Source organism: Piliocolobus tephrosceles, chromosome 20, assembly GCF_002776525.5.
Source record: "Piliocolobus tephrosceles isolate RC106 chromosome 20, ASM277652v3, whole genome shotgun sequence".
Lineage (NCBI taxonomy): Eukaryota > Metazoa > Chordata > Mammalia > Primates > Cercopithecidae > Piliocolobus > Piliocolobus tephrosceles.
The window spans coordinates 18,397,082-18,461,521 of NC_045453.1; the positions used below are offsets into that span (position 1 = coordinate 18,397,082).

Consider the following 64,440-nt stretch of genomic DNA (forward strand, 5'->3'; position numbering starts at 1 on the left):
AGCCCAGAATAGTCTTTTTTCCCACTTTGTTGAGAGCCAAAGCCAAGACAGCTAAGTTCCTTTACCACAGTCGTGCATGTGTATATTTCTGTTTCATCCATTTATTAATGTGTCTGCATTTGGGGGTCCTTGTGAGTGAGATTTCTGATCTGACTTTTCACATTGCTTAGGGCTTAGCTCTTTTTTCTTGCCCTTGCCAGGGGCCCACTAAAATTCAAACTACAGATTACCAGGCATTGGCAGATATCCCCAGGGAAGCCTCTAACTAAAGCATTTCCTTATCTTTCTGGAGTGAGACCATCATGTCATTTTTGGCTTTTAAGAATTCCTCTTTCTTGCCAATGACTCATTGATTTAAAGAGTCATGCATTTTCAGTATTTTGGACAATATTTTGGGGGGGTGTTTTATTGGGAATAGTTTCTAAGAGTCCTAGTTATGAATTAATTTTTAATTATAAAATTATACACATTGAATACCCAATAAGTGAAACAGTACAAAGAACATATAAAGAAAAGCTAATAATTTCTAAGCCACATCTTTCCATATCTAACCCCCTTAATGATAATAGCCATGGTTGATAGTTAATAACCAATTTTAATAGTCTGTTTTGTACCCTTACCATCTTTCTCTGTGTCCAAACATATACAATCATATATGTACATGGGTTTTGATACTTGGAAAACATAAAGTGAAATTATGATGTATACATTCACTACTACTGTACTTTCTTCTTTTCACTTGACTCTTCCTCATGCATATCCATCCATATAAAAATGTAGATCTACAATTATCTTAAATAGATACCCACACTGTTCAACATCTCTACTCTTTTAAATTTCTGCTAGTCTTATGGAAATTGCAGAGTTGCTTAATTTGCATATCCCTAACTACTACTGATATTAATCTTCTTTGCTTTTTAAAGTTTTTTAGTTAAAAACATTTATGTGCTCGCTTCGGCAGCACATATACTAAAACTGGAACAATACAGAGAAGATTAGCATGGTCCCTGTGCAAGGATGGCACGCAAATTCATGAAGCATTCCATATGTTTTTACAAGAAAAAATCAAACAACCCCACCAAAAAGTGGGCAAAGGATGTGAACAGACGCTACTCAAAAGAAGACATTTATGCAGTCAACAGACACATGAAAAAATGCTCATCATCACTCACCATCAGAGAAATGCAAATCAAAACCACAATGAGATACCATCTCACACCAAATAGAATGGCGATCATTAAAAAGTTAGGAAACAACAGGTGCTGGAGAGGATGTGGAGAAATAGGAACACTTTTACACTGTTGTGGGGACTGTAAACTAGTTCAACCATTGTGGAAGACAGTGTGGCAATTCCTCAAGGATCTAGAACTAGAAATACCATTTGACCCAGCCATCCCATTACTGGGCATATACCCAAAGGATTATAAATCATGCTGCTAAAAAGACACATGGACACGTATATTTATAGCAGCACTATTCACAATAGCAAAGACTTGGAACCAACCCAAATGTCCATCAATGATAGACTGAATTAAGAAAATGTGGCACATATACACCATGGAATACTATGCAGCCATAAAAAACGATGAGTTCATGTCCTTTGTAGTGTAGGAACACGGATGAAGCTAGAAACCATCATTCTGAGCAAACTATTGCAAGGATAGAAAACCAAACACCACATGTTCTCACTCATAGGTGGGAATTGAACAATGAGAACACTTGGACACAGGGTGGGGAACATCACACACTGGGGCCCATCGTGGGGTGGGGGGAGAGTGGAGGGATACCATTAGGAGATATACCTAATGTAAATGACAAGTTAACAGGTACAGCACACCAACATGGCACATGTATACATATGTAACAAATCTGCACATGGTGCACATATACCCTAGAACTTAAAGTATAAAAAAAAATTTATGAGGCCGGGCATGGTGGCTCATGCCTGTAATCCCAGCACTTTGGGAGGCTGAGGCGGGTGGATCATGAGGTCAGGAGATCAAGACCATCCTGGCTAACATGGTGAAACCCCATCTCTACTAAAAAAATACAAAAAAATTAGCCGGGTGTGGTAGTGGGTGCCTGTAGTCCCAACTACTTGGGAGGCTGAGGCAGGAGAATGGTGTGAACCCAGGAGACGGAGCTTGCAGTGAGCTGAGATGGTGCCACTGCACTCCAGCCTGGGTAACAGAGCGAGACTCTGCCTCAAAAAAAAAAAAATTATAATTAACAAATAAAAATTTTATGTATATTAGTGTGATATTTTCATTTATATATACTCATATTGTGAAATGATTAAATCAAGCTAATTAACATCTCCATCACCTCACATACTTATCTTTTGTTTGTGATAAAAACACTTAAAACCTACTTTTAGCAATCTTCAAGTGCTTTTAATTATTGGCCATTTGAATTTCCTCTTTTGTGAATTGCTTGTGCAAATCTTTTTCTATTGGGATGTTTCTCATTTTCTCATCAATTTGTTTATTAGAAAAAATAACTTTTGGCTTGTCATATGTATTGCAAATATTTCCCTCAGCCTGTAGTTTGATTTTTATTTATTATGTGTTTTGTTCTATAAAAATTTAGAGTTATGTAATCAATAATGCCTACTAAGTTTTCTTTATATCTTTTACATTTCTTGCTTAAGAAGTTCTCTCCAATGCTAAGATTATGAGATTATTCTCCTAATTTTTCTCCTAAGTTACTTATTTTAAAAAATCTAACATATAGGACAGAGATTTCTACTCTTCTGGGAAAATGAACTAGATGGACTTTTCCCTATTCCTCTGATGAAGTTCAGCTAAAAATCCTGGACATTAAATACAAAACAAACACAAGAAGACTCTGAAAGGTGGTAAGGGCAAGGCAGACGAGCCAGAAATCTTAGGACCTGAAGAACAGTACAGCAGCGGGATTACTGAGTTTTCTTTTTGCCTCACATATTCAAGACTGGGTGCTAGAGAAGCTGGAAACCCAGAAACACAGAAATAGAGACAATAAAAGCCTCAAAAACAAAACACAACACAACGCAACAAAAAACCAGCCTGCTCACTCTTGCCAAAGGACTGGGAAAGAGGCAGCCTAACAAGACAGAAAATATTCAACAATAACCACTAGTACAGCCAAACACATAGTTCCACCCCCATCAGAGCTGAGAGAGGAGCCTCAACTTCTGCCTTTACCAAGCTGAAATGAGGAGCCCCAGTCTTCCTGCAAAGAGCCCAGACTTTGGTCACCACCAGACAGTAATGATGCTGCTTCCCCCAATGCATGTACTGTCAGTGGAGCCCATGTGGGGAGCAGAAAGATACTTCTATCCCTCTCTGCTGAAGAGGTATCAGTGGAACTTATTGGGGAGCTAGACCTCCCACCTCAGCCCAGAGTAATAAGAAGAAACCACTCCCCCAATTCAGTTGTCAACAAAGACTGAATGGGGAACCTGATTTCTACCCCCACCCGGCAGTAATGAAGTGTCACCCTGCTGGAAGGGTGACAGAAGAAATCAAGGTTTAAATGAGATCTAGAATATCATAACATAAAACCCAAAGTTTCCAACTTTCAATAAAAAATTATTTGTTATATCAAAAACCAGAAAGATCTCAAACAAAACGACAGAAGACAATTAATAGGTGCTGACACTGAGATGACAATGATGCTATAATTATATGACACAAATTGTAGAGGTCATCATGAAGAAGCTTGAAGGAGTAATTATAAACAAACATAAAGATGTTAAAACAGAACGTCTCAGCAAAGAAATAGAAGATATAAAGAAGAAACAAACGGACATTTTAGAAAATGTTAAGAGTGTAACAGAAATACAAACTCAATGGATGAGCTTAACAGCCAAATAGAGAGTACAGAGGAATAATCTGAATTTGAAGATAGAACAATGGAAAGTGTTCCATCTGAACAACAGAGAGAAAACAGACTACAAAAAAACCTTAACAGAACTATAGTGACCTGTGGGATTTATAACATCTGGAATGAATAAGTCTAGAGATATAATGTACAGCAGAATAACTATAGTTTGTACTGTATTGTATCCTAGAAATTTGCTAAAAGAGTAGATCAGGCCGGGCGCGGTGGCTCATGCCTGTAATCCCAACACTTTGGGAGGCTGAGGCAGGTAGATCACCTGAGGTCAGGAGTTCAAGACCAGCCTGGCCAACGTGGTGAAACCCTGTCTCTACTAAAAATACAAAAATTAGCCGGGCGTGATGGTGGGTGCCTATAATCTCAGCTACTCAGGAAGCTGAGGCAGGAGAATCGCTTGAACCTGGGAGGCAGAGGTTGCAGTGAGCCAAGATTGCACCACTGCACTCCAGCCTCAGTGACAGAGCAAGACTCTGTCTCAAAAAAAAAAAAAAAAAGAGAGAGTACATCAGACTAGGCTTGTCCCAGGGGCAAGACTGCCCTGCTCTGTCCAGATCTAACAGTCAACAAAACTAAAGCCACCTCAAGGAGCGTGACAAGCCTTGTGGAATGGGCATCCCTGGCCATGCTCCACTGCAGCCATCCTCATTCCAAACTCTCTGTGCTCCACACAGGTTGAGTCCTGTCCCTGCCACCTCTCCAAACAGCTGTCTGTGTCAGCTCAAATGTCCATGGGGTTTATGGGGTCTCCTGCAGCTAGAATTCCAGGGGTCTGTAGCAAGAGTGGGCCACTCCTTGCCTGTTCAGCACACCCCTTCTCCAGGAGCTGCTGGAGTCTAGGAACAAGTCCTGGTGCTTGGCAGCCCCATGCATGGTTTCCAGCTTCCTCTCCCTTCGGTCCAGGATCTGCATCCTCCCTCGGTCCACTTTCAATGACTTCCCTCGGAAGATCTGCTCAGAGTGTGCCCATCTTCCCAATGGCCTGAACATCGGCATGAGATGTTCTTCCTGGATGTGTTTAGTTGGCCATCTTGCCTTGCTAATCTGGAAACTTTTTCTAGCTATCTTATTTTATGATTTCTAGCTTAATTCTTAATTACCCTGTGGTCAGTCTGATTTTTAATCTACTGACATTTGTTGAGACTTTTTTTTTTAAATGTTCCATGTACTCTTGAAAAGAATGTGTATTCTACAGTAATTCTGAGTTATTTTCTGTAAATGTTGATAGTTACTTTTTTATTTGTGTTGTTCAAATCTTTTATATTCTTACTGATTTTTTTTCTTCTTATTTTATCAGTTACCAGAAGAAATAAGTTAAAATTGCCTGCTAGTCAATCCTGCTTCAGGTAATGGCAAACCAGTTCACTTTGGGCCAATTATTCCACTAAAGCCAAAATAGATTCACTGGGGAACTCTCAGCCTACACATTTTTAATTAATTTTATTTTAAATTTTTATGGATACATACTAGCTGTACAAAATCTAGTGTTCAGTAGCACAACTATAGTTACAATAATTTGTTGAATATTTCAAAATAACTAGAGAAGTGGATTTAGAATGCTCCTAGCACAAAGAAATGATAAATGCTTGACATAATGGATATTCCTATTACCCTAAATCGATCATTACATATTGTATGCTTGTATCAAAGTATCACATGTACCCATCTCACACCTTTCAATACCAATCTCCTCCCACTTCTGAAGCTTTTCAGAGCCAATTAACTCCAAGCTCTGAAGCAAGACAACCCAGTACAAGGGCTCATTGTGTCCCTTAGTACACTTGAGGGTGAACGAGAATGTCCCATCTGCCAGATAGACCCAGAGGTTTTCCCCAACTGTTTCTTTCTTCTAACTGCTTAGCAGGAAATGATTCACTGGGTTTGACCTAAGGTAGCCACTCCCTGTCCTGACACTAAGAACCTGTCCTCCATGGCCCATCTCACTTAGGGCTATTTCTGCCCAGTGCTCCTTTTCCACTCTATTCCCCACTGCACTGTCTACTGTAAGCACATCTCTAGCCCTTGAAATAGACATATTTCAAGAAATTCAAGTACAGAGAGGTTCAAAAAAGGAGGTCTCTATACCCATTCATCACCAGTTTGCTAGGTAAACTTGGGTAGATTCAACTACTTGCCTGTGCCTATTTGTTCTCCTTGTGCAATACTTGTGCTCTTCAGGTTTCATAGGTGTAACAATAGAGGCCAAAAAAGAAAAGCTGGCAAGTCAGAATGAGCTAGAATCAGACAGCTTACCACCAAGTTCGTGATCCAAACTTGTCTGTAGTTTCATCTGTTTTTGTCAAGTTGAGGGATACTAGCCTTTCATTTCAACCAAATTCCCTTGCTTCTTTCCCTATTCTATATTTAATCCTGTCAGGGAGGAAAACATACCTTTCACTCTGAGGCATATCAATTTCTCTGTATCCCTCAAGGTAAAAGGAAGCACTCCTTCATCCAGGAAGCCAGCCCTGATACCACAACCCATAGCAACCCCACTCTCCATACTTCAAGGAACTGATTATATGTCCCATTGCTCCTTTCTTGTCATGCCCCTCTCTGGCTTCCTGGAAGAAGGAATGCTGGCTTTGTTTGGATCATATGATGTACCCTTTCCTTGGGCTCTAAGCCAAGAGATATAGTTAGTGATACCTCCACTCATGCAAAGTGGCCCTTGCTGCAATCTGAACACATGACAGGCTCTCTTTAACCCTCCGAAGGTTGCTTATTCTTTCTAGCAGTATTTGCCTTTGAAAAGATCCCTGTAGATCCCAAATGGTTAAATAAACAATAGTAACAAATGATGCATTGTCTAGGAAGAGCATTTGGGTGGAGAGGCCAACAGCATCTCAACTCCAGACCATGAGTGCTGTCATTTTAATGTAAGATTGTATCTCCGTGGATTTGTTAGAAGGGGAGATAGCTTGTGGGGACCTACCAGAATCATAGACCTGAAATAATGTGAGAAAGACTGCACCCAGGTTTGAGGAACTCAGAGGGATAGTGTTTTGTGTAACCATAAGAACATCCCACCTATAAGCTGTTTTCCCCAGGGATGTTAGTCAATGAAATGAAAAATGGTAAGTAGAGTCCAGAAGTCTTAGCTAAGGAGGCCAAGCTTCTAAAGAGTAAGAAGGCAGGGAGATCCAAACTAGGAGGTGGGATGTGGGGTCTTAGGGAAAAAGTGCAGTGAGAGCAAATAGTTGGGGTAGCAAATTTGTTGTGGGACTACAGAAGGAGAAACAGAGATCATGGATTAATGTCACAGCTTATTTGGCAAGAACTTGAGGCTGTTCATGTAATAGCTCAGGGAAGTAAGTTGGCAGGCAGAAGAGACATTGCTCTGAGCCCACTCCCCCACCCACAACTGGGCAAGACAATGGTGGTACAGGAGATCATGCAGGGTTCTTCCAAGATCTCCAAGGTATCCTCCAACTCTAACTGGTGGTTTTGGGGCTCAACACAGGAAATCATATTGCTGATTTTCTAGTCCAACTTTCTGCTCTCTAGAAGAGAGAAGGGGTAGGAATTCAGTAGCTACACAATCTGGTGAAAACATATCCATTTAAGCATAACTAATCCTCCCAAACCCTGTGGGCAGGGATGTTTTTCTGGGGCTTAAGAGATGCCCACACAAGGATTCTCCCAGGGTGTTTCAAGTTAAATGAGCAGAGACATAAATGCCAGACCTCCTAGGGTTTGGCTAAATAAAGCAGACCTACAAGAGGAATGTGGGGAGTCTGGGGATAGGATGAAGAAGCAGAGGCCCCAGATTGGAATGGGTGCTGGGACTGAGGAGGCATAGCATTCTGCTGTCTGTCTCCCCACAACCTAAGAGTCCATAATTTTTGAGAACCGGATGAAGAGGGAAAGGTGCTTCTTAGATCTTACCAGTCTTCAAGAAGCATGCAGACATTTCTGCAGAAGACTTTGCTGCATTAATGACAAATTTGAGATTTTGAGTGTAACTTGCAGAAGGTTCTGCCTGTCAGTGAGAATCTTTGTGCAGCATTTCAGTTTTGGCTTTGATAAAACTGAGAAGGAGTACATGAGCAGTAACACCCAGGAGGCTGTTTCTCACTATTATCAGCCCCTCCAATGCTACAGGACCCACTCCATTGATTTCCCTTCTTCCTCTCCCCAGCTCAAGGATCTGGGTGGTTTTCTTTGCTTTGTTTTTTTTGTTTGTTTGTTTGTTTGTTTGTTTGTTTGTTTGTTTTGATGTGTGTGTGTGTTGTTGTTGTTGTTGGCTTCTGGAGTAAAGCCCAGAAGGTGCCCAGTCATCCTCCCTTCAACAACCCAGCCACTATGAGGTCACTCCCATGGAATTTAAACTCACAGAACCTGAGTTTAATTCTTAGAGCAACTAGTTCTGAGGCACTTTCTAGTCCCCCATTTTACAGGGTGGGAGGAATTGAATCTCAAAGTAGGAAAAAACTTGCCTTCCACCTTCACCTCTCCACTTCTGACTGAAATGGCCCCGAAAGACTCAGCTCTGCCCTACCCATATTTATCACTCGATATCTACTCACCACCTTACCCTCAATTCTTCTGAAGATTTCACTTTTGTTATCCCAGTGGCTCCAACCTTCTCTCCATTGAGGATGCATTTTATTTCTCCTTTTTAAGCCCAAAGTTTTGAAATATTCAATCCTAATAAAAGGGCATGTTTCAAGAAATAATTAGTAGTCCTTTCCCAATTTGGTGTTCATCTTTGGAACTCTTAACTGAGGACATAAACTCCTCCGTTTATATCCTCCTCAGTTTATGAGCTAGGAACCCTCCATGCAGGCTCTGAACCTGGTGGTGCTCTTCCTTGGTAAGTGTCCTCCTATACAAAAACTCAGTAAGGGCACCAAAGTCCCCCAAAAACACATAAAAACATCGCATTACTTGCAGCATCAGGAGATCTTCAAGCTTGAAAACTAAACATTTAGTTCTCTTCAGGGATTCTGACTTTCTAAAAAGCCATGTTTTTGTATGTTGCCAGCCCCTGGCACCTCTCTGCAATAGGACTGGGAAAAGTCTTTTTGTTTTCCACCCACTCTTCATTTTGAAGCCCAGCCAGAATACATACAGTAATCTGAAAATTCCATTACGGGAAAAAACTCTTTCTTTCCATTCTCCTGACACTGGTAGAACCATGATGCAGAGGAGTATCAGCAACTGGACATCTGAGTAAAGCTGGCAGGAGACTCAGGATTTTACCAGGCTCTGCTGAGAGTAGAAAAGGGTTCCAGATGAGGAGTTTCGAGGACGTGTGACTTGACTCTCATTACCTTATCTGGTTCTGCCTCCTCCCCTCCTCTGGCCATCACTCCCTGGGTGGGCACTGGCTTCTTACAAAGTACTTCCCTTCTCTTATAGCTCATACTCCTCTCATTGCAGAAATAAATTCTCCACAACTTTTTTTTAATTTTAGAAATTTGAAAAAAATACATTTGAAAAACAGAAGAGAACAAAGAGAAGTAATGAGATAGTAGTTCTTCCTTACCTAGAGATAATAACTGTTGATAATTTAGTACATGTCCAGTTTTTTTACTGTATTAATACACATATCATCTGAATTTATATCTAATCTTTACCTCTACTCATATATAATCTATATCTATATATGTGTTTTTCATCAAATTTGCCTCAGATTATGCATGCATTTTTTAACTTTTTTCATTTAATCAAATATTGCAGAAATAATTTATTTTCTATAAAATGATTTTGGGAGCAAGTACTATTTTCTTTATGTATACTGCACATAAGTACATAAATCATTAGTGGATTTTTACTACATAAACATACCCATCTAGACACCACCCAGATCAAGAAAGAGATCATCACATAATATTCCTCTTCTCTCATCCAAGAAAAGGTCATCACTATTTTAAATTTTACTACCATCAATTAGACTTGCCTATTTTAAACTTCATGTAAATGGAATAATACAGTGTGTATTATTTTGTGTCTGGCTTCTTTTGCTCAACATCGTGTTTCGAAAGTCCATCTATATTGTGGATATTGTTCATTCAATTTCATTGTTATATAATACTCCATCAAATGAATATAATATTTAATCCATTCCACTTTTGATAGATACTTGGATTGTCTCCAAGTTAGAGTCTTATGAAAGTTTCTATGACCACTTTTATATATGGCAGTAGGCATACATAAAGATATTCCTGTTGGATATATACCTAGAAGTGGAATTGTTGGGTCGTAGGATACGCATATGTTCAACTTTAGAAGATCTGCCAAACAATTTTCCAAATGGTTATATCAGTATACATTCTCGTCAGCAGAATATGAGACTACCAGTGATGCTGATTTTTCTGCAACATTTAGGTTTCTTAAAAAATCTTTTTCATTTTAGCCCTTCTGTTATGTGTGTGTCTTGTGATTTGAATTTGCATTTTCCTGATAACTAATCAAGTTGGGTACCTTTTTATTACATTTTATTGAACATTTGGATATTGTCTTTTATAAATTGCCTGGTTTTGCTCATTTTTCAATTTTATGCCCTTTTCTTATTTATTATGCATTCTATACATACACTGGATATGAGTCCCTCGATAGATATGCATATTGCAAATATCTTCTCTCACTCTGTAGTTTGCTTTTTCACTCTCTTTTATTTATCTTCCAATAAACAGAAGTTCTTATTTTAATGTAGTTCAGTTTATCCATCTTTTCCCCTATGGTTAGTATTTTTGTTTCCCATTTAAGAAGTATTTCCTGCCCCAAAGTTACGAAGATACACTTCTGTGTTATCTTCTAGCATCTTACGTTATATTTTTGACATTTAAATCTATAGTGTAACTTACAAATTTAAATATATACTTTAAATGTGTGTTTTTACTTCATTCACTTTTTCCTTTTTATTTTCTTCCTTCTAACTTCCACTGTGATTTTTATTTTTATTTTTTGTTCTGCCAATTTTTGCTTAATATATTTGATGCCATATTGCTAGATAAATCACATTTTAAACTACTATATGTTTGTAGTGGGTTGACAATTTCATCATCATGAAATGTCCGGTTTTATCTCTAATAATGCTTCTTGCTTTAAAGGCTACTTTGTCTAATATTAACATATTCATACTCGCAGTATTTGGTTAGCATTTGCATGGTATACTTGCTTACATCCTTCAACTTTCAAACTTTAAGTTAGATCTTTCAAACCTTATATTTAAGATAGATGTCTTAAACTGCATTCGTTTTTGTTCATTCACTCTGACAGTCTTTGTCTTTTATTTGGAATATTAGGTCTGTTTGTGTTTAATGCAATAAATGATATATTTGGGTTTGTATCAACCAATTGCTATGCAATTTCTGTTGTCCGACAGCTGTTCTATTTTTCTTTTTATCCTTCTTTCACTTTGGATTAATCAAGTTTATTTCCTATAATTTCATTAACACTGCCCCCCTCATTGACTTGTTAGTTATTTATTCTTTTACATTACAAAATTCATCTTGGACTTATTAGGGTATAAAATAAAATTTGCAAACCAGACAATGCAAAAATTTTCAAACACTTTACCTCCAAGTACTCACATCTTTTGTGTTTTTCTTAATGTACTATAATTCTACATAAATCTAAATTCCGTGGAAATTACTATTATTGGGCTGTATAATCAATAGTAACTTAAGTAAAGATATCTCAATTTTGGCCCTGTTGATGTTTTGGGCCATATACTTACTTATTTGTTGTAAAAGGCGGTTCCGTGTATTACGGATGTTTAGCAGTATCCTTGGTCTCTATCCACTAGATGTCAGTAGCACCAACCCCCAAGATGTGACAATTAAAAATGTCTTCAAACATTGCCAGATGTCCCCTAGTGGGCACAATTACCCAGACTTGGGAACCACTGATTAGATTTACGTACATATTTTCCCTTTCTGTTTTTCTTCATTCCTTCTTTCATTACCTTGTTTATATCTAGGATAATCTTTCATTTGCCTACATAAATCTCTGATATTTCATCTCATTTCTTTTTTTTTTTTTTTTCTTTTTTTGAGACAGGTCTCACTCTGTCACCGAGGCTGGAGTGCAGTGGCGTGATCTTGGCTCACTGCAGCCTCCACCTCCTGGGTTCAAGCAATTCTCCTGCCTCATCTTCCCATGTAGCTGGGACTACAAGCATGTGCCACCACACCCAGCTAATTTTTGTATTTTTAGTAGAGATGAGGTTTCACCATGTTAGCCAGGCTTGTCTTGAACTCCTGACCTCAAGTGATACACCCACCTCGGCCTCCCAAAGTGCTGGGATTGCAGGTTTGAGCCACTGTGCCTGGCCTGATATTTCTTTCCATGTGAAAGTGCTTGTGATGAATTTTCTGTCTTTGTCTGAAAATACCTTAGTTCTGGTCTTATTTTTGGAAGATTTTTTTCTTAGGTATAGAATTCTAGGTTAGCATTATTTTCTGTCAGCATGTTAAAGATATCATTCCATTGTCTTCTCCCTTTCATTGTTTCCATTGGGAAGACAGCTATCAGTCTTACTGTTATTCTTTAAAGGCATGTCTTTTTTTCCGCTAGATTTTAAGATTTTTCTCTTTGCTTTGGCTTCAAGTAAAATTAAAACAGATATACCTAAATATGGCTTTACTGTGATGTGCCTAGGTGTTCACTGGTCTCAGAGGGCTACTTTAATATGTAGCTTGATGTCTTATATCAGTTTACCAAATTCTCAGCCATTTTCCATTTCTTTGCTCTATTCTGTCTTTCTTCTCCTTCTGGATCTCCAATTACACATATGTTAGTTCTCTCACTATATGCTATCTGTCACATTCACTCTTTTCTATTTTTTTTAGTATTATTTTCTTCTCCCTGTTTTAATCTGCTAAGATATGTTCTGCTAACTTATCTTTCAGTTCGATCAACCTCTCTTCAGCTGGGTCCAGTCTTCTCTAAATACCATACACTGATTATTTTATTTTTGTCATTGTACTTTTATTTTTAGAATTTTGATTATTTTCTTTTTTATTATAATGCATCTCTTGAATATAGCACACAGGTGGATTTTGACTCTTTATCCAGCTTGCCACTCTGTGTCTTTTAACTGGGGGCAGCCCATTTACATTTAAAGTTAATATTGTTATGTGTGAATTTGATCCTGACATCATGATGCCTGTTGGTTATTTTGCAAACTTGTTTATGCATTTGCTTCATAGTGTCACTCCACTGTGTATTTCAGTGTGTTTTTTGTAGTGGTTGATATTGGTTTTTCCTTCCATATTTAGTGCTTCCTTCAGAAGCTCTTGCAAGGCAGACCTGGTGGTGACAAATTCCCTCAGCAATTGCTTGTCTGAAAAAGATTTTATTTCTCCTTCACTTAGGAAGCTCAGCTTGGCCAGATATTAAATTCGAGGTTGGAAATTCTTTGCTTTAAGAGTGTTTAAAATTGGCCCCTGATCTCTTCTGGCTTGTAGGGTTTCTGCTGAGATGTCTGCTGTTAGTCTGATGGGCTTCCCTTTATAGGTAACCTGGCCCTTCTCTCTGGTTGCCTTTACCATTTTTGTTTTCATTTTGACATTGGAGAATCTGATGATTATGTGTCGGAGCTGATCTTCTCGTGGAGTATTTTACTGGGGTTCTCTGGATTTCCTGAATTTGAATGTTGGCCTTTCTTGCTAGGTTGGGGAAGTTTTCCTGGATGATATCCTGAAGTGTATTTTCCTACTTGGTTTCATTCTCCCAGTCTCTTTCAAGTACCCCTATCATTCATAGGTTCAGTTTTTTAACATAGTCCCATAGTTCTTGGAGGTTTTGTTCATTCCTTTTCATTCTTTTTTCTCTAATCTTGTCTGCCTGCCTTATTTCAGCAAGATAGTCTTCAAGCTCTGATATCCTTTCTTCCACTTGGTCTACTCAGCTATTGATACTTGTGTTTGCATTATGAAATTCTCATGTTGTGTTTTTCAGCTCCATCAGATCACTTATGTTCCTCTCTAAAGTTTTTATTCTGATTAACAGCACCCATGATGTTTTATTATGATTCTTAGTTTCTTTGCTGTTAGAACATAATCCTTTAGCTCAGTGAAGTTTGTTATTACCCATCTTCCTAAGCCTACTTCTGTCAATTCATCCATCTCAGTCTCAACCCAGTTCTGTGTCCTTGCTAGAGACGTGTTGCAACTCTCTGAAGGAGAAGAGGCACTCTGGCTTTTTGAGGTTTCAGTATTTTTGCGTTGATTCTTTGTCATCTTCATGGGTTTATCTACCTTTGATCTTTGAGGCTGCTAACATTTGAATGGAGTTTTTTGTGGTGCCTTTTTCTTGATGCTGTTGTATTCTGTTTGCTTTTCTTTTAGCAGTCAGGTTCCTCTTCTGTAGGACTGCTGTAGTTTGCTTGTGATCCACTCCAGTCCCTATTTGCCTGGGTCCCTCCCATCCCTGGAGTTATCACCAGTGGAGGCTGCAGACCAGCAAAGATGCCAAGCTGCTCCTTCCTCTGAGAGCTCTGTCTTAGAGGGGCACTGGCCTGATGCCAGCTAAAACACTCCTGCATGAGGTATGTGGAGACTCCTGTTAAGAGGTCTCACTTAGGAGGAGTAGGGTCAGAAACCCACTTAAATAAGCAGTGTTTCTCCTTTGAAGGGGTGGGTGTGCCACACTGGGGGGAATCGCCCTCATCTGGGCTGCCCTGACTCTCCAGAGCCAGTAGGCAGAAAAGACTAAGATCATTGATCCACAATACCACCGCTGTTCCTCCTCCTAGGAGCTCCTCTCAAGGTTATCAGTGTCCTATCCATAAACCCCTGGCTGGGGATACTGAGATTCCCACTGGGAGGCCCCACCCAGCACTTTGGGAGGCCGAGGCGGGCAGATCACTTGAGGTCAGGAGTTGAAGACTAACCTGGCTAACATGGCAAAACACCATCTCTACTAAATATACCAAAATTAGCCAGGCGCAGTGGCATGCACCTGTAATCCCAGCTACTTGGGAGGCTGAGGCATGAGAATTGCTTGAACTTGGGAGGTGGAGGTTGCAGTAAGCTGAGAAGATCACACCACTGCGCTCCAGACTGGACGACAGAGTGAGACTCTGTCTCACAAAAAAAAAGAAAAAGAAAAGAAAAGAAAATTAACCCTAATGAATAAACCTTTAATTGTGGGGCATTCAGATAATGGAAAATTGTCCTTAGTTAGGGGGGACTTCTGAAAGTCCTTCTCATTTTGTTCCTGTTGACACAAGCAACCTTGCCTTTGCTTGACATAAAGCCCAGCAGCAGGGCCTAGGCACAGAGATCAGCTCCCTAACTATTCTGTTGATGCAACAACATCACTGGATGTCTCATATCTGAGATACTGCTGATCTGTTCTCATCTTGGTTTGGGCACAAACCATGCAGATGGGACATTAGTGACGTTCCGATGATGCAGTGTCCCAGGTAGCAAAAGCAATAAGTTAGGCAGAGGTTGATCCGAGTGAGGGTAGGAATAGGGCATGGAGTGATGCCCTGGATTCTTGGCCTCTGCACTTAGCACAAAGGAAGAGTGTCTGGAGCAGACTGACAAGGAACAAAATAGTTCCAGGAGACAGGTCCCATGCTGCTGCTTATCTGGGTTGAAACACACCAGCCTAGATTAATGTTTCTTTGAACAACTATTAATAGTGGCTGTTACTTGGAAGAACTATTAGTTGTTAGTTGTAACTAATAAATGTATTACTTGCCCCTACTATACCCATGGGATACACCCCACCTCACCTTCATCTGTCCATTACAAAAAAACTCCTGTGTTCCCACAGAAGTCAAAACAGATTTTTGTCCTGCTGGGGAATGCTCTTTATAAAATCCACAGAATTGCAGATGGAGGGCTCCTAGATTTTAAAAGACTCTTCAGGGCACCATGTGAAAATAGAAGAGACCCTCTGACTTGAGACAGAGCAAGAACCTATGGGGAAATTATAGACTCCAGAAAAGAATCCAGACCTTTTATATCCATTGTAAGAGGGAGCAAAAGGAAAAAAGAAAGTACAGGGATTCCGAGTTGAACACCAAGTTCACAGCCCAGTGCTGATGTCAGAACTGGGGGCCAGGGAAGGTACGTGATATCAAAGTAGGAAAACAGGATTTCGTTCCTTCTCTTCTTCCCTCTCTGTCAGTGTCCAGAGAGAGCCTGGGCTGAGTCTATTTTCTCCAGAATAAAAATATATATATACACTCAAAAGTGTCCCGATTCCTTCTTCTTTTTTTTTTTTTTTTTTTTTGAGATGGAATCTCGTTCTGTTACCCAGGCCGGAATGCAGTGTTGCTATCTCGTCTCACTGCAACCTCCGCCTCCCAGGTTCAAGTGATTCCCCTGACTCAGCCTCCCAAGTAGCTGGGATTACAGGCATGCACCACCACGCCTGTCTACTTTTTATATTTTAGTAAAGATGAGGTTTCACCATGTTGGTCAGGCTGGTCTCGAACTCCTGGCCTCAGGTGGTCTGCCCGCCTCAGCCTCCCACGGTGCTGGTATTACAGATGTGAGCCACCGCATCAGGCCCCAATCCTTTCCTATTTCTCAAGGCCATGTTTACGTCTAGCATGCCCCATGCCCCAGGGACCCTACTCTGAACTTCTCACCATCAACTTCCTCTCTACCCCCTCCCCTTAACTCAGAGGTACTGACTGTGAGTCCCCTTATGCTTTGTTATCATGCTCTGCTTTGGACTCGACTTATCTATATTACAAAACTTAGCTTATAATGCTGAAAGGCATGTAGCTACCTTATCCATCTGTGCATGAATACCTAGTCCCTTTTCCTATAGAGAGGTATCAACCCTGGCACACAGTAGCAATTTTATAACCTCCTGTTGATTACTTACTGGAAGTTATTAAATTTTAAAATGAGTCTATTAGAGGTTATGTGGATCCTGAAAGATTAAATGACCACTGGTGGAAATGAAATCAACTAGGCAAAAAGGACAAATCTAATCCTTCTCAAACTGAGGAATAGGTAATAATACATTTGTGTACTGCTACTTTGAAGGCTATCCTTCCATGAAGGAAATTAAAGACAACTAGAAGAAACAGAAGAAGAGTCTTAAGAAAGGAAAAAAGAAGGAAAGGATAAATGGAGGAGCAAGTTGAGGGCACCCGTGGATAAGTTATGGGGATATGCCCATATACGGGTGGTTGCTTTCTACAGATATTGGGTACGTTTAGAAGAGAGAGGTCTGTGGGGACCTGGTTGAGAAAAAGTGGCTATGTGATGAGTGGCAGGGATGGGAAGTCAGTGAAGAAGTCAGACCTCTTGGACAGAAAGAAGAGTCAGGTACATGGCTTTAATGAGGGAAGCTAAGGGTATTGGAGATGGCGTAGTAGAAGTAGAAATCCTAGGTCTGCTTGATTGGAAGTCAAGATTGGGAAATTCTCTCCCATGGAAATGGGTCCAGGTGAAGCAAGGAGGTAACCCTCTGTCTCCCTGTCTTCCTTTCCCGTCTCCCACTGATGAATCAGAAGGTCAGGTAACCTTGGCCATTTGCTTGTCGGTCCAGGCACATCTCTCTCTGGTCAATGTAGAAATCCATATATGAATCCATTTGGAAGTGCCTGAATAAATAATCCACCTATTGGGATTGTGTCAGGGCAGGTAGGTATGTACAACTGGCTTAGGAACCCTGAGAATCTACCCTTTTCAAACTTAACAACCCTTCTAGACTCCAGACTCCATGGATTTAACTGCTTCTTAAGAAAGCATCCTCTTTGTACTCTCCAAGTCCTGTGTTTGCTTAAACTCATTCCCTTTGCCTGATCTGCTCCTGCAGTCTCCCACAGGCTCCACAGCATGCTGGCCTCTGGAGCTTCCCTATTTCCCCTTGGCCAAAATGAAATCTACTTTTATCACCCCAAACTCTAATGAAGTCATCCAGTGAAATCCATACTCATAGAACTCGAGATCCCAAAAGAACCTGAGAGTTCCTCTAGACTCTCGCCCATATCTTATCTATCCCTGACTCTTATTCTCTCCCCGCTGTCAATCACTCACTCCAGTAGTCTTTCTAAAGTCCTTCTTTAATCTTCTTTCCAACCTCTTGACCGTTCCACTATTACTAGTATCATAGCTCGTACGTATCCAGACTTCACTCCACCTTCTTCTCCCTTTTCTTCAGCACAAAGTGAATGCATTAGTAAATAAGTAAAATTTTTTTCTCCCTTGGAATTGATCAAAGTTACATAAAACTGGTTCTCAAATTCTTTTTTTTTTTTTTTTAGACAGAGTCTTGCTCTGTCACCCAGGCTGGAGTGCAATGACTCGATCTTGACTCACTGCAACCTCCACCTCCCAGGCTCAAGCAATTCTCCTGTCTCAGCCTCCCAAGTAGCTGGGATTACAGGCGTGCACCACCATGCCTGGCTAATTTTTGTAGTTTTAGTAGAGATGGCATTTCACCATGTTAGCCAGGCTGGTCTTGAACTCCTGATCTCAAGTGATCTGCCCGCTCATGGTTCTCAGACTCTTGACACATCAGTTGAGTGGCAGTGCCCACCATGCCAAAGGCTTCCCAACTCCAGATGACCAGACGTTTTCTTTTGTTTTTGGGGGGAAATGTAAGCAAAAGTTCCTGGAACTTTCTCAGTTAATTCTTATAGGTCTGGAAGGTAGTCTGTAAGGAAGTCTTTGGATGAAGCTTGAAAAGGGTGCAATACTCATCAAAGCAGTGAGTTCAGCACCAGGCAGATTGAATGTACCAGCTTCTCTCCCCTCTTCAGTTCTATCCTTACCACCCATGTGGTCTCAGGACTTGGGTCATCTAGTATGAATCACAGCAAACCAGAGGTCATAGAAGTTAGAGGTTTATGATGTTAAGTATGTATGCATCTCTTAGTGATGGGTGCCTCTTGGAATAGTGAGGAAGAAGGGAGGAAAATGGAGAAGGCTGTGCCACACATAGACCAAAACAAGAAGGTCCTCTCTTTGAGGGGACCCTCCTCTAGCTCTGTCTTTTCCCCATAGAGCAAAAAGCTTATGGAACCAAGAGGAGATGCTCACCTGGAGACTGTACTGCCACTTCTAGATTACTATGAGTAGCATGTACCCAAGAACACCCTTTCCAAATAGCTCTAAGCCCATCTCCAGACCTGTGCAGGCTTTTCCTAAGATATAGCTTCCTAAAAATGGACTTTGTCATTGGCGTGCATATCCCTGAACCCAAGCATTGGCCAAGGGGCAACAGTTTGCAGGTATATGTGGAGAAAGCTTAGAATTGTGGGTTTTTGTGTGTACTAGACTGAGCTTTCTACCCATTCCTCCATATACTCCTCATTATTTTCTTTTTATGATTACAAAAGCAATCCATATTTATTGTAGAAAATTTTTCAAAAACTGAAAAACAATAAGAAGCAAATAGAAAATTACCAGCAATTTAATGACCCTGAAACTATCATGTTATCATTTTAATGTATATGCTCCATGTAGGTACATCTGCATGGGGGTGTGTGTGTGTGTGTGTGTGCGCCTGTGTGTGTGTGTCTGTGTATCTGTGTGTGTGTCTGTGTGTGTATGTGTGTGTGACCTACATACAACTAGACATTCCCCAGTGGTGCTGAACAATCAGTATCTTTTATGGGCCCGCCGTTAAACAACACTGTACTCACAAAGAGACATAAATCCAATTCAATAAATATTGGGAATTTTACTGATGGTAAAATGAAAACAGGAGGAGGTTACATCACTATCATAAGGTAACATTCCCTTAAAAATCATCTCTTTATCTCTCCTAAATATTCCACTGTTCTTTGACTGCTATACCTCTCTCTCTCTCTCTTCTTTCACCAAGCCTCTCTCTTTGCTTTCCTTCTGGTAAAAGCAGTCTCAGTTTCTCTCTCTCTCTCTCTCTCTCTGTCTGTCTTTCTCTCTCTTTCTCTTTCTCCCCTTGAACCTGGCCTTTCTAAACACCCTCAACTTGTATACTTATATACTGTACTCAGCTACACTAAAGTTTCCATATTTAGACAAATTCAGCCCATCATACCAGCTGTTCCCCTGGTATATTCCTGGGAGTGCAGCTCGGTTCATGCTGTTTCACACTTTCCTTGGGAAACACTCTGTGTTCTTCTGCAAAGAGGAGTAGGCAATATGTTTTCAGATTTACAGACAAGCTCCTCCTTCCACCGTCTTGCTCCCATCCTATGCTAACTTATTCACAAAGGTTAAGCAAGCAGTTGGAATTATGGAATCTCCCATCTGGTTTCCTAATGATATTTTTACCATCAGTATCAGGCCCATACTCATGTTTCATCCCTACACTGCTCCTAACCAGGTTCAGAACCTCTCTCTAGGGTCTCCTCCTCTGGTAACAAGAGAAAAGAATGGGTTTACCATGTTTGTTTCTCACTAGAATAAGCGGTTATGAGATGCACCTCATTTGCTATAATTGAAGAAAAGACAAGAGTATTTCCACTCTCAGAGTCCAAGGCTGTCCCAAGTGCGACTTTTAATATGTCTTACACTTTCTGGGCTCTGAGAAGGGCAGGATGCTAGTGCTCAAATGACCAAAACAATGACAATTATAAACATCTCTGACATGAGACATTATGTATACAACTGATTGTACCTGTGTCCTGGGTTTATGTGCAATGTCCTGCAAATGAATTCACCCTGTAGGAAGATTATTAAAACTACCATGAATGTGTTTGAACTGTTATGAGAATTACCAAAATGTGACACAGAGACATGAAGTGAGTACATGCTATTGGCAAAATGGCACAGGTAGACTTGTTCAATGCATGTTGCCACAAACCTTCAATTTGTAAAAATGCAATATCTGTGAAGCATAATAAAACAAGGTGCAATAAATGAGGTATGCCTGTATATCCGACTGATTTATGATGCTGTTGAGTTCAACCGTGTCTTTACTAATTTTCTGCCTGCTGGATCCCATTCATAAGAGACGGATGTTGAAGTCTCCAACTACAGTAATGGATTCATCTATTTCTCCTTGCAGTTCCATCAGTTTCTGCCTCACATATATTTTTTAAATGTATTGAGGCACATTTGACTTTTTAAAACGTATATATTTAAATGTATATATTTTAAATATATATATTTAAGGTACACAATTTGATGATTTAATACACATATACACTGTGGAATAATCAGCACAATCAAGATAATTTTTCTATCACCTCAAATAGTTACCATTTTCTTTCTCCCCTTTTTTCCTTTCTTGGTTTTTTTCTTTCTTTCTTTTTTTTTTTTTGGTGAGAATGCTTTAGATACATTATCTTACCAAATTTCAACTATACAATAAAGTATTGTTAATTATGGTCACATTGCTATTTATTAGATCTCAAAAAAATATTGATTATGCACAACTAAAACTTCGTACCCCTTTGACAACATCTCCCCACTTCTTCCTCCCTCCAGCTCTTGGTTATCACCACTCTACTCTGTCTACGAGTTTGACTGTATTAGATTCCACAAATAAGTGAGATCGTGCAGCATTTGTCTTTCTGCATCTGGTTTATTTTACTTAGCACAATGTCCTCCAGGTTCATTCATGTTGTGGCAGCTGATGGAGCTGTTATTTCTATCTTGGTGAAAGCTGAATAGTAGTCTAGTGTGTATGTACGTGGGTGTGTGTTTACCACATTTTTTAAAATCCATTCATCCATCAATGGACATTTAGTTTGCTTCCACATCTTAGCGTTTCTGCATAATGCTTAAATGAACATGGGCATGCAAATATCTCTTCAAGATCCTGTTTTCAATTCTCATCGATATATATGAAGAAGTAGGACTGCTGAACCACATGGTAGTTCTATGTTTAATTTTGTTTGGAATATCCATGCTGTTTTCCCACAGCCACTACACCATTTTCATTCCCACCAGCAGTGCACAGGGTTCCCATTTCCCCATGTCCTTACCAACTTGTTATCTTCTGTTTTGTTTTTGTTTTATGGGAGGTGAGTGTGTATGTGTGTGTGTGTGTGTTAAATAGTGGTAGTCCTAATGTATGAGGTGATATCTCATGGTGGTTGTGATTAGCACTTTCCTGATGATTAATAATTTTAAGCATTTTTCCAAATAAATGTTGGCCATTTGTATATCTTCTTTGAAGAAATGTCTATTTAACCCTTTGCTCATTTTAAAAATTTGAGTATTTATTATTGAGGGGCCTGTTATTGAGTTAAAGGAGTTTTAAAGTATATTCTAGATATTAATCTCTTATCCAATATCTGCCTTGCAAATATTTTCTCCAATTTCATAAGTTTTTTAGTTTGACGTCACCCTATTTCTCTATTTCTGCTTTTGTTGCCTGTGTTTTGGTATCATATCTAAAAAATCATTTCCCTTTTCAATGTCATGTTTTTAATTGTTTTCTTCTGGGAGTTTTATAGATGTTTATAAAAAATTAACTTCGTTTTGAGTTCATTTTTGTATATGGTATAAGATAAGGGTCCATACTAACAACATTTATTGAATAAACTACCCTTTCCCCAATGTGTAGTTTTAAAACTCTTATTAAAGATCATTAGACCTTGTATATGAGGGCTTATTTCTGGACTCTGTGTTTTGTTCTATCAGTCTACATGTCTGTTTTTATGTCAGTGTTATACTGTTTTGATTACTATAACTTTGGAAACATGTTTTGAAATCAAGAAGTGTGATGCCTCTAGCTTTATTCTTCTTTCTCAAGATTGTTTTGGCTATTTGGAGTCTTTTAAGACTTCATATGAACTTTAGAATTTTTTTGTATTTCTACAATAAATGCCATTTGGATTTTGATAGGGTTTGTATAGAGTTCATATATTATTTTGGGTAGTGTAAATATTTTTAACAATATTAAGTCTACCAATCCTTGAACACAATATATCGTTCCGATTGTTTTTGTCTTAATTTCGTTCAGCAATTTTTTGTAGTTTTCAGTGTACAAGTCATTAAGTTTATTCCAAACTATTGTAAATGTGATTTAAAACAGATTTATTTGGATTGTTCATTGTTACTATATAAATGCAACTGACTTTTGAGTGTTGATTTTGTTCTATCCTGCAACTTTACTGAATTTACTAGTCTGATAGTTTTCTGATGGAGTCTTTTTATATACAGTTTCCTACATATAAGACCATGTCATCTGCAGAGATAATTTTACTTCTTCTTCTTTTCCAATTCAGATGCATTCTATTTCTTTTCCTTGTCTAATTACTCTGGATAAGACTTCCAGTACTATGTAGAATAAAAGTGCTGAGTTTGGACATCCTTGCCTTATCCCTGATCTTAGAAAAAAAACTTTCAATTTTTCACTATGGCATATGATATTACTTATGGCTTTTCATGTATGAAATTTATTATGTTGAGGAAATTTCTTTCTATTCTTATTAATATATTGTTGAATGTTTTCATCATGGAAAGGTTATTTAATTTTGTCAAATACTTTTCCTATGTCTATTATGATAGTCATATGATTTTTTCTTCATTCTATTAATACGGTGTATTACATTTATTGACTTGTGTGTATTGAACTATCTTTGCAACCCAGTGAGAAATCCCACTTGATTGTGGCATATAATCCTTTCAATGTGCTGTTAAAATCGGTTTACTAGTACTTTGGCAAGGACTTTTACATCAGTACTCACCAGGGATATGGGTTGTAGTCTTCTTTTCTTGTAGTATCTTTGTCTGGTTTTGGTATCAGGGTAATGCTGGCCTCATACAATGAATTTGGAAGTTTTCTCTGATTCCATTTTTTTGGAAGAAATTGAGAAGAATTCATATTCATTATTCTTGAAATGTTTGGTAAGATTATTCAGTAAAGCCATCTGGTCCAGAGTTTTTCTTTGTTGAGAATTTTTTTTGTTTGTTGAGAGATTGTATGTTTCTAGGAATGTATTCATTTCTTCTAGGTTAGCCAATTTAAATAAAAATTTCTGTGGCACCAGTTGTAATGTCTCCTCTTTCATTTCTCACCTATTTGAATGTTCTCTACTTTTTTCTTTTTCAGTCTGGACAAGGATTTGTCCATTTTGTTTATCTGTTCAAAAATCCAATTCTTAGTTTTATTGACTTTATGTTTACTATTTTTCTATTCTCTATTTTGTTTATGTCTGTTCTGATTTTATCATTTTTGCTAACTGTGGGCTTAATTTTTCTTCTTTTTCTAGTTCCTTGAGGTATAAAGTTAGGTTATTGATTTGAGCTCTTTGTGCTTTTTTAAATGTAGATGTTTATTACTATGAATTTCCCTCTTGGTACTGCTTTTGCTGCATTCCATAAGTTTTGGTATGCTGTGTTTTCCTTTTCATTTGTCTTAAGGTATTTTCTAATTATATTTATTATTCCTCCTTGAAGCAATGGTTGTTCAAGAGAATGTTATTTGATTTTCACATCTTTAAATGTGTTCTAGTTTTGTTTCTGCTGTTGGTTTCTAGTTTCATTCTACTGTGGTCTGAAAAGACACTTGGCATAATTTAAATCTTCTTAAATTTGTCAAAATTTGTTTTCTAATCTAACACATACTCAATCTTGGAGAAAAATCTGTATGCTCTTGAGAAGAATATGTATTCTGCTGCTGTTGGGTGGAATGTTCTGTATATGTCTGTTAGGTCCATCTGGTAAACAGTGTTGCTCCAGTTAGCGCTTTCTTTATTGATTATCTGCCTGGAAATCCTATCCATTATTGAAAGTGGGCATTGAAGTCTCCTATTACAGGATTGCTATCAATTTCTCCTTTGAAATCTGTCAATATCTGCTTTATATATTTACATATTTATATTTAAGCTAATGTTGAGTGCACATGACTTAACAATTGTTTATTCCTATTGAATTGACCCTTTCATCATTGTAGTTATAACCACCTATTTTAAGTTGGTAACTTCAACTGCAAACAAAAACTTTACTTTGACTCCTCTCATAACCACCCACTTTGAGTACCTGTAGTCAGAGTTTGCTTCTTTTTATATTGTGTGTTTATCAACAAGTTTTTATCTTTTACTTTCATATTAAGGTTCAAAGTAATTCATGCATCACTTTTACAGTTTTACATTATTCTGTATTTATATATTTACCTTTCTCAGTGAGGTTTATGCTTCCTTATGCTTTTGCATTGCTATTCAGTGCTTTTCCATTTAATTTGTTTTTGTTTGTTTGTTTGTTTGTTTTCTGAGACATAGTCTTTCTCTGTTGCCCAGCCCGGAGTGCAGTGGTGCGATCTCAGCTCACTGCAAACTCCGCTTCCTGGGTTCAAGCAATTCTCCTGCCTCAGCCTCCAGAGTAGCTGAGATTACAGGCACACACCATCATACCTAGCTAATTTTTGTATTATTTTTTAGTACAGATGAGGTTTCACCATGTTAGCCAGGCTGGTCTCAAACTCCTGACCTAAAATAATCCTCCCACCTCAGCCTCCCGAAGTGCTGGGATTATAGGTGTGAGCCACTGTGCCCAACCTTTCATTTCAATTTGAAGAACCCCCTAAAGATTTCTTATAAGGCAGGCTAGTGGTGACAAACTCCCTCAGTTTTTGTCTAGGAAATGTTTTATCAGTAGTTTATTTTTAAAAGATAATTTTGCTAGGTATAGTAATCTTAGTTGGCAAGTTTTTTCTCACACTACTTTGATTATGTCATCTCACTCCCTCCTGGCTTACAAGTTATCTGCTGAGAAATCCGCTGTTAATTGTATGGGGGTTCCCTTATACGTGATGAGTTGCTTTTCTCTTGCTGCTTTCAGAATTCCTTCCTTAACCCAGGCTTTTAACAATTTGATTAAATGTATTTCAGTGTAGCCTTCTTTGGATTGATCATATTTGGGAACTTTTGAGCTTCATAAATTCAGATGTTGACTTATGAACATCTGGGAAGTTTTCAGACATTATTGTTGTTGTTGTTGTTGTTGTTGTTGTTGTTGTTGTTGTTGTTGTTATTTTGAGGCGGAGTCTCACTCTGTCACCAGGCTGGAGTGCAGTGTCACGATCTTGGCTCACTGCAACCTCTGCCTCCTGGGTTCAAGTGATTCTCCTGCCTCAGCCTCCCAGGTAGCTGGGACTGCAGGCACGCACCACCACACCCAGCTAATTTTTGTATTTTTAGTAGAGATAGGGTATCACCATGTTGGTGAGGTTGGTCTCGATCTTTGACCTTGTGATCCACCCACTTTGGCCTCCCAAAGTGCTTGGATTACAGGCGTGAGACACCATGCCCAGCCTCAGACATTGCCACTATGCCCGGCCTCAGACATTATTTTTTAAAGTAAGCTTTATACTCTTTTATCTCTCTCTCCTTATTCTGGTATTCCCATAAGACATATATTGATCTATTTGATTGTGCCCCATAAAGCCCTTAGTCTTTCTTCACTCTTTTTCATTCTTTTTTCTGTATTCACCTTTGACTAGCTAAAGAACAAGTCATGATGTGTTCTTTGAATTTGCTGATTCTTCTATCAGTGCTTTCAGCCAGGTGAGACAAAAACCAGTCCCTTACGCAGCCCTGAAAAAAGTCAGAATATTGGACAAGGTGCCAGTTTCTGTTTCTCTGTATTAGGCATACACTGCCCCCAGAGGCAGGCATTTCTGGCTGAGGTAACTCCCATCAACCAAAGACTATTCTCTGGAGAAGGTTCCTGATGTACATTATTAACCACAACATTTGCAGGAGCTCTGAGATGAGTGCACACACCAGTAAAGGGAATTTGGGTGGGTTACTAAGAGGTGTCTTCTATAATGACTCATTGGCATATATACTTTATGCCACTAGACAGAAGTGATGGGTTATAGTCACAGGTGACAGTTTCAGGATTTATAACCACTTCAGTTTTAATAACAAGGATTCTGATATTCTTTCCCCAAAAATTCTATCTGACATTTACTAACATTAGTCACCCTGACAAGGAAAAGCAATTTGGGCTTTATCTTCTTCAGTGGCATGGCTGAAAGCTTAGTTGGCTCTCAGTGTATATAATCCACAGCCATTGTGTATATGTCTATGTGGTTGTGCTCTTCATATGGCTGCATTTTACTGATCCCTTTGATCTCCTTCCACTTATCTGTGACAATTACTCTTTTGCTCATGTTGGTCAAGAAACTTCTCTCCCTTCCTCCTCTCATGACCCAGGCTTGGCAGATGAATGTATGAAAGAGACATAAGGTCTAAGTAGGTTATCCAAGAGGATAACTGATTCTTTTCCTAGCCCTTCATTTGGGGATTCCCTAACCTTTTGTTTGTCTCTACTTTTTGTCAGGAAGGAATAAACTTCTTTACTCTAAAGAGCTCTAAGTCCAATCTCTTTCTCAATATCAGGACAAAGCTCCACTTGTGAAAGATGTTCACCTGAGCCTCTGAGATCCTGAACTATTGTCCCTTTTCATTCCACAGAGCTCTAAGGTCCTAACAATCTATTTGGCCCTAGTCCCTTGCCTGGCCTTAGTCGTTGCTGTATCATATTCTCTAAAGTTGTATAGCCTTTCCTTGGGCTACAAAGTTGACAGATGTGACATTCTGACCCATCTGTCTAAGTAAGCATATTTGGTCCTCTGCCCCAGGGAGAAACACATGACTGGAAGTATAGTGGGAGCACTGTGATCTCCTCATTCAGGGGAAGTTACATTTTAAAAATGATCAAGAGACTAATGAAAAATGGTGAAAAATTTCACATAATCTGGGGAAACAATATGGACAAGAAAGTCTTCCTTGCATTACCTGAAATCACAGGATATGAGTAATATTACTCAGGTAGAATTTCCAGGTAGACAGAACTGACCTGGCAGGAATAAAAGGGGATTAGGTATGACAGAAGGCAGAGTCCATTCTGGAAGCTCATGGTACCAATCTGGAAGGCATAAATGCTTTCTCTAATGACAGAATACATTATCTTCTTACTGGAGTGATACTTGTTTCATTGGACAGGGTGATATGGAGGCCAGGGTCTTGGGTCTGTGTTGAGGAGTCTGGCTTTGCATGAGTAGACAGGTCACAGATTGCCAAGTACTTGCCAAATCCTTTTCTGTTCTTCTTGAGAAAACAGCTAGATTATGTTTCCCAATCTCCTTTGCAAATATGCAAGACCATGTGACTATATTATGGTCAATGGAATATGGATTAAAACAATAAACTTTGCTTCTAGGCCTAGCCCTTTAAAAGCTTCTGTATGAGCCCGCATGATGCCTTTCTTTCCCTACTGCTGGTTGAATATAGAGGAACCAGTAGAGAAGCCCCTGGGAGATGACAGAGCTACAGATTTAAGGAGCTACATTTCTTGAATTATGGCAGGGATAACTGCCCACTGACCACCCTAGTGAAATGCATTGTGAATGAGAATAACCTCTCATGGGTTAACTGTATTAACCCCATGAGATTTGTATAAATCTGCTTGGATATTTGCTCCAGCAATTAACCAAACTGGTTCATTCATGGGTCTAACTGGGAAGGCAGAATTGGGCACCTCTGCTCATGATTGAATGAGAACAACTGTTGGGACTGCTGAGGATTACAATGAGAGAAATTAAGTCATAGGAAGGAATATTTTTAAAAATACGGAGAGCCCTGAGGTTGCTGTAGCAATTTATTTGACAAAAGCTTCAGGGTAAAGAGGTCAAGGAAATAGCAGAAAGGTTACTAGCTAGAACCAGTGGGTGTCCCAAGAAGGAATTAGGCAGCACTCTTCTTAGACCAGATGTTCATCCTTCAGCCCACAGTAGTGATCAATCAATAGAATCTAGGGGTTTAGCATTGATTTAAGGGGCTCTCTAGAAGAGAAAAGTTAATCAAAAGTCAGGAATCCTGGGAGAAATCCATTTCTAAAATCAATAGCACCCTGGGCCCCAGATAAAAAGGACAGCAATTTTTCTGTTAAATCAGAAGTTACCCACTTTTAAGCAATTTCCCCCAGGAAGTTTGCCAACTGAACAGACAGATAAATACTAGGTCTTCTTGGGCCTGGCTGAGAGTAGAGAGCCCATGGAGAGGCCCAACTAAGTGGTCAATAATTGGAACTTTGGATAAAGGAGGGATGTATGAACTTATGGGTGATGTTTTGAGGGAAGCAAAGGGAACTGAATAAGAGTGAAGAAAAAAAGTGGAGGACCTCATGTCGGTGTCTTGGTTTATTTTGCAGTGAGGACCAGCCTGGGTTTGGAGATAGGAGGACATTGTCTTTTGCTGCCTGTTTCTTTAATCAGGATTTGGGTGGCTGCAGTCTTTGGAATAGTGGGTAAGGAGCAGTGATGAAGCATGCCCAGGCCCTAGCCTTCCCACCCCAACCAACTCACTCATTGTCTAAGCAGATGTTTCCACAGTAGGTCCAGCAGCATGTATGATTTGGATATATACAGGTCCTTATTTTAGTACACCTTTTCTCACAGTACTTATATGGAGGCTGTACCCAGCACTGCTCAGTTTCTCTTATCATGTCTAGAACTGAGATGGAAGAAGTTAGCAGGGTCCATCTATTCACAACTCAGACAAGAAACCCTTTTTAAGCTTAACAATCCCTTCTGAAACTTGAGCTCCAAGTCACAAAGTATTTCTCTGGCTACCAAGAAAATCCCTTCCTCAAAGTATATAACCAGTGTCTTGTCACAACACCATCCTTGCATAGTCTGTGTTCCTCCATCTACATGTCCCTACAGCATTTCAGACTCTAAAGATAGGACCTGGGACACCCTGACCATATATGACACCAACCACCAAATTTATTCTCATGTAACCTTAGATTTCAGGGCCTGCAATATCCTCTAACTCCAATTTCCATAGCCAATTTGCAGAATGGGAAACTGAACCAAGGGAGAATAGAAACTTGTTTTTCTCCCCTTCTTTTTTTTTTTTTTTTTTTTTTTTTCTGAGACAGAGTCTTGCCCTGTTGCCCAGGCTGAGGTGCAATGGCACAATCTCAGCTCACTGCAACCTCCACTTCCCAGGATCAAGCAATTCTCCTGCCTCAGCCTCCCAAGTAGCTGGGATTACAGGAGCATGTCATCATGCCTGGCTAATTTTTTGTATCTTAATAGAAACAGGGTTTCACCATGTTGGCTGGGCAGTCTCGAACCCCTGACCTTTTGATCTGCCCACCTCGGCCTCCCAAAGTGCTGGGATTACAGGTCTGAGCCACCATGCCCGGCCATTTTTCTCCCCTTCTATTGTTTCCCTGATGATGCCACCTAAGCTGTCAGTCTCTCCATAAATTTCATTTATTTCCCTGGCTCACAACCTTCCTGCTCAGTGCCTTTGTTGTCCACATTTTCTTATCATATGAACCCAAACTTTGACCCACTAAGGATCCTTTATTTGTCTTTTCCATTTTTCATGTTCTAAAAGACTCTTCCCCTCCAACTAAATTAACGTGTTAAATATTACCCTTTTGTCATTCATCAAAGGCTCACCCAACTGAGGCACAAAGGTTCTGAAAATATGGGCTTGGAAGGAAGCTCTGTGTTGGTTTTTCCTCTACTGGTCTGACATTGGAAAATATTATTTCCTGCCAACTGATGTAATATAGACAAAAGATATGTTCCCTTTTCACATACCTAGGGTTGCTTTCAGAGCTGAGAGAGAAAACTTAAAGGCATTGGGAATATCTAACCTAATCTTGCTTGAATATCTCTACTTAAGGAGAGATCCTTTAAAGGCTGATTCTTGAAATGCAGACCCTGAATCAGCTACGATAGACATCCCAGAACTGGGCAGAGCACCCCCTCCCTTTTCACACCACCCACGGGGATCTCTGGTCCAGAGGCTTCCCAACACAGGCAGAAGCATCACAACTCCAGAGATGAACATGATGAGTAGAAGAATCCAGGGCTTCATGGTGGTCTCTGTGTGTGTTTGGGTTACGTTCTGGCCGAAGACAAGTCTTTTCCCAATGCTGCTAGAGGTAGAAAACGGATTGAGGAGAATAGGATAAGCAACAGGGGGAAAGTGCTTATGACTATCATGTTGTTCTTTCCCTTTCTAGTACCCAGTAGCATACCAACTAATTCCCAGGCTAGCCAGTGACTTCCCCAGGTTTCTTCTCATCTCATATTACATACCCCTTCCTTTGCAAACTTACTTCTTTTTAAAATGAATTGCTTCTTTCTGATTAAAAACAATAAATCTTCAGATTATACAATTTGTAAAACAAAAAGTACAAAGAGGAAATAAATAAGCATTAATAATTCCACCATCTAGAGATAATCAATATATGTCTACACTTTTCTGTTGTAGTCATTATTTTTCTGAAATTGGACACATCAGTGTCCTGGTATTTTATTTTAAAGCATATGTAACATGATGATATAAAGAAGTTTTAGTGAAGATCCTAAGACAAAAGGCACCAAAGCAACTTAAGAGGGAATTACAGACAGATAACAGGACTTGAGAAAAGATGATAGCTGAGAACCGTTACGGGACTCAAAACTTTAATGCACTAAGATGGTCCAAAGTTGGAGGAATTGTAGAGAGGATTTCAAAGATTTTATTGGTAAAAAGCTTTGCTCATGAAACCCAGAATGCTGCCTTCTAATTCCAAGTTGAAAAAAAAGGTTTTATGATACTACTCATTGAGCTTGCTATGTGATCCCAGAAGTCTGTGGGAACACAGTAGACTTGTGTTTGAATCATGACTGAAGACTTTAAAGGGTGACTTTAAATCTGGCCAAAGTGGCCTGTAGTAGCAGAGAAGAGGGCTCTAATTTACAAAGTATCTGAACTGTAAATGGCCAGACAACATTTGATGTCTCCAATGAACCCTTGAAATCTCCCATGAAAGAGTCAAGACCAAAAGCACAGAACCAGCTTATGATAATATCTATTATACAAGAACTTTCCTACTCCTCTTATTGGTTCGTCCTCCCTCTATCCCTAGGAGACAGAAACTTGCTTTAGTCCGGAGTGGGTGGAGGAAAGGAATAGAAAGAGCCAGAGCAGGGGGCGGGCAGTGGGGGAAAGAGATTCACCACATCCTGTTCCATAACTGGAGCTTCTGAAGGAGGGAGGAATCCATAGTTCTGAACAATTTATGGAGTTGTGACTAATTTCATGGACCTGGACATTTAACTTATTATATTGAGAAGATGTTTCATGACTGGAGAATCACATAAAATTTGCGGAGCCCTACCTAAATTTTCCTGAAGAAGCAAGGAAATAAACTAACAATTCTGAATAAAATATACAGGGAGGCAAAAATATGCTCACATCATATAAGTCGTGACAAAAATTCAGCCATAAATATTATCGTTTCCTCATATCATCAAGACCTGAATAGTGTCAATTTCTTCTTGTTATAAAAATGTTCTGATGAACCTCCTTATAGTTAAAGCTTTGGTACATATATTGTTATTTTTATAGCATGAGTTAATGAAGAAAGATTTCTAGGCAAAAGACATTGTATTTCCCAGACTTTGGATAATTGCCGCCACATTTTTCTCACTAAGGGTTAGGTTACATTTCCACCTACTGGATATCAAATGCATGTCTCTCCACCCCCTTGTTCTACTCTAGGCTATACAAAGGTAATTTTCATACCACACTATTTGCTGATGGATATTTTACAGAGGAAAGAACATGGGCTCCGGAGTCAGATAGGCTTGAACTAGAATCCTAACCCCACCAACTTCTAGCCGTGGAACCTGGGCCAGTCACATAATCCCCAGAGCCTGGCTTTCCCCATCCATATTATAGAAAAAATATCAATACTCATCTCATAGGGTCATTGGGAAGATTAAATAATATGTATGAAACACTAAGCATAGGACCTGGAATATAGTATACACTTCATAAATGTTAACTGTTAGCATTAAGCTCAGAATATCCTCCTCTAGATATCCGAAAACTATTTTCAATTGCAATTGTTTTCTTTTTACTTTTTTTTACACTTAACATTTTAATCTGCTTAGAATCTATGCCTCTGTGTGTGGAGGGAGAAGGGGAGAGTTCATTCACTTAGTAAGTACTTATTAAGTGCCTAACTATATTCCAAGTTCTAGGTATTGGAATATAGTGGTGAACAAAACAGACGAAAATTCCCCCATTCATACAGCTGGCATTCTAGTTAAACAATACAAGGAAATGCATAGACGGTAATCAGTGATAAGGAGAAAAATAAAGAAATGGAAGAAAATAAAATAGCCTGCAGCTGAGTGACAGCTGAGGGGTAAGGGGAACTGGAGTATGGGAACAGCAGAAAAATCTTAATAAAATGGAATAGATAGACATTTTCTTAACACTGTAACAATGTAACTATTGCAATCCAAAAGCCAGCATTCCACATTACAAAACTGAAAATACTCCCATTAAAATTAGAAATAGGAGAAAAAGATATGCACTATTAGGCCTACTTTTTAACATTATTTTCAAGTGTTTAAGCCACTATAATTAGAAAAGAGAAAAATTTGAACTATAAGTAACAGAAGAGTGGAAGAGGAGCCTAATTACAACTGAAACTTCCCAGCCTTCTCCCATCTACCCCCTCATTCTCTATCTGTTGCTCTACCTTTCTAGAACCAAATAGGAAGGGAAACAAGAGTCAAAGAAAAGGATAAAATTCTGACATGAATTGCATGTAACAAGGCAGTGATTTTCCCTCTGCCTGAAAGTCTTTATATTTGTTCAGAAGTTTTCAGTGAAGCAAAAGAGATTTCTCTGTGCTGTCCAGTGTGGTAGCCACTGGCCACATATGACTATTTAAACTCATTAAATTAAATCAAAATTCAGTTTCCAGTCATTTCAAGTATTCAGTGGCCACATGTAGTTAGTGGCTATTGTCCCCAAAGTCTTTCTCTGATGCGTCTCAATCCCTTCATACATGGGACGACGGGAACAATTTACATCAACCTTTGACTTCTTGTGTGTCCTATTTAATATTCCTTATTTCTCAGGAATGGAGCACTTCCATCATCACAGAAAGTTCTACTGAACAATGCTGCTCTAGATGAATCCACCAAAATGACTCTGCTCAAAAGCAGGGGTAATACTAGAAAAATTTTAAACGTGCTGAATTTTTCAAAGGAGGCTTTGAAAATGTATTCTCCTCTTAGCTTCTGTGAAATTTGGAAGGTGAAAAATACAAGTTTTAGGCACATGTCATTAGATGTATTGACTTTTAGGCAATCGTTTTTAAGAGATTTGAGCAGAGGCAAGAGCAACAACTTAACTTGGCAACTTCATTGAGTAATGCTTAGGTAAGCTGGTAGAGACACAGGTTCTTAATGGAGAAGCTTGAAGAGCAGGAATAAGCATCTAAGAGTAGAACCACCCCTCCCCCCACTCACCCCAAATATCTGATCTTCTGCAATTTAAGGGATTCTGCTTCTCCTTTCCTTTCTCTCCCTAGTCTCCTGCTCTTGCTAGCTAGCAGTGGTAAGATACCCATTCCTTGAGCCTGAGTCCTTGAGAACCTCAGAGTGTTCTTCTGATTATGTGAATACACCAGCACATGGCAAGACAGGTGAACCATGGAGATACTCTGTTATCTGCTTACAGCCAGGGATGTGAGGGATGAGGTAACTGGGTGAAAGTGGGCATGGATTTCAGTAGGCCTCTGGATTCCTGGTAACAGCCCTTTGCATAAAGAAGGAGGAATACTGATATACAGTGACAGGAACACCGTAAATCCAAAGCATTGGGTTCCATGAGGCTGTTTCTTTGTATTCCAAAATACCACCCCAGACCCAAGTTTTCCAGAGCTTTGAAATCTGTTCATTCAAACGGCCTCATTCTTACTCTAGTTTTCTTAATTTCTTACTTGCACCTTGCCCCTTAAAGATATTCAGGAATCTGAGGATGCCTAGTCCCCTTTCTGCACACCCCCAAGTGTACTAAATGATCCCAGACAAGAGAAACATCATTATGCCGAGGCTGGGTACTTCTCAACTTCTCATATACAGAGTGCTGTGAATTCTTTGGTTTTCCTGAGACAAATTGCAGGACAATTCAAAGACCCCCAGGATCAGAAAGACACAGAACTACTGCTCTCCACCAAATGTGGGATCCTGGGCTTTCCAGATAATGTTAAAGAGGAGAGTGTGCTAGATTTAGTGTCAGGAATGCTGAAATCTTATTTTGTTTCTGTCCCTTTTACCTATGGAACCTCAGACAGCTCATGTCAACCCCTCTCAATTTTCTTATTTGAACAAAAGCGACAATAATCCCTACCTCACAGGAATAGTAACACCATCTGGGCTAGGAATTATTCCAAGCAAGCCACAAATAGAAGCTCATGTATCAAGACCTTTATCCCCACCTACCTCTGAAGGTGTCTGAGTTGAGTGTCTGTAGTAACTGACTGACAGCTCTTTTGTCCGGCCTCTTATTATAAAGTTGTTTGAAGTGGGGCTCGAACTGGGGGCAGAAGAGCAGAAAAACAATGCTCAAAGGCCAAGAACTTAATGGTGATTTTGGTTGTGACCGATTTTTAATTTCTACCCAGAAACTACATGTTGGCTGTATCACAGATTCTTTCCTTTGATATTCACCCATCCAGATGTACTCAATTTTCTTAGGTGCAGGTGGGATCTTCTGATAAGCTGGGAAGAACATTGTGTACCTGGATTGCAGCTCAGGCCACCCCCAGAAGACCCAAAGTACATGTCCCCAAGGTCTTTCGCAAATAATTCTCAGTCCATTCATACGTAGGAAGTTGGGAACAGTCTACATTGACCTTTGACATCTTGTCTGTCCTATTTAACATTCCATCTTTCTCAGTATTGATTTTCTTTTACCAATAAAATCATACCATGATCTCCCAGCAAATGCCCTCTGACTTTTATGTAGCTAAAAAGAGACTGAATAGGAAGAATTTTAGAAAAAGTAGATGACCACCTAGCAAATGAAGGAAGTGACGTGACCAAATCCAGCACCAAGTTCTTGCCATGAGCTTGTTGGTTGAGGTGCAGAGGGATTTGCTCACCAAATGTCAGGGAAGGGCATTATATTGGGCACACAATACACATGATTTGGAGATCACCAGCTCATTAGAAAAGAGAACAGTCAAGTGGGCAGGAGGCAGGGACTTCCAAGGGGTAAATCTTCTCTCAAAGCCTGTCTGCAGGAATATTATATACAGTGACAGGAATGTCAATATAAAATTCTTCCCAGGATACAGGCATACCTCAGAGATATTGCAGGTTCGGTTTCAGGCTACCACAATAAAGATAATATTGCAATAAAGTGAGCCACGTACACTTTTTGGTTTCCCAGTGCATATGAAAAGTATGTTTTCCTGAAGTCTTTTATTTATAAATGTATTTAAACTAGAAAATGAAATATTTAATAGTTGAAAGTTGTTTCTCTGAAACAGCTAGTAAAATTTGCAAACTTCTGAGACAATATCTGTATATGTTTTAGTATACAACTGTACCTCTCACATTCTATACAGTTTCTAATAGTTTTCTTATGATGAATTTCATTATTACTTATTAAAATATTAAAAAGGTATGTTTACACTATGCTCTAGTCTGTCAAGTGTTCAAAAGTATTATGTATAACAAATAATGTGCATACCATAATTTTAAAATACTTTATTACTAAAACTGCGAGTATCTGAGCCTTCAACAAGTCATCATCTTTTTGCTGGTGGAGGGTCTTCCCTCAATGTTGATGGTTGTTGACTGATCAGGGTGGTGGTTGCTGAGGGTTGGGGTGACTGTGGCAATTTATTAAAATAAGACAACAATGATGTTTGCCACATCAACTGATTGATCCTCTCAAGAAAGATTTCTCCATAGCATGCAATGCTGTTTCATAGCATTTCACACACAATAGAACTTCTTTCAAAATTTCGGTCAGTCCTCTCAAACTGTGCTGCTGGTTTATCTAAGTTTATGCAATATTCTGAATCCTTTGTCATCATTCCAACAATGTTCACAGCATCTTCACCAGGAGCAGATTCCATTCAAAGAAACCACTTTCTTTGCTCATCTATAAGAAGCAACTCCTCATCCACTCAAGTTTTCTCATGAGATTGCAGCAATTCAGTCACATCTTCAGGCTGCACTTCTAATTCTCATTCTGTTGCTATTTTCATCACATTTGCAGTGACTTCCTCCACTGAAGTCTTGAAACCCTCAAAGTCATTTATAAGGGTTGGAATCAACTTCTTCCAAACTCCTGTTAATACTGCCATGCTGACCTCCTTCCATGAATCATGGTATCTAGAATAGTGAATCCTTTCCAGGAATTTTTAAATTTATTTTGCCCAGATCCATCAGGGAAATTACTATCTATGGTAGCTATAGCCTTACAAAATGTATGTCTTAATAATTTTGACTTTCAAGTCCATGGGCTGAAGAATGAATGTTGTTAGCAGGCTTGAAAACATTAATACCTTCACATAGCTCCATCAGAGCTCTTGGGTGACCACAATCTTTTTTTCTGAGCAGTAGGCCTCAACAGTGGGCTTAAAATATTCAGTATACCATGCTGTCAGCCAGGCTTTGCTGTTTCATTTATAGAACAGAGCAAGAGCAGAGTTAGCATAGTTTGCAAGGGCTCTAAGATTTTTGAAATGATAAATGAGCTTTGGCCTCAATTTTAAGTCTCCTGCTGCATTGGCCCCTAGCAAGAAAGTCAGCCTGTCTTTTGAAGTTTTGAAGCCAGGCATTGACTTCCATCTATGAAACTGCTAGATGGCATCTTCTTCCAATATAAAGCTGTTGTATCTTCACTGAAAATCTGAGGTCTATTGTAGCCACCTTCATCAATTACAGTTGACCCTTGAACAAAATGGGAGTTAGGGATACTGAACTCCTACCCAGTTGAAAATCCATGTATAGGCCGAGTGCAGTGGCTCGTGCCTGTAATTCCAGCACTTTGGGAGGCCAAAGCAGACGGATCACAAGGTCAGAAGTTCGAGACTAGCCTGGCCAATACAGTGAAACCCCATCTCTACTAAAAATACAAAAATTAGCCTGGCATGGTCGTGGGTGCCTGTAGTCCCAGCTACTCAGGAGGCTGAGGCAGGAGAATCACTTGAACCCGGGAGGCGGAGGTTGCAGTGAGCGGAGATCGTGCCACTATACTCTAGCCTAGGTGACAGAGTGAGACTCCATCTCAAAAAAAAAAGAAAAAGAAAATTCATGTATAACTTTTGACTCCTCAAAAACCTAACTACTAATAGCTCACTGTTTTATTGTTAATTTTAGAGACACAGTCTTGCTATGTTCCCTAGGCTTATCTCAAACTCCTGGCTTCAAGCGATCCTCCTTCCTCATCCTCCAGAGTAGCTAGGACTACAGACACACACCACCATGCCTGAAATGTTCTTTTTATTGAGATGGGGTCTCACTATGTTGCCCAGGCTGGTCTCAAACTACTGGCTCAAGCAATCTCCCCCCATTCAACCTCCTGAGTAACTGAAATTATAGGTATTCACCATCATGCCTGACTAATAGCCTACTGTTGACCAGAAGCCTTACTAATAACATAAATATTTGATTAACACATATTTTGTATGCTATATGTATTTTGTATAATATTTACTCTTACAAGAAAGTAAGCTAGAGGAAAATGTTATTAAGAAAATCATAAGGAAGAAAAGACATATTTACTATTTATTAAATGGAAGTGGATCATCATAAAGGTCCTTGAGGATGTGCAAATGAACCCGCACAGTTCAAGACTGTGTTGTTCAAGAGCCAGCTGTATCTTAGCTAGATCTTCTGGATAACTTGCTGCATCTTCTCCATCAGCACTTACTGCTTCACATGGCCCCTTTGTGTTATAGAGAGGTCTTCTTTCCGTAACCCTCATGAACCAACCTCTGCTAGATCCAAACTTTTCTGCTGCAACTTCCTCATCTCTCAGCCTTCATAAAATTGAAGAGTTGGGGTCTTTCTCTGGATGAGGTTTTGGCTTAAGGGAATGTTGTGGCTGGTTTGATCTTCTGTCCAGATCACTAAAACCTTCTCCATATCAGCAATAGGGCTGTTTTGCTTTTTTTATCATTCCTGTGTTCACAGAGTAGCCTTTTTAATTTCCTTCAATAACTTTTCCTTTGCATTCACAACTTGGCTGTTTGGTACAAGAGGCCTAGCTTTCAGCCTGTCTCAGCTGTTTAACATGCCTTCTTCACTAAGATTAATTGTTTTTCTAGTTTTTTATTTAAAGTGAGAAATGTGGGACTCTTCCTTTCACTTGAACATTTAGAGTCCATTGTAGGATTATTAATTGGCCTAATTTCAATATTGTTGTATCTCAGGGAATAAAGAGGCCTGAGAAGAGGGAGCAAGACTGGCAAATGACCAGTCAGCGGAGCAGTCAGAACACACACACATTTATTGTTCACCATGTTCTATGGGCACAGCTGGTGGCATTCCAAAGCAATTACAATAGTAACAACAGAAATCATTGATCACAGATCACCTTACAGATATAATGATAAGAATAATAATAATAAAGTTTGAAACACTTTGAGAATTACTAAAATGTGACACAAAGACACAAGTGAGCATGCTGTTGGAAAAATGTGCCAAAAGATTTGCTCAATGCAGGGTTGCTGCAAACCTTCAATTTGTAAAACATGCAACATCCATAAAGCAAAAATAAATTAATAAAGCAAAGTGTAATAAAATGAGGTATGCCTGTATGTTGAGTGCACTGAGGGGCAGGAAGTATATGTCTGGACTCCAGGGATTTGGCTGAGGAAGGTGGACCAGTACAGAGGCAAAGAGCTTTGGAACCAAGGTAAAAAGGTATGGGAACAAACTGAAGGAAATTTTGACAGGGACTGAAAATAGTGCCAAACCTAGAGTGATTGAATTATGGATTTCTAAGACATTTATTTATATGGCAGGAAAATGATGTTCCATGCATGACGATCATAGTCTTTTGCTCTGTGTGGTCCAGATGCTGTAGATCCTTGATGGTCTGTCTGAGGAGCACAGTCACTAATGAGTAGCTGAGGAGTGCCAAGGACTCCTGCCACTCATGATTCTGGATCAAGCTATGCAGAATTTAGGACAATTTGTACACTATTCTATTTTAGTTGAGAATTTCCCAGTGCAATATCTGAAATACTGTATCCAATAATTCTATATCCAGCAAAACTATCCTTTCCTGATGAAGGTAAAATAAAGACATTCCCAGAAAAACAAAGACTGAGAGAATTTGTTGCTAGCAGGTCTGCCTTTCAAGAAATACTAGAGAAAATCCTAAAGCTAAAAAGAAAAGACATCAGGTAGTAATGAGATCTACATTAAGAAACAAAGAGAACAGATAAAAGTAATTATGTAGGTAAATATAAAATCTGATATTAATATTTTTTAACAGATTGGAGTGACAACTGTATAAAACAATGATTATAATCATTCAATTGTATTGTTAGGCTTAAAACATAAAGATGTAATATACATGAAAAATAGCGCAGCCAGGTGTGGTGGCTCATGCTTGTAATCCCAGCACTTTGGGAGGCTGAGGCGGTTGGATTACCTGAGGTCAGGAGTTTGAGAACAGCCTGACCAACATGGTAAAACCTCGTCTCTACTAAAAATACAGAAAATTAGCCTGGTGTGGTGGTAGGTGCCTGTAATCCCAGCTACTCGGGAGGCTGAGGCAGGAGAATTACTCGAACCCAGGAGGTGGAGGTTGCGGTGAGTTGAGACCGCACCATTGCACTCCAGCCTAGGCCACAGAGCGAGACTCTGTCTCAAAAAAAAAAAAAGAAAGAAAAGAAAAGAAAAATGGCACAAAAGAGGGAGGAAGGCAGGCATGTAAGTATAGTTATGATCATCCAGTTTAAAGACTTTGTATTTTTAAGTATGAGAGCCATGGATTATTAAGTAGCATTATTTATTTTTCAGAAATACAGGATTTGCTTTTGGTGTTGATTTTCTATTTTCCTGCATTTTCAAAAGAAAATATTGTATGGCATTAATCATTTGGAATTTTTGAGACTTTCTTTGTAATCTAGGTCATTGTAACTAAGCACTCAAACCTGCTCAGTTGGGCCAGGTGCGGTGGCTCACACCAGCACTTTTGGAGGCCGAGGTGGGTGGATCGCTTGAGGCAAGGAGTTCGAGACCAGGCTGGCCAACATGAAGAAACCCCGTCTCCACTAAAATTACAAAAATTAGCTGGGTGCGGTGGCGTACACCTGTAATCCCAGCTATTTGGGAGGCCGAGGCATGAGAATCACTTGGAGCCAGGAGGCAGAGGTTGCAATGAGACAAGATAGCACCGCTGCACTCCAGCTTGGGTGACAGAGTGATACTCTGTCTCAAACAAAACAACCTGCTCAATCTACAACTTTGTATAGATAATTTATTTTCATTTATTGAGGCCGTTTTGTGTGCATGTGTGTGTGTACATATATGTTAAGGTTTCTTGATCTGTTTTTTCTTTACCAATATAAAATATTCTTGTCTAAATTGTGTAGTGTTCTCTATGTTGAATGTTAATTATATTGTATGATATTTAAATTGTTATATCATCTTTCTTTTTAATTCATATTTGGTGGAACATCCTTTTTTATTCCTTTATTTTAAATTACTTCTTTACTTTTGGGAAACCACACATTGTTAAATCATTTAAAATTTTTAATCTGAGAGTCTCTGTCTTTTAATAAATGTCTCTAACCCATTTACCTTTAATAAATATTCTTATAGAAAACAATCTTATATTAGGGCCTATCTCTGGCATCTTATTTCATATTTTTTATTTATCATGCTTTTTAAATATTTGTTTTTATTTCTCTCTTCAGACATCTATTGGATGGATGAAATATCTTCTACTATTTTAAAAGCCATTATTGTATTCCGATTCCTCAGAGGATTTTTTATTTAAGCCCACATTACTTTTCCATATAGTCTTAAAGATTTCCAAAACTTGTAAGTTTTCCTAAAATAAGACAGCTCTTTCAGTATGCTAACTGTGCCCTTTGGTTTACCTTCTGACCTTGTTGATATTTCCTAGACGGTTTTTAGTTCATGATTATAATGGATATTGGTGTTTTATTCTCTTATTCTTTCTATCTCTTCCTTCTACTTTGTTCTTAATCCCTAAATTTTTAGACAACACCAAAGTTTATGAATTGACGTCTCACTGTGTAAAATTGCTGACATGGCAGGCCTGTAGTTGCTATCTTTACAAATCCTGCTTACAAGGTTGGCTCTTGGTTGGCATCTATAAGCCTGAATTTTGAGAAAGTTCCCATTGTTCTCAGAACAAACAAGTATGGCTCTCTGTGCCTCAACCGTTTGTACAAACAACGTGGTTTATGGTAGATATCTGCTTTTACTTTGGGAGTCTGGAATTTTGGTATATGCTAGGCAGAAGCTGCTATATGACCAGCCCCCAATAGAAACCCTGGACACTATGTTTGTCTCTCATGAGCTCCCCTGGTAGACAACACTTCACACATGTTGTCACAACTGATGAATGGGGGAATTCAGCATGCCCTATGTGACTCCACTGGTCAATGGGAGAAGACACTTGGAAGTATGCACTTGATTTCCTCTGGACTTTGCCCCTTGCACCTTTTCCCTTTGTTGACTTTGCTTTGTAGCCTTTCACTGTAATAAATCATAGCTGCAAGAAAAACTATATGCTGAGTCCTGTGAGTCCTCCTAGCAAAGCACTGAACCTGGGAATAGCCTTGGGAACCCCCAGCGTATTCACTCATTTTGCCCATATACTTTTGTACAGTCATTCTAGATTTATTTTCCTAGTGGAGCACATCCTTCAATCAGGATTTCAAAAAGGGTCTTTGTGTGGTAAGCATTCTGATGCTTTGTATGTCTTAGAATAATTTTATTGTGCCCTCATATTTTAAAAGTTCAGGATGTAAATTTTCACTTGAAAAGTTTTTACCTTAAACATATTGAAAATGCTACTCTATTGATTTATTGTCCTATTGTCACTATTTGAAAGTGTAATCTCAGTCTGATTATTTTTTTCTTTGGATGATCTATTCTTTCTCTATAGAATATTTTAAAATTTCTTTGTATTTGATGTTCCTACATTTTATAATGTGGCTAGATATGCTAGTTTTCTTATTCTATTCTTTTATGATCATTTCCAGTCTGAGCTCTTTAATAGTTCTTTAATTTGGGGCAAATTTAATGCATTGTTTCGTTAAATATTTTTTAACCTGCTAAATCTTTTTCTTTTAGAACTACTATTTAGATGTTTATACTTACACCTCTCACTTCCACATACCTTAATCTTCTTTTTAATTTTGAAACAATCTTAAAGTAGGAGAAAAGCTGAAAGTACAGTAAAAATAACTTTTCTTTTCCCTGAAACATTTGAGAGTAAGTTGCTTACTGGTGCCCAATCACCCCCAATGCTGTCATATACATTTTCTATAAAGAAAGACAAGTTCTTCTACATAAACACAACATAGCCATCAAAATCCAGAAATAAATGATGCCAATATCTACACTAATCTATTTAAATATATTAATTATGTCTATTTTATGCATCATTTTAATTAATTCTGTATTATTTGCTATCAGTCATTCAGTGTGAGGGCAGAAACATTTCATCTAAATGTGATGTTCACTGCTAGGTTTGATTTGAAGGCCAAAAGGAAGCATAGGTTTGTTACTCTCATTCCATTAACCAACTCTACTTGATGGGGGAGGTGACACAAACCTACACAGATTTGGCTTGTCAAACCTAAAACAGTTTAGGTTAAGTTAAGCTGAGTGTGCACGTTTGAGAAATAGCTCAGGAGTGAGGGGGAAACTAATGGATGGGACCAGCTGACAATCTAACTGTGAAGATCTGGGTAAAACACTCAGAGAGAAATTCAGAGGAGCCCGAGCTGATACATTTCATTTTAATGGTCATAAAATTATTCACCAAGAAAGACAAAATTAGGCCAGGAAAATGGCAAACAGATAGAAGCTTCAAGGATTTGGGGATTGTTACAAAGATCCCAAAATTAATCTGGATTTTCTTGCATCTTTATTTCAGATGGCACATCAAGCAACTCCTCTTATTCCTTTCTGTTTAAGCAGAAAAATCAGATCTGTGGCATAGGTTTTGAATGTTTTTAGGCCAGGCGTGGTGGCTCATGCCTGTAATCCTAACGCTTTGGGAGGCCAAGGAAGGTGGACCACCTAAGATCAGGAGTTCAGGACCAGCCTGGCTAACATGGTGAAAACCCATCTCTACCAAAAATACAAAAGTTAGCCAGGTGTGGTGGCGGGCACTTATAATCCCAGCTACTCAGGAGGTTGAAGCAGGAGAATCACTTTAACTCGGGGGGCAGAGGCTGCAGTGAGCCGAGATCGTGCCACTTCACTCCAGCCTGGGCAAGAAGAGTGAAACTCCCTCTCAAAAAAAAAAAAAAGTTTTTAAATTGACAAGTAGTAATTTTACTTATTTATGTGATACATAGTGATGTTTCAATATGTATAATGTATAGTGATCAGATCAAGGTAATTAGCATACCCGTCATCTCAAACATTTATCATTTCTTTGTGTTAGGAACATTCAGTATCTTCCTTCTAGCTATTTGAAATTATATAATAAATTATTTTTATATATGCTCATCCTACAGTGCTATAGAACACTAGAATTTATTCCTCCTGTCCAGCTATGACATTATATCCTTTAACAAATCTCTCCCACTGGGCGCAGTGGTTCACACCTGTAATCCCAGCACGTTGGAAGGCTAAGGCAGGCGGATCACAAGGTCAGGAGTTCGAGACCAGCCTGACCAGCATGGTGACACACCGGTCTCTACTAAAAATACAAAAATTGGCCAGGCATGGTGGCGCGTGCCTGTAGTCCCAGCTACTCGGGAGGCTGAGGCAGGAGAATCGCTTGAACCTGGGAGGTAGAAGTTGCAGTGAGCCAAGATCGCCCCACTGTACTCCAGCCTGAGCAACAGAGTGAGAGTCTATCTCAAAAAAAAAAAAAAAAAACTCTCCCGATCTTCCCCTTCCCACTACGCTTCCCAGCTTCCAGTACCTGCTGTTCTACTTTTTACTTCCATGAGATCGACATTTTTCCAGATATGAGTGAGAATATGTGTTGTTTAATTTTCTGTTCCTAGCTATTTCACAGAACATAAAGTCCTCCAGTTTCAGCCATGGTGCCATGAACAACAGGATTTTATTCCTTTTTATGGCTGAATAGGATTGTATTGTGTATATATATCATATTTGCTTTCTCCATTCCTCTTAGACACCTAAGTTGAGTCTGTATCTTGGCTATTGTGAATAGTGGTTTTTTTTTTTTTTTTTTTTTTGCAATAAACATGGTGGTACATATGTTGATATGCTGATTTCCTTTCCTTTGGATAAATGCCTAGTAGTGGGATTGCTGGGTCATAAGCCTACACATAGTGGAGTTCTATGTGTAGGCTTTTGAGAAATTGAGATACCATTCTCCATAGTGACTGTACTAATTTGTATTTCCACCAACAGTGTATAACAGTTCCCCTTTCTCCACATGGTCAACAGCACTTGTTATTTTTTGTAATTTTCTTATTATTGGAGCAATCTCACTGGTGTGGACGATACCTCATTATAGTTTTCACTTGCATTTCCCTGATGATTAGTGATGTTGAGAGAACAATGAAAAGTCATTTTTTCATATATTTGTTGGTCATTTGTATGTCTTCTTTTGTGAATTCTGTTCAGATCATTTGCCCATTTTTTAAATTGGATTGTTTGTGTTTTTGTTGTTGACATGTTTGAGTTTCTTGTATATTCTGGATATTAATCCCCTGTCAAATGAATAGTGTATTAGTTTATTCTCACATTGCTATCAAGATATTACCTGAGACTGGGTAATTTATAAACAAAAGAGGTTTAATTTACTCACAGTTCCACATGGCTGGGGAGGCCTCAGGAAACTTAAAATCATGTCAGAAGGCAAAGGGGAAGCAAGGCACGTCTTACATGGTGGCAGGAGAGAGCTCATGCAGGGGAAACTGCACCTTTTAAACAATCAGATCTCATGACAACTCCCTCACTATCACAAGAACAGCATGGGGAAAACTGCCCTTATGATCCAATCACCTCCTATCAGATCCCTCCCTCCACACATGGGGATTAGAGTTTGAGATGAGATTTGGGTGGAGACACAGAGCCAAACCATATCAAATACTTTGAAAACATTTTCTCTCATTCTGTAGATTGTCTTTTCAATCTGTTGATTGTTTCCTTTGCTGTGCAGCAGCTTTTTAGTTTGATATAATCCAATATACCTATTTTTGCTTTTGTTGCCCATGGTTTTGAGATCTTACATTAAAAATCTTTTTGTAAGATCATGAAATGTCTTGCAGTGTTTCCCCTATGTTTTCTTCTAGTAGTTTTACAGTTTCAGGTTTTACCTTTAGACCTTTGATCCATTTTTAGCTGATTTTTGTATAGAGTGAGAGGTGAAGGTCTAATTTCATTAGTCTGCATATGGATATCCAGTTTTCCTAGCACCATTTACTGAAGAGACTATCCTTTCCCCAGTGAGTGTTCTTGGCAGCTTTGTCAAAAATCAGTTGGCTATAGACACATGGAGTTATTTCTAGGTTCTCTATTCTCTCTTTTTTTTTTTTTTTTTTTCTTTTGAGATAGAGTCTTGCTCTTGTTGCCCAGGCTGGAGTACAGTGGCGCAATCTCAGCTCACTGCAACCTCTGCTTCCCATGTTCAAGTGATTCTCCTGCCTCAGCCTCCGGAGTAGAGTAGCTGGGACTACAGGCATGCACCACCATGTTCGTCTAATTTTTGTACTTTTAGTAGAGACAGGGTTTTGCTATGTTGGCCAGGCTGATCTCGAACACCTGACCTCACATGATCCACCTGCCTTGGTCTCCCAAAGTGCTGGGATTACAGGCTTGAGCCACTGCCCCTGGCCCTAAGTTATCTATTCTATTCCATTAGTCTATGTGTCTGTTTTTATGCCAGTGCCATGCTATTTTGGTTACTACAGCTTGGTAGTATATTTAGAAGTCTTGAAGCCTGTTCCCTCCAGCTTTGTTCTTTTTGTTAAGGATTGCTTTGGCTATTCTGGGATGTTTGTGGTTCCATACATATTTTAGGATTTATTTTATATTACTGTGAAGAATGTCACTGGTATTTTAATAGGGATTGCACTGACTCTGTAGATGGTTTGGGGTAGTGTGGTAATTTTAACATTATTAATTCTTTCCATCCATGAGCATGGGAAGTTTTTCCATTTGTTTGTATCCTCTTCAATTTCTTTTATCAGTGTTTTGTAGTTTTCAATGTAGAAGTCTTTTATCTCCTTGGTTAAATTTATTCCTAAGTATTTGTTTGTAGCTGTTATAAATGGGATTGCCCTCTTGGTCTCTTTTTTTAGCTGGCTTATTGTGCAGAGAAACACCACTGACTTGTATGTTTATTTTGTATCCTGTAACTTTACTGAATTTGTTTATGAGTTCTTCAAGTTTCTTGGTAGAGTCTTTAAAGTTTTCTCTACATAAGAGCTCATCTGCAAATAGGGTAAATGTGACTTCCTCTTTTCCAAATGTAATGTCCTTCATTGTTTTCTCTTTCATGATTGATCTAACTAGGACTTCCAGTACTATGTTGAATAAGAGTGGGTAAAGTGAGCAGCATGCTCATGGAGGCAGATGGAAGCTCCCTAGCCTTTCCCCCATATCTTCTTTCAGTTCTTAGAGGAAAAGTTTTCAGCTTTCCCCATTAAGTACATTGTTAGCTGTGGGTTTGTCATATATGATCTTTATTATGTGGAGGTGCTTTCCTTTCATACATAGTTTATTGAAAGTTTTTATCATAAAGTGGTGTTGAATTTTATCAAATGCTTTTTCTGTATCTACTGAGATTACCATATGGTTTTGTCTCTGATTCTGTTGATGTGAAGTATCACATTTATTGATGTGTCTACATTGAGCCATTCTTGCATTCCTATGATAAATCCCACTTGATCATGCTACATTATCTTTTTGTTGTGTTGTTGAATTGGGTTTGTTAGTATTTTGTTGAGGATTTTTGCACCTGTTTTCATCAGGAATATTGGCCTGTGGGTTTCTTTATGTTGTCTTGTTGTTGTCTGGTTTTGGTATTAAGGTTATGCAGGCCTCATAAAAGTGAGCTAAGAAGAATTCCCTCTGCATCAATTTTTTGGAATAGTTTGAGAAGAATTGGTATTAATTTATATTTAAAGGGTCATAGAATTTGGTGGTAAAGTCATATGGTTCTGGACTTTTGTTTTGGGGGAGACTTTTTATCACGGATTCAATCTCCTTACTTGTTATTTGTCTGTTCAGGTTCTTCTATTTCTTTTTGGTTCAGTGTTGGTAGGTTGTGTGTGTCCAAGAATTTATCCATTTCCTCTAGGTTTTTGAATTATAAAGAATATCACATAGGACACAGAGGAAGAGGTGCATAAGGTGAGATATGGGGGAAAGGCTAGAGAGCTTCTATGCCTTCCATGAGCATGCTGCTCTCCAACAACCTCTAAGTGTTCAGTGGTAGCCATCTGGAAGCTCCGACTTATAAATTTTATTTTGAAATTTCTGTTCAGTTTCGAGTAATTGTCTTTTTTTAGACTAATTTCTAATTATTTCCATTATAGTCTGAAACTGTGTCCTTTATGATATAATTATTTAAAATTTTGTTCAGACTTTTTTGTAGCCTAATATATAGTCACTTTTTGTACGTTTTATTTGTGCTTGAGAAAAATGTATTGCTTTACTTTTTCTGTGCAGACTTCTGTATATTTTAATTAAGTCAAGCTTGTTAATCATAATGTTCAAATTACTAAATGTAATTTAGTAATTTACTAATGTTCTTTACTAAATTTACTACTCTATCAATAATTTGAAAGTATAAAGACCTTCTATATACCCATAAATCCTTCCCCTTATAAATTTGTCAATACTTGAGCCTGCCACAATGTTGACTAGACTGCTTTAACAGAAAGCCTCCATCACATAATGGCTGAAATACAATATACTTTTTTGTTTCTTGCTCAAATAATAATTCAAGATGAGTATTCTAAAACAATGGGTATCCCTTTTTTCATGTGATAAAAGGAGTCAAGGACCCAGGCTCCTTTCATCTTTTGGCTTCACTAGGCTCTAGAACCTTGTTTTCATCTATACTGAGCTGGTGGAAAAGAAAGAGTGTGAAAGAGACTTGCCATCTTCTTAGGGTCTTGATCTAGTAGTGACAAGTCTGTTAGCCGAAATATTTACATTGTGGCACTGGCTGCAAGGGGGTTGGGTAAGGAAAATGCAGCTTCTGTCTGAGATGATGATTCTCCTCTACATAACCCCTCTTTGCTAGGATAATTATGACGGCGTCCAATCTCTACATTGTTCATTTATGAGTGGACAAAAAGTAAAACTAGGAAAGAGAGAGCCTTTGGGAAGGGTCAAACACCACTCTCTAAACTATAGGTACAAATATCAGAATTTTTGAATTATAAAGGATATCACAAAGGACACAGAGGAAGAGGTGCATAAGGTGAGATATGGGGAAAGGCTATAGAGCTTCCTTTGAATGTAAATTACAACTGTGGACTGAAGGAGACTGCATTAGGAGTTCAGAATGTCAGAATGAGGTTCAAATCTTTAGAAGATTATCATCATCAGAGGAAGAGGGTGATCTTCTTCCCAGCTTCCATGCCTATTGGGAGTCTAGTGACCCCAGATTGTCCCCTCTCTCTCCTATTAGGGAAGAAGAAACATCTTCACTTCTGAGAGTTCATTTTCTTCATGATATCCAAGGTCAGTGACCACCTCCTCCTGGACAGCCTGCCAAGACTTTGACTGATAGGTCTCTCCTCCTGTCTGAGCTCTAAGATATTTACTATGTTTCCCCATTAGCTTTTCTGTCCCATGCCCTACAATCGTCTCTCTTTCTGTGTGTATATGTGTATTTAAATTTGTATATGTGTATGTGTGTATGTGTTTATATATGTTTATATATGAAACAGATACTTGCTCTTTCACTCAGGAATTCTAGCTCTCTTAGTCTAAAGAAATAAAAGATTTATAAATAAAGATGTTCAATATGACATTCTTTAGATTATTAGCAATCAGTACAATACAAATACTTGATTATTAGCATTTAAGTGAGAGCTGTGCAATTATGAAAATCCACATTTTGAGAAATACTTACATGATTAAATGAGGGTGGCAAAAATAGGTAACAAAAGATGTTTATATTAAAAGGATTGTTTATATTAAACATGGAGAGCAACTAAAAGATAATGCAATGAAACATCAGTTAATTCTAAGCAACTCTTTCTAAAAATATATTTTTCTTTTCTTTTTTCCATAAAACATTTTGTAGTTAGGAAGCAGAAATAAATGATATCTTTCATTCTATCAGCAAGAACACAAGACTGGTAATGTGAGAGGAGGAGGCGTCATTCCTGCAGAAGCCCTATCCCACGTGAAGAAGGACAGGGCTAGGGGCAAACAAAAGGAGGAAGCCAAGACTCTCTTGCTGTGCCCCGACTTGGCCAGTGGAGGCAGTGAGGAGCTAAAGATCATTCCTTCTTTCTTTCCTTCACTCTCCACCGGCAGCTCTGCAGGGAAGTCTGTGACAACCTGGTCAGATATTAGGGCCCACGCTCTGGCCCACGCTCTGGTCAGAGTCATGCCATCCCAGACTCTGCTGCCTGTCCTGGTTCTCTGTGTGTTGCTGCTGCAGGCCCAGGGAGGATACCGTGACAAGAAGAGGATGCAGAGTAGGTGATGGGCCGCTGAATGGGTGAGGGGGAATTGGGTAGGAGGAATGGAGGGCCTGTGTCCAGTCTGAGTAGGACCTAGGAGTTGAAAACTCTCTGCATATCCAGCTCTGACCACAATGTTGTGTAGACTCTGGACTGTCCCAAACCATGGCCCTCCAGCCCCTTAGCTGGCCCTGGGTATAGTAATGGGAATGAAGAAGAAACCTACATATTTTGCTGTTCCTTCTCAATACTTAGAGATAAATGGCACATACCATAGTGAAAGCTACACCAGGGCTGAGAATCCAGTAGGAAAGCAAGACAATTAGTTGATTTATGCACATTTGTGAAGAGTAAAGATTCAGAAGTGGTTATGACAGTAGGTGTAGGTGTAGAATGGATATAAGTGTAGGGAAATAGGACATAAGACAAGCAAAAGTTGGGGTACACAGACCCAAGTTAAGGTTATCATCAAACAGACAAGGAGAGTGGTGGTGGAAAGGAAACTAAAGAAGGGGCAGGAAGACTAGAGACAGTGACAGTGAGCAGAAGAGAAGGAGAGAAAAGAGGCAAGTTGATCCTCATCTCTGAATTCTACTACTCAGAGACTAGGAGAGGGTTTGAAAGACATCTCATGTTTCTTTGAGCTCTCAGGATCAGACTGTAGATTCTATGGTGGTGACTTCACCAAGGCCGTGGCTAGTAAGGGAGATGGAGTTCTGATTGCTGATGTATGGAGAAGGTCCAGGAAGTCCAGGCATTGTGGTCTATTGGGGTAAGATGTACAGTGGAGAGACAGGATTTAAAATATGACCAATCACTAGGATTTGGTGATGGGCAGGAAGGTAGTTCTATGAAGAAGGAATCCAGGAGTGTCATGAGTGAGACCTGGGTTCAAGGGTCTTGGAGGAAGCTTTAGCTTGAGAAAAATGTTCTCTAGGAAGCTGCATTTATTTACCCTTCTATCCTCCTTTTCAGAAACACAGCTATCCCCAGAAATTAAAGTCTGCCAGCAACGGCCTAAACTATATCTATGCAAACGCTTCTGTGAATCTCACCGAGACTGTCAAGCAAATAACATATGCTGTTCTACCTACTGTGGGAATGTTTGCATGAGCATCTTGTGAGTGGGAGAGTGGGCTGGGATGTGCATCCTGCTTCCCGACTCCTCTATCCAAGACTGTGCCCACATCCGAAGCACAAGGACTTCAAGTCACCAGCATAAGAACATCAACAGGAACACCGCCCTCCCTACTGTCTGAACTCCTTGTCCCTGTCAAATAAACCAGAACAAATGTTCAGGGATCCTGCCTCTTTCACTGCCACTACAGGTGATCACTGAGAGCCCACTGTAGCCCCCACAGATGCCCCACTCGTCTTGTGTCCTGGTGTTCGATTTCTCTCCCTGACTGTGCTTCTCTACCCTCCCTCTCCCTCTTTGGCCCATGTATCCCCGCCAGCCCTCAGGAGGCCCAGCCCCTTGCTGTTTTGCTCACTGAACCAGTACTCCCAGGGGAAGAAACTGTTCATATGCAGCATCTCCCAATGCTAAGGAGAACATTTCTCACCCTTGAGTCAGAAGGACCCAGTAAGCATGAGATGGGTGGCAGTTAGAACCTGAGGTAAAGAGTGGGAGACCCCCAAGCACTGCTTTGGTCTCCTTAGCCTTGGTGCATCCCCATCCCATGCTCCCCAATCTCTCTGTAAGGTTCATATTACTATTTATCATTAGGATAATGAGTCCCAGAAGCCCAGCAAGCCCAAGGCCACAAGAGAGTGAGAGGATATGATGTGACCAGAAGAGGGGGTTTCTTCTAGGCTGACTTTTTCCTCACTTCTCTCCATTACCTGAGACCAGAGGCATCCTAATGAGAGTGAGTGCCTACACCAACCCCAAAGCTCCTCCTATCCAGCAACCACCAATATGGCTACTCCTCTGATGGGACCCATTTTAGGCCTCAGGATCTGACACTCCAGTACCTTCCATTAACTGAATAGTCCCTATCTTTCCCAAGCCCTCTTCCTTAGGGGCCAGTTCATTCTCTTTTCTTTAGATCAAGAGGAACACTAAGGGATGTGGAACAGGTGGTCCATGCTGCTGTTGCTAAGGAGTAATTGGCACAGAGTGGCTATGGGTCTTCCCTGTCATCCTGCTGTGAGTTAGTGGAAATTAATCAGTGTGGTACAGAATCTCCTACTCTGTGCAACTGCAACTCCTCTGAAATGATCCTGGGGTTACATCCAGGGTTGGGTCACATGTAGCTAACTGGGACATGAAGCCAAATGTGAAGAGGTTTCAGGAGGACAGGCCATGCCCAGAGGCAGGTGTGCAGTGTTATGCTCCAGTCTAGTGCTTCTTGCTGGGCCATTCAATGAAAGAGACATCAGAGAAGAAAACTTTCCCCATCAGACCAGAGGCTGTGAGCTACCCCTGAGGCATCACCAGGCTTTGGGTATCTCAGGTTTGTTTTCACCTTTCTCAAGAGCTTCCCTTGGACAAGGACGTCTTAGGAAAGAGATCATCATCAACCACCAACAGACATCAAATGTAGTTGGTGGGCTGTAAGAGCATGATCTCCAAGAGACCTTATTTGGTATTTCTTTGGATAGCCTCCCTTACCAAGCATCCTCTCAAGCCATCTCCAAACATGCCTCCCAGACACTACAGGCATGTCTGGTTTTATTGAGCCTTGCTCTATTGCACTTCACAGCTATAGTGTTTCATACAAATTGAAGGTTTGTGGCAATTCTGCATCGAGCAAGTCGTCTGGCACAGTTTTTCCAACAGCATGTGCTTACTTCAAGTCTCTGTGTCACATTTTGGTAATTCTCAAAATATTTCAAATTTGCTGGGTGCAGTGGCTCATGCCTGCAATCCCAGGACTTTGGGAGGCCAAGGCAGGTCAATCACCTGAGATCAGGAGTTCAAGACCAGCCTGATCAACATGGGGAAATTCCGTCTTTAATAAAAATACAAAATTAGCTGAGTGTGGTGGTGCATGCCTGTAATCCCAGTTACTTGGGAGGCTGAGGCAAGAGAATTGCTTGAACCTGGGAGGTGAAGGTTGTAGTGAGCTGAGATCTTGTCTTTGCACTGCAGCCTGGCCAACAAGAGCGAAACTCCATCTCAAAAAAAAAAAATTTCAACTTGTTTTATTATCATATCTGTTGTGATGATCTGTCATCCATAATCTTGGTTATTACTATTGTAATTGTTTTGGGGCACTATGAACTGCGCCCCTAAAAAACAATGAATTTAATGGATAAATGTTGTTTGTATTCTGGCTGCTCCAACAACTGGGCATTTCTCCATCTCTCTCCCTCTCCTTAGGCCTCTCTATTTCCTGAGACAATAATATTAAAATTAGGCCAATTAATAACTCCACAATGGTCTCTAAGTGTTCAAGTGATAGGAAGGGTTCTATGTCTCTCACTTTAAATGAAAAGCTGGAAATGATTACAGTTAGTGAGGAAGGCATGTCAGCAGCCAAGATATGCCAGAAGCTAGGCCTCTTGTGCCAGTTAGCCAAGATATGAATGCGAAGGAAAAGTTGAAGGAAATTAAAAGTGCTACTCCAGTGAACACATGGATGATAAGAAAGCAAAACAACCTTATTGATGATATGGAGAAAATTTTAGTGGTCTCGGCAGAAGATCAAACTAGCCACCACATTCCCCTAAGCCAGAAACCTAACCAAAGAAAGGCCCTAGCTCTCTCCAATATTAGAAGGCGAAAGAGGTGAGAAAGCTGCAGAAGAAAAGTTGGAAGTTAGCAGAGATTATTTCATGAGGTTTAAAGAAGCCATCTACATAATATAAAAGTGCAAAGAGAAGCAGCAAGTGCTAACGTAGAAGTTGCAGCAAGTTACCCAGAAGATCTTGCAAAGTGATGAAGATGTCTACACTAAACAACAGATGTTCAGTGTGGAAAAAGCAGCCTTCTGTAGGAAGATGTCATCTAAGACTTGCATAACTAGACAGCAAAAGTCAATGTCTGGCTTCGAAGCTTGAAAGGATAGGCTGACTCTCTTGTTAGGGGCTAATGCAGCTGGTGACTTTGAGTTAAAGGTAATGATGATCATTTACCAATCTGAAAATCCCAGGTCCCTTCAGAATTCTGCTAAATCTACTCTGCCTGTGTTCTATAAATGAGACACCGTCTTGATGATAGCACATCTATTTACAACATGGTTCACTGAATATTTTGAGTCTACTTTTGACACCTAGACACCTACTGCTCAAATACAAAAAAAAAAGATTTGTTTCAAAATACTACTGCTCATTGACAACGTGCCTGGTCACCCAAGAGCTCCAATGGAGATGTACAAGGAAACTAATATTGTTTTCATGCCTGCTAACACAATATATAGTATGCAGCCCATGGATCAAGAAGCGATTTTGACTTTCAAGTCTTATTGTTTAAGAAATACATTTTATAAGGCTATAGATGACATAGATAGTGATTCTTCTGATGGATCTGGGCAAAATAAATTGAAAACCTTCTGAAAATGATTCACCATGATAGATGCCATTAAGAACATTCATGATCGACAGCAAGAGGTGAAAATATCAACACTAACAGGAGTTTGGAAGAAACTGATTCCAACCCTCATGGCTGATTTTGAGAGTTTCAAGGCTTCATGGAGGAGGCCACTGCAGATGTGATAGAAATAGCAAGAGAACTAGAGTTAGAAGCTGAGCCTGAAAATGTGATTGAATGGCTGGAATCTCATGATAAAACTTGAATGGATGAAGGGTTACTTTTTTTTTTTTAAGAGATAGGATCTCACTCAGTTGCCCAGGCTGGAGTACAGTGGCATGATCAGAGCTCACTGCAGTCTTGAACTCCTTGGCTCGAGCTATGCTCCCACCTCAGCTTCCCTGGCAGCTAGAACTACAGGAATGCACTACTGCCCTTGGCTTTTTTTTTTTTTTTTTTTTTTTTTTTTTGTAAAGACAAGGTCTCCCTAAGTTCCCTGGGCTGGTCTCAAGTTCCTGGCCTCAAGTGATCCTCCTATCTGGGCCTCCCGAAGTGCTGAGATTATAGGCATGAGCCATGGCACCCAGACAAGGAGTTGCTTCTAATGGATGAGCAATGAAAGTGGCTTCTTGAATTAGAAACTTCTCCTGGTAAGGATGCTGAAAACATTTTTGCTACTTGGGAGGCTGGGGCAGGAGGATCACTTGAACCCAGGAGTTTGAGGCTACAGTGAGCTCTGATCCTTACCACTGCACTGTAGCCTGGGTGGTAGGGCAAGACCCTATCTCTTAAAAAAAAAATAGCAACTCCTCATCCATGAAAGTTGTATCGTTATACTGTTGAAATGACAACAATGGATTTAAAATATTACATAAACTTATGATAAAGCAGTAGTGGCATTTGAGAAGATTGACTCCAATTTTGAAAGAAATTCTTCCATGGAAAGAAATTCAAACAACATCACATGCTACACAGAAATCTTTCATGAAAGAAATAGTCAACTGATGCAGCAAACTTTATTGTTGTCTTATTTTAAGAAATTTCCATAGTCACTTTAGTAACCAACACCCTGGTCAGTCAGCAGCCATCAACACTGAGGCAAGACTCTCTACCAGCAAAACAATTATGACTCACTGAAAGTCAGATGATCACTAGCATTTTTAGCAGTAAAATACTTTTAATTATATACATTGTTTTTAACATATAATGTTATTGCACACTTAATAGATTATGGTATAGTGTAAACATAACTTTTATATGCAGCAGGAAACCAAAAATATGTGTGATTCTCTTTATTGTGGCAGTTGGATCCGAACTTGATCTCCAAGGTATGTCTACATTAAGAGAGGCAAAGTTAGCCAGGCACGGTGGCTCATGCCTATAATTCCAGCATTTTGGGAGGCTGAGGCAGGTGGATCACCTGAGGTCAGGAGTTCGAGACCTGGCCAAAGTGGTGAAACCTCGTCTCTACTAAAAATACAAAAATTAGCCAGGCGTGGTAGCGCACACCTGTAGTCCCAGCTACTCGGGAGGCTGAGGCAAGAGAATCGCTTGAACCTGGAATTCAGAGGTTGCAGTGAGCCAAGATTGCACCATAGCACTCTAGTCTGGGTGACAGTGTGAGACTCCATCTCAAAATAAACAAGTAAACAAACAGAGAAACAATGAGAGGCAAAGTTACCTGCCAGGGGCCACATGGAGAGTAACCGTCCATGTCCAAATCCAGTGCACTTTGCCATGTAAACACACTATAGGTGCCAAACTGCTCTATTCCCTGTCACTGGTACAAGTGCCATGAGCCATGAATTTTACTAGAAGCAGTTGCTCCAATCACTGGTGTCCTGACCTATGTTCCAGAGAGCTCTCTGGACAGCTTACCCTGCCCCAGGGAACTCAGAGGTATACCTAGAATATTGCAGCTGGAAAAGGTGCCCATTTGGTTATGACGGTGTGCTCTGTCTTATATGGAAGCATCTGCATACCTCCATATTATTTACAGTAGGGTGGTGAGGACTCCTGGAAGACCTTGAACTTCATGGAGATATGGGAGGAATCAAATGCATATTCTGCCAAGATCTGGGTCTCCAAAATGTTAAGTCCTAGTCATCAGAGAATCACAGATGAGGTCTGGCCTGTTGGTGACCAAATGCATAGCATTATGGTTTCCACTGCTTTTGCATTATTTGTTCTCTTCCTATGCTCCAGACATGCTCCTTCAAGATGTGAATGCAGATGAGAGGATCCTAAAAGGATACTCGCCACCTCAAATATCATGGTGTCGGGCAGCTCCTGCCTCATTTCCATACTTTGGCCACAGCTGATGCTCACAGTGAGTCCATACTAATGCTGTCATCAGCAATATGTGCCCCACCCCAATCTCTAGTTCATCCTAACAAACCCAGGATGCCTATATCATGCAGTACAGAAAGTTATCTGAAACGCAAGGGTTGGGTTTAGGTGCTGAGTGCAATATCTATCACCAAGAAAAGTCCATTAGCCAAAAATATAGTTAAAATAACTATGACATGAAGCATTCAAGGATAGTCTTCTATCCAGGGGAAGTCTCTTATAACTCTGCCATTAAATATATATTCTTTAGGATTATACCTATGTGTCCAGTGTCTTAACTTGGGAAGAGTTCACTTCCTGAAAATTTTTAGTGTCAGAGGGTAAAAGGTAGAAAAGTAAGTATCTGAGTGAAAAGGCACTAAACTTCAGATTTCTGAGGCTATTCTGGATCATTGTGGCTGGTACATGGTGACCCCCTGCCATGTTGATTCAAGTATTCTATTATTTAAAGACTTCTTGGACTATAGTTTTTTTAATTAATTTATTTATGTTTTAATTGACCAAAAATCATATATGTTTATCATGTACAATATGATGTTTTGAAACCTGGATACGTTGTGGAATGGCTAAATCTAACTAATTAATATATGCATTACCTCACTTATTTTTTATGGTGAGAACACTCAAAATCCACTCTCTTAGTAATCTTCAGGAATACAATACATTAACTGTAGTCCCCATGTTGTACAGCAAATCTCTTGAGCTAACTTCTCCTATCTAACTGAAATATTGTATCTCCAACAACTCCCCAACATCTACCCCTCAGACCCCAGTAGAACCCATTCTACCCTGTTTCTGTGAATTGAATTTCTTTAGATTTCATATTAAAGTGAGATTATGATATTTATCTTTCTGTGCCTACTTATTTTACTTAACATAAAGCTCTCTGGGTTCCTCATGTTGTTGGAAATGACAGGATTTCCTTCTTTTTAAAAGCTGAATAGTATTTTATTGTTTATATATACACTACGTTTTATTTATCTATTCATCTGTTGATGGACACTTAGGTTGCTTCCATGTCTTGGCTGTTATGAATAACACTGCAATGAACATGGAGTGCAGATATCTCTTTGGCATACTGATTTTATGTTCTTTAGGTGTATACCCAATAGTCTAATTGCTGGATAATATGGTAATTCTATTTTTAGGTTTTTTTAAGGAACTTCCATACTATTTTCCATATGGGTATACTAATTTGCATTCACACCAACAGTGTGCAAGAATTCCCTTTTCTTCATATCCTTGCCAGCCCCTAGGATATTTTGTTTAATTGGTAACAACCATTCTAACAGGTAGGTGTGAGGTGATAACTCATCATGGTTTTAATCTGCGTGTCTCTGATGATTAGTGATGTTGAGCATTTTTTTTCATCTACCTGTTGGCTATCCATATGTCTTCTTTTAGTCCTTCGCCAATTTTTTAATCAGGTTGTTTGCTTTCTGTTGAGTTGTTTGAGTTCCTTACATATTTTGGATATTAGCCCTTATTAGATGCATAGTTTCTAAGTCTTTTCTCCCATCCATAGGTTGTCTCTTAACTCTGTTAGTTGTTTTCTTTCTGGTTTGATATTATTCCACTTGTCTATTTTTGGTTCTCATTGCCCAGACCAATGTAATGGAGCTGTTCTTCTATGTTTTATTCTAGTACTCTTACAGTTTTAGGTTTTACATTTAAATATTTAATCCATTTAGAGTTGATGTTTGTATATGATGTGAAATAAGGGTCCAATTTCATTCTTCTGCATGTGGGCATCCAGTTTTGCCAACCCCTTTTATTGAAGAGGCTGTCCTTTGCCAATTGAGTTTTCTTGGTATCTTTGTCAAAATCAATTGACCATAAATGATTGTGTTTGTTTCTAGGTTCTCTGTCATATTCCTTTGATCTATGTTTCTGCTTTAAATGCCAGCATTATACTGTTTTGATTATTATAACTTTGTAATATACTTTAAAACCAGGTAGTGTGATATGTTCAGCTTTCTTGCTTTTGCCCAAGATAGTTCTAGCAGTTTGGGGTCTTTGTGATTCCATACAAATTTTAAGGCTTATTTTCCTATTTCTGTGAAAAATGTCTTTGGAATTTTGACATGATCGCATTGCATCTATAGATCACTTTGAGTAGTATGGACATTTTAACAACATTATTAATTCTTCCAATCTGTGAAAACAGAATATCTCCACTTATTTGTGTCTTCTTCCATTTCTTTCATCAACGTTTCAGTGTCCAGTGTACAAGTTTTTAATCTCCTTGTTTAAATTTATTGCTAAGTATCTTTTTTTTTTGGTAGCTATTGTAAATGGATTGTTTCCTAGACTTCCCTTTTGATAGTTCATTTTTACTGTATAGAAATGCTACTGATTTTTCATATGTTGATTTTATGCCCTGCAACTTTATCAAACTTGTCCATTATTTCTAAACAGTTGTTTTAGGGTTTTCTGTATATCAGAGCATGTCATCTGAAAACAAGGACAATTAACCTCTTTCTTTTCAGTCTGGATGCCTTTTATTTCTTCCTCTGCCTAATTGCTTCAGCTAGCACTTTCAGTACTATGTTGAATAGAAGCTCCAGCTAGCACTTTCAGTACTATGTTGAATAGAAGTGACAAGAAAGAGTGGGCATCCTTGCCTTATTCCTGACATTAAAGGAAAAGTTTTCAACTTTCCACCATTGAGCCTGATATAAGTTGTAGACTTTTCATATATGGCCTTCATTGAATTGAGGTACGTTCCTTCTCTACCTAATTTATTGAAAGTTCTTATCATGACAGCATGCTGAATTTTGTCAAATGTTTTTTCTGCATCTGAGGAGATGATCATACGGTTTTTGTCCTTCATTGTATTAATGTGATGTATCACATTTATAGATTTGTATATGTTGTATCATCATTGGATCCTAGAGATAAATCCCACTTGATTTTGGTACATAATATGTTTAATGTGTTATTGAATTAGGTTGGCTAGGGCTTTGTTAAAGATTCTTATATTTGTTCTATTAGGCTGTTCTTGCATTGCCAAAAGGAATACTCAAGATTGGGTAATTTATAAAGAAAAGAGGCTTACTTGGCTCACCGTTCTGCAGGCTGTGCAAGTATAGTGCCAGAATGTGTTTGGATTCTGGGGAGGCCTCAGGGAGCTTTTACTCACAGCAGAAGGCAAAGCAGGAACAGGCACCTCACATGGCCAGAGCTGGGGCAAGAGAGAGAGATTGGGCAGGGAGGTACCACACACTTTTAAACAACCAGATCTCATGAGAACTCACCATCATGAGGACAGCACCAAGCCATGAGGGATCTGCCCCCATGACCCAAACACTTCCCATCAGGCCCCACCTCCAACACTGGGGATAACATTTCAACATGAGAATTGGTTGGAACAAATATTCAAGCCATATTATATGTTTGCTATGGGTATTGACCTATAAATTTCTTTTCTTGTAGTGTCCTTGTCTGGATTTAGTATCAAGGTAGTGCTAACCTTGTAAAATGAGTGTGGATGTATTTCCTCTTCTTCCATTTTTTGGAAGATTTTAGAAGGATCAATATTAATTCTTTATAAATGTTTGGTAGAATTCAGCAATAAAGTCTTCAAATCCTGGGCTCTTTTTTTTTAATAGGAGGTTTTTATTATTGATTCAGTCTCCTTACTCTTCATTGGTCTTTTCAGATTTCCAGTTTCTTCATGATTCAGTTTTGATAGGTTTATGTGTCTAGGAATTTATCCATTTCTTCTTGCTTATGTAATTTTTTGGTATATAATTGTTTATAGTGGTCTCTTACAGTACATTGTTGTTTATCTGGTATCAGTTGTTATATCTTTTTTCTTTCTGATTTCTTTTATTTTAGTCTTTTCCCTTTATTTTTCATAGTCTAACTAAAGTTTTGTCAATTTTATTTAGCTTTTCAAACACCTGACTCTTAGTTTCACTGATCTTTTCTGTTATTTTTCTATTTTATTTATCTATTACATCTATTTTTGCTCTGATCTATATTATTTTTTTCCTTCTGCTAAAGTTGGACTTGTTTGTTCTTGTTTTCCTACTTCCTTGATGTATAACATTAGATTGTTTATTTGAGATCTTTCTTCTTTCTTAATGTGGACATTTATTGCTTATCTAAACTTTCCTCTTAGAATTGCTTATGCTGCATCCCCTAAGTTTTAATATGCTGTGTTTCCAGTTTTGTTTGTCTCAAGATATTTTGTAATTTCTCTTTTAATTTCTTCATTGACCCACTGGTTATTCAGGAGCATGTTGTTCAATTTCCATGTGTTTGTGAATTTTCAGAAATTCCTCCTCTTATTGATTTCTAGTTTTATACCATTGTGGTCAGAAAATATAGTTGATATGACTTCAGTCTTTGTAAATTTGTTGAAACTTATTTTATAGTCAAATATATTATCTATCCTGGAAATTGTTCCATGTGCACTTGAGAAGAAAATATATTCAGCTGCTGTCAGATGGAATGTTCTGTATATGTTTGTTAGCCCATTTGGTTTAAAATCTAGTTCAACTATGTTGTTTTCTTGTTGATTTTCTGTCTACATGATCTGCTCATTGCTGAAACTGGGATATTAAAGTCCCTTTTTATTATACATTATAGTGTAACTCTCCCTTCAGATCTTTTAATGTTTCCTTTATATTTAGATGCTTCAATCTTGGATGAATAGATATTTATCATTGGTATATTTTCATGATGAATTGACTTCTTTATCATTGTACAATCATTTTCTTTGTCCTGTATTACAGTATTTGACTTAAGGTTTATTTTGTCAATATAAACATAGCTACCTTTGAGCTCTTTTGTTTTCTCTTTTGGAAAAAGGAAAAGGAATACCTTTTTCCACCTCTTTACCTTCAGTCTATGTGTGTCCTTAAAGGTGAAGTGAATCTCTTTCATATAATTGGGCCTTGTTTTTTATCTATTCAGTCACTCCATGCCTTTTGATTGGAGAATTTAATCTATTACATTCAAAGCAATTGTTGAGAAGGAAGGGCTTCCTACTGCCATTTTGTTAGTTGTTTTCTGGTTATTTTGCAGATCCTTTGTTCTTCCTCTCTTACTGTCTTCCATTGTGGTTTGATGGTTTTCTGTAGTGGTGTGATTTGAATCTGTTCTTTTAATCTTATGTATGTCTGCTATTGGTTTTCACTTTGTGTTTACCATAAAAAACATCTTAGAGTTGTAATAGACTATTTATTCAAAAACAAAAAACATCTTAGAGTCGTAATAGACTATTTTAAGCTGAAAACAATTTAACTTTGATAACATAAAAAACTATAAGCTCTTTTTTGGAGGCAGTGGGGGGCACTGGGTGCAGTGGCTCATGCCTGTAATACCAGCACTTTGGAGGCCAAGGCGTGTGCATCACTTGAGTCCAGCCTGGCCAACATAGCAAAATCTCTACTAAAAATACAAAAACTTAGTTAGGCATGGTTGCACATGCCTATAATCACAGCTACTCAGGAGGTTGAGGCACACAAGAATCACTGGAATGCAGAAGGCAGAGATGGCAGTGAGCCGAGATCATTCCACTGCGCTCCAGCCTGGGCAACAGAGCAAGACTCTGTCTCAAAAAAAAAAAAAAAAACTATACACTTTTTCTCTACTACCACCATGCCCTGCATTTTAAATTTTTGATATCACAATTTACATCTTTTTATATTGTGTGTCCCTGGAAAATTATGGCTATTAATTTTAATAACAACTTTGTCTTTCAACCTTCATACTAAAGATATGTGTGATTTGCACACCACCATTCAGTATTAGAGTATTCTGAATTTGACTGTGTGCTTACTTTGACCATTAAGTTTTATATGTTTTGTGTTGCTGATTAGTATATTTTACTTTAAGTTTGAATATTCCCTTCAGTATTTCTTGTAAAATCAGTCTGGTGATGGTGAACTCCCTCAGCTTTTGTTTGTCTGGGAAAGTCTTTATCTCTCCTTCATTTCTGAAGGACAGCTTTGCAGGGTATAGTATTTAGTCTTGATAGTTTTTTTTCCTCCAGCATTTTAAATATAATATATCATCCCTCTCGCTCCTGGCATGTAAGGTATCTGCCAAGAAATCTGCTAACTTTATTACAACTTTATTATATGAGATTTGTTTATTTTCTCTTGCTGCTTTCAGGACCCTCTCTTTGTCCTTAATTTTTGACAGTTTGGTTATCATATGTCCTGGTGTAGTCTTGTTTAGATTGAATTTCATCGGACAATTTTGACCTTCCTGTATCTAGATATTTATATTTGCCTCCCAATTTAAAAATTTTTCTGCTAATATTTCTTTAAATAACTTTCTACCCCTTTGTCTTTCTCTTCTCCTTCATGAACTCCCATAACTTGAATATTTGATCTTTTGATGCTGTCCCACAAACCCTGTAAGCTTTCTTTTTTGTTGTTGTTGAGTTTTGTGTTTGTTTGCTTGCTTGGGACTTGCTTGTTTTTGAGACAGGGCCTCAGTTCTGTCACCCAGGCTGGAGTGCAGTGGCACAATCATGGCTCACTGCACCCTTGACCTCCCAAGCTCAAGTGACACTCCCGCCTCAGCCCCCCAAGTAGCTGAAACTGGGACTACAGATGCATACCACCATGCCCAGCTAATTATTTTTGTAGAGGGTAGGGGTCTTAATTTGTTGCCCAGGCTAGTCTCAAACTCCTGGGCTCAAGTGATACTCCCACCTCAGCCTCACAAAGTGCTGGGATTACAGGTATGGGCCACTACACCCAGCAATCTTGTAAGTTTTCTTTATTCCTTTCATTCTGTTTTTCTTCTCTGACTGTATATTTTCAAATAACCTATCTTCAAGTTCACAAGTGTTTTCTTCTGCTCAATTTCTCATCTATTCCATTTTTCATTTCGTTGTATTTTTTAGCTCCAGTTTGATTGATATTTGATTTCTGTTTGATATGTTTTATAATTTCAATCTCTCATTAAATTTATCATTTTGGTCATTTTATTGTTTGCTTGATTTGATTGAATTGTTTCTCTGTATTTTCTTGAAGTTCACTGAGTTTCCTTAAAACAATTATTTTGAATTGCCTGTCAGATAGTTCATGTATCTCCATTCCTTTGGTATCAGCTACTAAGAGATCACTGTATTCTTTGGGTGTTCTCCTTGTGTTTTTTTTTTTTTTTTTTCTTATTGTCTTACATTAATGTGTGTGCATTTGAAGAAATAAGGACATTTCAGTCTTTGAAGACTAGTTTTTTCTGGGCAAGCCCTTCATCAGTCAT

The 64,440-nt window shown here is 39.0% G+C and overlaps 2 protein-coding genes and 1 non-coding gene across 3 annotated transcripts; 2 read left to right on the forward strand and 1 right to left on the reverse strand.

The window, feature by feature from the left end:
- The first annotated feature begins 945 nt into the window (after positions 1-945).
- LOC111530051 lies at positions 946-1,052 on the forward strand. The gene has a single exon (XR_002727685.1). It is a non-coding gene; the product is annotated as a U6 spliceosomal RNA (small nuclear RNA).
- Positions 1,053-28,339: 27,287 nt separating this feature from the next.
- On the reverse strand, positions 28,340-51,774 carry WFDC9 (WAP four-disulfide core domain 9). Its single transcript, XM_023197123.2, has 5 exons — positions 51,693-51,774; positions 35,014-35,107; positions 30,505-30,653; positions 29,062-29,209; positions 28,340-28,539 (listed from the first exon to the last, which is right to left on the reverse strand). The coding sequence occupies exons 3-5, from the start codon at positions 30,593-30,595 to the stop codon at positions 28,509-28,511; spliced, it is 270 nt and encodes an 89-aa protein (XP_023052891.1). The 5' UTR covers positions 30,596-30,653; positions 35,014-35,107; positions 51,693-51,774; the 3' UTR covers positions 28,340-28,508.
- WFDC10A (WAP four-disulfide core domain 10A) lies at positions 50,071-51,678 on the forward strand. Its single transcript, XM_023197124.2, has 2 exons — positions 50,071-50,399; positions 51,360-51,678. Exons 1-2 carry the CDS (start codon positions 50,309-50,311, stop codon positions 51,506-51,508), a joined length of 240 nt encoding a protein of 79 aa, XP_023052892.1. The 5' UTR covers positions 50,071-50,308; the 3' UTR covers positions 51,509-51,678.
- Positions 51,775-64,440: the final 12,666 nt, after the last annotated feature.

Bases quoted from the DNA above. Each gene is read 5' to 3' on its own strand.
- WFDC9 (XM_023197123.2), bottom strand. From the start codon at position 30,595: ATGAAGCCCTGGATTCTTCTACTCATCATGTTCATCTCTGGAGTTGTG. The intron at 29,210-30,504 runs GTGGGTGGTGTG...CTTCCATCTCAG, and splicing joins CCTCTGGACCAGAGATCCCC to TTCTAGACATGATAAGAGAA. The intron at 28,540-29,061 runs GTGAGTTGGTTG...TTTCTCTTCTAG, and splicing joins AACATCTGCTTAGACAATGA to AGAGCCCCTTAAATCAATGC.
- WFDC10A (XM_023197124.2), top strand. From the start codon at position 50,309: ATGCCATCCCAGACTCTGCTGCCTGTCCTGGTTCTCTGTGTGTTGCTG. The intron at 50,400-51,359 runs GTAGGTGATGGG...CCTCCTTTTCAG, and splicing joins TGACAAGAAGAGGATGCAGA to AAACACAGCTATCCCCAGAA.